This window comes from Salmo salar, chromosome 11, assembly GCF_965601325.2.
Source record: "Salmo salar chromosome 11, fSalSal1, whole genome shotgun sequence".
NCBI classification, from domain to species: Eukaryota; Metazoa; Chordata; class Actinopteri; order Salmoniformes; family Salmonidae; genus Salmo; species Salmo salar.
In genome coordinates this window covers 3,102,505-3,174,593 of record NC_138301.1, presented here as the reverse complement: position 1 = coordinate 3,174,593, position 72,089 = coordinate 3,102,505, and positions in this window count along the sequence as shown.

Sequence of the window (72,089 nt, the reverse complement as noted above, 5' to 3'; positions counted from 1 at the left end):
GATGGCGTATCGCTGCATAATGCTGTGTTAGCCATGCTGGTTAAGTGGAATTTTATTTGGTTTTCATATAATGGACATAAACAAAATAATCAAAATTGGTGAAATGAAGAAGAAAAATTATCTCATAAATAAAAAATGGAAAAGTGGTGCGTGCATATGTATTCACCCCCTTAGCTAGGAAGCCCCTAAATAAGATATGGTGCAACCAAATTACCTTCAGAAGTCACATAATTAGTTAAAGTCCACCTGTGTGCAATCTAAGTGTGACATGATCTCAGTACATATACATCTGTTCTGAAATGCACCAGAGTCTGCAACGCCACTAAGCAAGGGACACCACCAAGCAAGCAGCAACATGAATACCAAGGAGCTCTCCAAACAGGTCAGGGACAAAGTTGTGGAGAAGTACAGATCAGGGTTAGGCTATGAAAAAATATCAAACTTCGAACAGCCCACGGAGCACCATTAATTCAATCCATTATTAAAAAAAATGGAAAGAATATGGCACCACAACAAACCTGCCAACAGGGCCACCCACCAAAACTCACGGACCAAGCAAGGAGGGAATTAATCAGAGGCAACAAAGAGACCAAAGACAACCCCGAAGGAGCTGCAAAGCTCCACAGCAGAGATTGGAGTATCTGTCCATAGGACCACTTTAAGCCGTACACTCCACAGAGCTGGGCTTTACGGGAAGACTGTCCAGAAAAAAAACAATGCATAAAGAAAGGTGGTTCTACAAAGTATTCTTTGGGGGGATGAATAGTTATGCACACTCAAGTTTCCGTTATTTTGTCTTTTTCTTGTTTGTTTCACAATAAAAAATATTTTGCATCTTCAAAGTGTTAGGCATGTTGTGTAAATCAAATGATACAAACTCCCCAAAAATCTATTTAAATTCCAGGTAGAAAAGGCAACAAAATTCGGAAAAATGCTAAAGGGGTGAATAATTTCGCAAGCCACTGTATACCTCCATACAAAAAAATCCCCACTTGGTCTGCTTATCGCTTTAGTCTCGCACGGACACATTTTGGGCAGCGTTAATCCTCTTGCTTCGCCTCAGATTAGTTTCTAAAGAACAATGGATGCATTAACACAGGTAGCCCAATTCTGATATTTTGCCAATTATTGGGCAAAAGATCAGAATTGGGCTGCCTGTGTAAAAACACTTTATTTTTCAGTATATAAATGACTAAGAATTTACTCACAAATTACATATACAATAATAACCTGAGGTTTTCTAATAACTTACAAAATACTCAATAAGAAACTGAGTAACTTATTTCAGCACCGAGTAGAGACCAATTGTGTAAAGTGATTTGCAGTAAATGATAGACAGTACCCATTGATACTTCAGATGAGAAAATACCAGAACTTATGTACCATAAAATAATGTGCTATTGAACTATGCATATTGCATGACCTTACAGTGCCCCAAGCAGGTTGTCAATAAACATGTAGTCATGTGTTGCTCAGTTAGAAAGAGTGTGGCACTGGCACATCAGGATTGTGGGTTCAGTTCCCTCTGGAGTCACATATAGCAAATTTTCCAAATGTCACTTTGGATAAAGCATCATGTACAGCGGCTTGCGAAAGTATTCACCCCCTTGGCATTTTTCCTATTCTGTTGCCTTGCAACCTGGAATTAAAATGTATTTTTGGCGGGGTTTGTGGGAAAAAAACAAGTCAGACAAACTGAACTTGAGCATGCACAACTATTCACCTCCTCAAAGTCAATACTTTGTAGAGCCACCTTTAGCAGCAATTACAGCTGCAAGTCTCTTAGGGTATGTCTCTATCAGCTTGGCACAGCTAGCCAATGGGATTTTTGCCCATTCGTCAAGGCAAAACTGCTCCAGCTCCTTCAAGTTGGATGGGTCCCGCTGGTGTACAGCAATCTTTAAGTCATACCACATACTCTAAATTGGATTGCGGACTGGGCTTTCACTAGGCCATTCCAAGACGTTTACATGTTTCCTCTTAAACACTCAAGTGTTGCTTTAGCAGTATGCTTAGGGTCATTGTCCTGCTGGAAGGTGAACCTCCATCCCAGTCTCAAATCTCTGGAAGACTGAAACAGGTTTCCCTCAAGAATTTCCCTGCATTTAGCACCATCCATCATTCCTTCAATTCTGACCAGTTTCCCAGTCCCTGCTGATGGAAAAACATCCCCACAGCTTGATGCTGCCACCACCATGTTTCACTGTCGGTAAGGTATTCTCGGGGTGATGAAAGGTGTTGGGTTTGCGCCGGACATAGCGTTTTCCTTGATGGCCAAAAATCTACATTTCAGTCTCCTCTGACCAGAGTACTTTCTTCCATATGTTTGGGGAGTCTCCCACATGCCTTTTGGAGAAAATCAAACTTGTTTGCTTATTTTTTTCTTTGAGCAATGACTTTTCTGTGCACTCCTCTGTAAAGCCCAGCTCTGTGGAGTGTACAGCTTACTGGTCCTATGGACAGATACTCCGATCTCCGCTGTGGAGCTTTGCAGCTCCTTCAGGGTTATCTTTGGTCTTCGTTGCCTCTCTGATTAATGCCTTCCTTGCCTCGTCTGTGAGTTTTGGTGGGCAGCCCTCTCTTGGCAGGTTTGTTGTGGTGCCATATTCTTTCCATTTTTAATAATGGATTTAATGGCGCTCTGTGGGCTGTTCAAAGTTTCTAATATTTTTTTATAACCCAACCCTGATCTGTACTTCTCCACAACTTAGTCCCTGACTTGTTTGGAGCTCTCATTGGTCTTCAAGTGCCGCTTGCTTGGTGGTGTCCCTTGCTTGTTGGTGTTGGGGCCTTTCAGAACATGTGTATGTATGTATGTGTGTGTATATGTGTATTTATTTATTTATTTATTGCTCACAGGTGGACTTTATTTCACTAATATTGTGACTTCTGAAGGTAATTGGTTGCACCAGATCTTATTTAGGGGCTTCATAGCAAAGGGAGTGAATACATATGCACGCACGACTTTTCTATTTTTTTATTAATTAGAATTTTTGAAACAAGTTTTTTTTTTTTTCACTTCACCAATTTGGATTATTTTGTGTATGTCGATTACATTAAATCCAAAAATCTATTTAAATTACAGGTTGTAATGCAGCAAAATAGGAAAAATGCAAAGGGGATGGATACTTTTGTAAGGCAAGGTATTACTACATTAAATGCTTTCGACTAATGTTTTTCACAGCACTGAAAATCCAACTGAAGATAACAATAAGAAAACTAACTGGCATCTGTTGTCAATACTTCAGATCCTAATTGTGCTGCAGGTTGTCAGTTAAGTTGAAGCTACTTGCATGCTAATTCATTCAGGAAAACAGGTTGACATTTACAATCTGGCACTCTATCTTGATTGGAGATAGATAACGAGAGGATAAATAGAAGAAGCAAAGCACAATAATTTGTCTACCTTCAGCTGTTAATTGGTTGAACGTGTTTTACTTTTGAAAAATGATCTTGTACCAACCTTCCATGAGTTGCTTTTGGTAATGATAAGGTAAGACGGTATACTCATCTCAATAATGCAATTCATGTTCTTCCAAATGAAGTGTTAGGCTATATGTGACCAATTTCAGGAAACTAGGTGAATGTTGCAGTTCACTACCTGACAAGAGCCATTTAAACTTAATATATATATTTTTTTATCAAAATATATTTTTGCGCAGAAATGCCTTCTGGAACATGTGAACTTTTTCATGTTCCTTAATAACAAACTGGTATGCCATCTGAAAATACAAATACAATTGTTAAATTATGAGTCTAGTTGGTTTAGCCATGGAAAAAGCCAGCAACCTTCCCACTAGCCATGATTGGCTGAGATAATGAGTGGGCTGGACATGGCGAGAGATGAGTTCAGATTGGTCTTCCATATTGCACGCTTCTGTCTATTTGACCTGGTTAGTATGTGTAGGTAATCCTGTCTAACGCGTTTAAAAATATATATATTGTTTAGTAGAACTGCATAAGTGTTGCTTTACACTTTCTGGATGACCAAGTTTTGAAATCAGTGGAATTAGAGTCCAATAGCTAACGAGATAGTTTGAAGATGTAATTTTTCTAAGGGCAACCATGGCATCCGTGACAAGGAGAAGCATCCAACTATGATGTATACGGGTAAGATGGTCTACCTAGCTATATTTTCAGATATTACACATCTCAAACTTTGACAGTCTTCTTCATTTCAAGTTAAAGTGTACTGTTAGCTAACTAGGTAACGTTAGCTGGCTGGCTCACTAGCTAACATTACAGCTAATGTTACATTAGCTAATGTTATTGTTCGTTCCTCAGTCATTTGCTTGGCTAGTTATAGCCTAATGTTAGCTAGCTAACATTGAACCTGGTTGGTTAGATGTTAGCTAGCTAACATTGAAACTGGTTGGTTAGATGTTAGCTAGCTTACATTGAACCTGGTTGGTTAGATACAGGCAGAGTCATGCAGGGTAGTAATGTCATGAGATGGGATCATGGCTCATTGTTTAGCTTGCTAGCTACAGTTGAAGTTGAAAGTTTACATACACGTTTGTCAAATACAATTAGACAGTTTTCACAATTCCTGACATTTAATCTTTAAAAAATGTCCCTGTCTTAGGTCAGTTAGGATCACTACTTTATTTTAAGAATGTGAAATGTTAGAATAATAGCAGAGTGATTTTATTTCAGCTTTTAATTCTTTCATCACATTCCCAGTGGGTCAGAAGTTTACATACACTCAAGTAGTATTGCCTTTAAATTGTTTAACTTGGGTCAAACGTTTGGGGTAGCCTTCCATAAGCTTTCCCACAAATAGGTTGCGTAAATTCTGGCCCATTCCTCCTGACAGAGCTCGGGTAACTGAGTCAGGTTTGTAGGCCTCCTTGCTCGCACACGCTTTTTCAGTTCTGCCCACAATTTTCTATAGGATTGAGGTCAGGGCTTTGTGATAGCCACTCCAATACCTTGACTTTGTTGTCCTTAAGCCATTTTGACACAACTTTGGAAGACCCATTTGCGACCAAGCTTTAACTTCCTGACTGATGTCTTGAGATGTTGCTTCAATATATCCACATATTTTCCCCCCCATGATGCCATCTATTTTCTGGAGTGCACCAGTCCCTCCTGCAGCAAAGCACCCCCACAACATGATGCTGCCACCCCTGTGCTTCACGGTTGGGATGGTGTTCTTCGGCTTGCAAGCCTCCCCCTTAATCCTCCAAACATAAGTGGTCATTATGGTCAAACAGTTTTATTTTTGTTTCATCAGACCAGAGGACATTTATCCAAAAAGTATAATCTTTGTCCCCATGTGCAGTTGCAAACCGTAGTCTGGCTTTTATATGGCAGTTTTGGAGCAGTGGCTTCCTTGCTGAGCGGCCTTTCAGGTTATGTCGATATAGGACTCGTTTTACTGTGGATATAGAGACTTTTGTACCAGCTTCCTCCAGTATCTTCAAGGTCCTTTGCTGTTGTTCTGTGATTGATTTGCACCTTTCGCACCAACGTACGTTCATCTCTAGGAGACAGAACACATCTCCTTCCTGAGCGGTATGACGGCTGCATGGTCCCATGGTGTTTATGCTTGCGTACTACTGTTTGTACAGATGAACGTGGTACCTTCAGGCATTTGGAAATTGCTCCCAAGGATGAACCAGACTTGTGGAGGTCTACAATTGTTTTTTCTGAGGTCTTGGCTGATTTCTTTAGATTTTCCCATGATGTCAAGCAGAGGCACTGAGTTTGAAGGTAGGCCTTGAAATACATCCACAGGTACACCTCCAATTGACTCAAATTATGTCAATTAGCCTATCAGAAGCTTCTAAAGCCATTACATAATTTTCTGGAATTTTCCAAGCTGTTTAAAGGCACAGTCGATTTAGTATATGTAAACTTCTGACCCACTGGAATTGTGATACAGTGAATTATAAGTGATATAATCTGTCTGTAAACAATTGTTAGAAACATTACTTGTGTCATGCACAAAGTAGATGTCCTAACCGACTTGCCAAAACTATAGATTGTTAACAAGAAATGTGTGGATTGGTAGAAAGATGAGTTTTAATGACGCCAACCTAAATGCATGTAAACTTCTGGCTTCAACTGTACATGTCTTAACAAAAAGACTTCACTATGCAGGTGTCCATTTTAATAGAATGTCACTGCGACAACTGTTAGCTTGGGTGCTTGACTGCTGTTAGGGTAGAACAATCTCTTTAAGGCTTGATTTGAGCAGTGGAGCTAAAGAGTAAGAGGGTGTGAACGATGCTGAATGGGTGTAGACAAAGAGCTCTCCAGTAGGTACCAAAACATTCAAAGGCAATTTTCTCAAAAGTGAGGTTACAAGTTTATCAACTTTCAAAGCAGAATAACTTTCCCATTTTTCCTCAAATGCAGTGTATGATATACCATTTTGTTTATCTGTGTCTCTGCTTTTATCCAATGCAAAAAACACCATTTAAAATGTTGCTACATAAGACCATTTCAAGGCTGTCGGTCACATATTTAGATTTTCTTTATTGGTGAAAAAATAACAGACTTTGGCTTTAAGAGCTTGCAGTTCCCAAGTTGTTCCTTAGTCATTACATGTCATGTTACGTCACATACAGAATGTCTGGTTCCATGCCAACTACGTTAGACGATGCATTGCATCAACCAACGGTTAAGTGCCATGTCAAACTGTGTAATCTCAGTTAGCCCAGAACCCATGTGTTAAAGAAACTGCCCAGTGTATCCAGATTTCTATTAAATATGACCTATGACTACTTACAATATGAGTGAAATAGTTTTCCTTTCAAAAAATGGTAATGGCAAAGGTGCATAAAGATGGAGGAATTCAGATATGATGTCATCGTTTTTGCACTAGTCACAGCACTAGCCCCCTCTCTCCACTGGGAATCTCTGGGGGTTAGGGTCAGTCAGTCCTATCTGGTGTCAAATCAAATTTTATTTGTCACATGCACCGAATACAACAGGGGTAGACCTTAGAGTGAAATGCTTACTTACAAGCCCTTAACAGCTTCTACCCCAAGCCATAAGACTCCTGAACAGCTAATCAAAGGGCTACCCAGACCCCTCTTTTACGCTGCTGCTACTCTCTGGTTAGTATCTATGCATAGTCACTTTAAGAAGCCTTTTGGACCTAGACTTGGCACTCCGGTACTGCTTGCTGTGTGGTAGCAGAGAGAACAGTCTATGACTAGGGTGGCTGGAGTCTTTGACAATTGTTCGGGCCTTCCTCTGACACCGCCTAGTATAGAGGTCCTGGATGGCAGGAAGCTTGGCCCCAGTGATGTACGGGGCTGTACGCACTACCCTCTGTAGTGATTTGTGGTCAGAGGGCAAGCAGTTTTCATTCCAGGCAGTGATGACACCTGTCAGGATGCTCTCGATGGTGCAGCTTTTGAGGATCTGAGGACCCATGCCGGATCTTTTCAGTCTCCTGAGGGGGAATAGGTCTTGTCGTGCCCTCTTCACGACTGTCTTAGTGTGTTAGGACCATGATAGTTTGTTGATGTGGACACCAAGGAACTTGAAGCTCTCAATCTGCTCCACTACAGCCCCGTCGATGAGAATGAAGGCGTGCTTGGTCCTCCTTTTCCTGTCGTCCACAATAGTCTCCTTTGTCTTGATCACGTTGAGGGATAGGTTGTTGTCCTGTTACCACACGCCCAGGTCTCTGACCTACTCCCTGTAGGCTGTCTCATTGTCATCAGTGATCAGGCCTACCACTGTTGTGTCATTGGCAAACTTGATGATGGTATTGGAGTTGTGCCTGGCCATGCAGTCATGATTGAACAGGGAGTACAGGAGGGGACTGTTACTGCTGAGCGGTAGTCAAAGAATACCATTCTCAATTACAGTGCCTTGCAAAAGTAATCATCCCCCTTGGCATTTTTCCTATTTTGTTGCATTACAACCTGTAATTTAAATGGATTTTTATTTGGATTTCATATAATGGACATACACAAAATAGTCCAAACTGGTGAAGTGAAACAGCAAGTTACTTTTTTATGTTTTTAATTTAACCTTTATTTAACTAGGTAAGTCACTTAAGAACAAATTCTTGTTTACAATGACAGCCTTGGAACAGTGGGTTAACTGCCTTGTTCAGGGGGAGAATGACAGATTTTTACCTTGTCAGCTCAGGGATTTGATCTAGCAACTTTTTGATACTGGCCTAATGCTCTAACCACTAGGCTACCTGCCTCCCCACTTTCAGTGAGTAAATCTGAACTGGAACAAAAAGCTCCACCCTTTCTCTTTGCAAGTTACGGTCAAGTTTATGGGCCTCTTTGCATGTTAGGAGGTCTATGGGACAAATTTCCCCTTCTGAAATTCGTAAGATACCAACATCTGCGAAATCGTGATTTGTCCAAAGCAATGGGACTAATGCTGCTCATTTCAAGGTTTTACTGCTAACCTACAAAGCATTACATAGGTTGGAGCAAACCCATCTTTCCGATTTGGTCCTGCCGTACATACCTACATGTACGCTACAGTCACAAGACGCAGGCCTCCTAATTGTCCCTAGAGTTTCTAAGCAAACAGCTGGAGGCACGGCTTTCACCTATAGAGCTCCATTTTTATGGAATGGTCTGCTTACCCATGTGAGTGACGGACTCGGTCTCAACCTTTAAGTCTTTACTGAAGCCTCATCTCTTCAGTAGGTCCTATGATTGAGTGTAGTCTGGCCCAGGAGTGTGAAGGTGAACGGAAAGGCTCTGGAGCAACGAACCGCCCTTGCAGTCTCTGCCTGGCCGGTTCCCCTCTCTCCACTGGGATTCTCTGCCTCTAACCCTATTACAGGGGCTGAGTCACTGGCTTACTGGTGCTCTTCCATGCCGTCCCATGGAGGGGTGTGTCACTTGAGTGAGTTGAGTCACTGACGTGGTCTTTCTGTCTGGGTTGGCGCCCCCCCTTGGGTTGTGCCGTGGTGGAGATCTTTATGGGCTATACTTGGCCTTGTCTCAGGATGGTAAGTTGGTGGTTGAAGGTATCCCTCTAGTGGTGTGGAGGCTGTGCTTTGGCAAAGTGGGTGGGGTTATATCCTGCCTGTTTGGCCCTGTCCGGTGGTATCATCGGATGGGGCCATAGTGTTTCCTGACCCCTCCTGTCTCAGCCTCCAGTATTTATGCTGCAGTAGTTTGTGTTGGAGGGCTAGGGTCAGTCTGTTTATATCTGGAGTATTTCTCCTGTCTCATCCGGTGTGCTGTGTGAATTTAAGTATGCTCTCTCTCGGAAGACCTGAGCCCTAGGACCATGCCTCAGGACTACCTGGCATGATGACTCCTTGCTGTCTCCAGTCCACCTGGCTGTGCTGCTGCTCCAGTTTCAACTGTTCTGCCTGCGGCTATGGAACCCTGACCTGTTCACCGGACGTTCAACCTGTCCCAGACCTGCTGTTTTCAACTGTCTAGAGACAGCAGGAGCGGTAGATATACTCTCAATGATTGGCTATGAAAAGTCAACTGACATTTACTCTTGAGGTGGTGACTTGTTGCACCTTCGACAACTACTGTGATTAATATTATTTGACCATGCTGGTCATTTATGAACATTTGAACATCTTGGCCATGTTCTGTTATTGCCACCCGGCACAGCCAGAAGAGGACTGGCCACCCCTCATAGCCTGGTTCCTCTCTAGGTTTCTTCCTAGGTTTTGGCCTTTCTAGGGAGTTTTTCCTAGCCACCGTGCTTCTACACCTGCATTGCTTGCTGTTTGGGGTTTTAGGCTGGGTTTCTGTACAGCACTTTGAGATATCAGCTGATGTAAGAAGGGCTATATAAATACATTTGATTATCTCACACATTGTGTTGTATCATGACAGATCTAGGGTACCATTTATGTTTACATAGTCTGTCCATAAGAAATGATCAACTGCGCAGTCAGCAGGGTTGAATTAAAGGCAGTAAATTCAGGAAGTAAACTTCGATTCAATATTTGAGAGAACCTGCCATATTTTCAATGACTTTCCAATAAACATAAGCTATTTGTTATTGGTTAGCTGATATGTTAAAACACCTGTCCAGGCGTAAAATCTAGCAGGCGTATGCAATGTCTGCCAAGAGGAGCTGCCAAGTAGCGCAGCAGTCTAAGGCACTGTATCTTAGTGCTAGAGGTGTCACTACAGATTGGGAGTTGGGAGTGATTGGCTGTGATTGGGAGTCCCATAGGGCAGCGCACAATTGGTCCAGCGTCATCCGGTGTAGGCCGTCATTGTAAGTAAGAATTTGTTCTTAACTGACTTGCCTTGTTAAAAAAATGTAGTCAGTCTGGAACTTGGCTTATGTCTCTTATTAGATGTCTGACTCTTAGTACTGCTGTCGTCAAGGTCATAGTTAATTCCTTTGAGGATAAAAGATTTTTTAACCCACACTCGTAAACCAGCTGGCAACAGTAAACTTCTTTTAAAAGGTGTTTTTCTCCTCTCTGAACTGTTAAATGGCCGCCTTGTTCCAACATCCATTTTACTCTGTTTAATTTGCCCTGACTCCTCCTTGGCTTTGATTACTACTTTCCATTCCCCTCATTACAAATGGCTTCTGTTAAGACTCTCTGCAGCTGAATGTGGAGAATTTGGCAAATTGCTAGGCTCTTGTAAGGCAGATGGTGCCTTGCTGGGAGCTGCTATAAAACACAACTTATAGTCACGAAAACCAATGGTACATTTTAGAAGATTGCAAAACTGTATTTTCAACTGACATTTTCTCATTATTTTAACATGTACAGAGCCTTGCAAAAAATATTCATCCCCCTTGGCGTTTTTCTTATTTTGTTGCATTACAACCTGTAATTTAAATGGATTTTTATTTGGATTTCATGTAATGGACATGCACAAATTAGTCCAAATTGGTGAAGTGAAATGAAAAACATAACTCGTTTCAAAAATATAAAAATGGAAAGGTGGTGGGTGCGTGCATATGTATTCACCCCCTTTGTTACGAAGCCCCTAAATAAGATCTGGTGCAACCAATTACCTTCAGAAGTCACATAATTAGTTAGTCTACCTGTGTGCAATCTAAGTGTCACATGATCTGTCACATGATCTCAATGTATATAGATGTATAGATTTGAGACTGGGATGGAGGTTCACCTTCCAGCAGGATTATAACCCTACGCATACTGCTATAGCAACACTCGAGTGGTTTAAGGGGAAACATTTAAATGTCTTGGAATGGCCTAGTCAAAGCCCAGACAATCCAATTGAGAATATGTGGAATGTTTTAAAGATTGTTGCCCACCAGTGGATTCCATCCAAGGTGCTGGAGCTGTTTTTCCTTGAAGAATGGGGGAACATCCCAGTAGCTAGATCTGCCAAGCTTATAGAGACATACCCCAAGACACTTGCAGCTGTAATTGCTGCAAAAGGTGGCTCTACAAAGTATTGAAATTGTTTTCTGTTTTTTGTTTTTCTTGTTTGTTTCACAATAAAAAGTATTTTGCTTCTTCAAAGTGGTAGGCATGTTGTGTTAATCAAGTGATACACACTTCCAGGTTGTAAGGCAACAAAATAGGAAAAATGCCAATGATGGGTGAGTACTTTCACAAGCCACTGTATGTACTTTCAGAAAGTATTCACACAAACATTTTTTTCTTGTTGCTGTGTTAGACTGAATGTATTCAATTGAGATTGTGTCACTCATCTACACACAATACCTCAATGTCAAAGTGGAATTATGTTTTTAGAAACTTTTACAAATACATTTCAAATAAAGCTAAAATATCTTGAGTCAAGTATTCAACCCCTTTGTAATGGCAAGCTTAAATATGTTCTGGAATAAAAATGTGCTTAACAAGTTGCATGGACTCACTGTGTTAAGGTAGTCATTAAAAAAAATGTTAAACACTTATCTCTGTACCCCACACATGCAGATAATTGTAAGGGCCCTCAGCAGGGCAGTGAATTTCAAAACAGAATCAACCACGGAGGTCTGCCTCAAAGGTCACCTATTGGTAGATGAGTAAAAAAACAGACATTGAATATCCCTTTGAGCATGGTGAAGTTATAAATTACACTTTGGATGGTGTATCAATACACCCAGTAACTACAAGGATACAGGCATCCTTCTGAACTCAGTTGCTGGAGAGGAAGGGAACCACTCAAGGATTTCACCATGAGGCCAACGGTGATTTTAAAACACTTACAGTTTAATGGCTGTGATAAGAGAGAACTAAGGATGGATCAACATTGTAGTTACTCCACAATACTAACCTAAATAACAGAGTGAAAAGAAGGAAGGCTGTATAACATAAATATTCCAAAGCATGCATCCTGTTTGCAATAAGGCACTAAAGTCAATCTGCAACAAATGTGACGAAGAAATAACCTATATGACCTCAATACAATTTACCACTCTTAATATTTTAAAACATGGGTGGAGGCTGCATCATGTTATGGGTATACTTGTCATCGGCAAAGACTAGGGAGATTTTTTTAAATAAAAATAAACAGAATCGAGCTAAGCACAGGCAAAATCCTAGAGGAAAACCTTGTTCAGTCTGCTTTCCAACAGACACTGGGAGACAGATTCACCTTTCAGCAGGACAACAACACAAGGCCAAATATACACTGGAGTTGCTTACCAAGACAACATTGAATGTTCCTGAGTGGCCTAGTCACAGTTTTCACTCAAATCAGCTTGAAAATATATGGCAAGACTGTCCAGCAATGATCAACAAACTTGAGAGCTTGAAGAACAATAATGTGCCAATATTGTACAATCCAGGTGCTCAAAGCTGTCACGTCCTGACCAGTAAAAGGGGTTATTTGTTATTGTAGTTTGGTCGGGGTGTTTGTTTTGTGTGTTTCGGGATTTTTGGTTTATGTTCTAGATTTTCTATTTCTATGTTTATTCTACTTTTCTATTTCTATGTTGTGTTTTTCAATGACCTCCAATTAGAGGCAGCTGGTTGTCGTCTCTAATTGGAGGCCATATTTAGTGTGTTTTTTTTAAACTTGTGTTTGTGGGTGGTTGTTTCCTGTATAGTCTGTGCACCTTACGGGACTGTTTTCGTCATTTGTTTTGTTTAAGTGTTTTTCCTTCAATAAAGAAGATGATGATAAATATACCCGCTGCATTTTGGTCCACTCCTTACGACGACCGTGACAGAACCACCCACCAAAGAAGGACCAAGCTGCGGAGGAAGGAGCAGAAGGAGAGCTACTTGGAGTCATGGAAATGGGAGGAGATCCTAGATGGAAAGGGACCTTGGAGGCAGGCTGGGGAGTACCGGCGACCGAAGGAAGAATTGGAGGCAGCAAAGGCAGAACGAAGGATGTATGAGGCATTATATCCTCCATTTCAGGAGGAAAGGAGGCAGCCCCAAAAAATGTTTTTTTTGGGGGGCACACGGGTAGTTTGGCTGGGCCAGAGAGGAGCCCTAAGCCAACTCCCCGTGCTTATTATGGGGAGCGTTTGGTGTGGAGAGCACCGTGCTATGCAGAAGTGCGCACGGTCTCGCCCATCCGCAAGCACAGTCCGGTGCGGTCGATACCTGCCCCCCGCAAGTGCCGTGCTAGAGTAGGTATCCAGCCAGGAAGGACTATGCCTGCTCAGCACATCTGGCCACCAGTGCGTCTCCTAGGCCCAGGCTACCCTGCGCCTGCTCTACACGCGGCAGCCATCATTCCTCAGCACAGCCCAGTTCGCCTTGTGCCAGCACTCCGCCCATGCAGGGCTACAGTGACAACTCAGCCAGGATGGGTTGTGCAGGCTGTGCGCTCCAGACCTCCAGTGCGTCTTCAAGACCCAGTGTATCCTGTTCCCGCTCCTCGCACTAGCCCTGTGGTGCATGTCAATAGTCTGGCACCTCCAAAGCCAGCCCCACGCATCAGGCCTTCAGTGCGCAGTTCCCCGTCCAGAGCTTCCGGCGACAGCTCCTCGTCCAGGGCTTCCGGCAACAGTTCCCCGTCCAGTGCTTCCGGCGACGGCCCCACAGCCCGGGGCCTGCAGAGACGGCCCCTCAGCCCGGGGTCTCCAGCGACGGCACCTCAGCCCGAGGTCTCCAGCAGTGGTCTACAGCCCTGAGCCTGTCACGTCCTGACCAGTAAAAGGGGTTATTTGTTATTGTAGTTTGGTCAGGGCGTGGCAGGGTGTTTGTTTTGTGTGTTTCAGGGTTTTTGGTTTATGTTCTAGATTTTCTATTTCTGTTTATTCTACTTTTCTATTTCTATGTTGTGTTTTTCAATGACCTCCAATTAGAGGCAGCTGGTTGTCATTGTCTCTAATTGGAGGCCATATTTAGTGTTTGTTTTTCATTTATGTTTGTGGGTGGTTGTTTCCTGTATAGTCTGTGCACCTTACGGGACTGTTTTCGTTGTTTGTTTTGTTTAAGTGTTTTTCCTTCAATAAAGAAGATGATGATAAATATACTCACTGCATTTTGGTCCACTCCTTACCACGACCGTGACAAAAGCTCTTAGAAACATAATCAGAAAGACTCACAGCTGTAAATCACTGCCAAAGGTGATTCTACAAACTATTGAATACTTAAATAAAATTATATATATATAAGATGGAGGGGAAAGCCATTGGGAAACTGGATAGTGAATTTGTATTCCATGCCTACGGTTAGCTACGACACAAATGGAATCTTACTCTAGTTTCCCAGCACATTGTAAATATGGGATTGGAATGAACCCTGTACTTTGTCTTATTTACTTTCTCGTGGTCTTATTTTTATCTGGAAAACACTGGAAAAAAAACAAAACAAACAAGTGTCTTAGAGAAGGAAAGAGAGGGGGGGTCGTTGAGTACAACCCCCATGTTTGTGCTAGGGATTTGTGGTGAATGGGTCTCTGTCTCTCACAATGTGGTCTAATTATCTTCAACTAGCTCGTGTTACTATGAGGGGGGGAAAGGGAGCGAGAAGGATGCAAGCTAATAGGTGTCTGAGAAGGAGACAAAGTCATCCGTTATCCGTGCTCACTCCGTTTACAGTAAATTGCTCTGAGACTTAAAATGTTCTCCAGTAGTGTTCTCACCTGGGAGTCTCACCGAGCGGCGGATCTATGCCTCGTACGCTTTCGACTTCTGTGCTCCGCCATGAACCCAGCCAATTAAATCCTCGTCCCCTGTATTCATGCCCCCTTTTTTTGTCTGGAGTTTTATTCTTAATGGAAATGGCGAGGCGAGGACATTTTTCCCCCTTGGCTAAGCCTGGATATATGACTGGTCCAGACTTGACTGTCATCGGTGTCATTGTTGTGATGTATGACTAATCTTGGGGCTAAAGGGTCAACGCAATGCACACCTGAGAGATTGAGTCCGGTTCTCATTTAGGTGCTTAATAAACTGCTGCTGTCATAGTTACTATTCTCCGTAACTCATTCTCGAACACCATTAAACTAATTACAGGTCATTTTTTAACCCATGCCACACTGAACCGAGCAGGACTGAACATAACAGGGCTTGTTGAATTAACCTTTCTAGTGCCATGGCCTTTACTGTGCCTTTAAATTGCAGTCTTGCTCCGGGCAAAGGGAGAGCTATTACGGAGGGTGTTTTAATGGTTTCCCATGAGGGTGTCTCCGCTTTATCCCAGTTTTATTGCAGATGAGGTAGCCTACTGTATGGGGGTTGTACCGACAAATAAAATATGCATCTCTTATTGACTTTCACCTTAACTCCCTTAGCCTCCGAGGAGGTGCAGAGTCAAAAAAGGCAAGTATTGAGAATATTGAAGAAGGCCCCTGTTGAGGGCCAACATTGGTCTCCTTCTCTCTAAATCCTTTCATAAGGTTCCCACTATCCTGCTTCTTACATGAGCTCTAAGCATTCAATTGCCCCAAGTCATAAAAGTTTCAGGATAACTAATGATAGGGATTTTGCTGTTGGGCAGAAAGTGATGGTGGGGATGTTTCTGTTGAGTGTGGAAGTATAGGGGTTCTGGGATGGTGTGTTACCAGGGGGCAGTTACCATCTTCATGGTTAATTAGGTATATATATGTGTATATGTGTATATATATAAAATCATGGTACCAATAATTGCTTCCGATACACCAGATGTACACCACTGTTCAAAAGATTGGGGTCACTTAAATGTCCTTGTTTTCCATAAAAACATACATGAAATGAGTTACAAAATGAATAGGAAATATAGTCAAGATGTTGACAAGGTTATAAATAATGATTTTTAATTGAAATAATAATTGTCCTTTAAACTTTGCTTTCATCAAATAATCCTCCATTTGCAGCAGTTGCAGATCTTTGGCATTCTACTTGTCAATTTGTTGAGGTGATCTGAAGAGATTTCACCCCATGCTTCCTCCCACAAATTGGATTGAATTCTATGTACCGTATGGTCAAGCTGCTCCCACAACAGCTCAATAGGGTTAAGATCCGGTGACTGTGCTGGCCACTCCATTATACAGTGAGGGAAAAAAGTATTTGATCCCCTGCTGATTTAGTATGTTTGCCCACTGACAAAGAAATGACTAGTCTATAACTTTAATGGTAGGTTTATTTGAACAGTGAGACAGAATAACAACAACAAAAATCCAGAAAAACGTATGTCAAAAATGTTATAAATTGATTTGCATTTTAATGAGGGAAATAAGTATTTGACCCCTCTGCAAAACATGACTTAGTACTTGGTGGCAAAACCCTTGTTGGCAATCACAGAGGTCAGACGTTTCTTGTAGTTGGCCACCAGGTTTGCACATTTCTCAGAAGGGATTTTGTCCCACTCCTCTTTGCAGATCTTCTCCAAGTCATTAAGGTTTCGAGGCTGAAGTTTGGCAACTCGAACCTTCAGCTCCCTCCACATATTTTCTATGGGATTAACCTGTTAGGGCTAGGGGGCAGTATTGACACGGCCGGATAAAAAACGTACCCGATTTAATCTGGTTACTACTCCTGCCCAGTAACTAGAATATGCATATAATTATTGGCTTTGGATAGAAAACACCCTAAAGTTTCTAAAACTGTTTGAATGGTGTCTGAGTATAACAGAACTCAAATGGCAGGCCAAAACCTGAGAAGATTCCATGCAGGAAGTGGCCTGTCTGACAAGTTGTTTCATCTTGGCTCTTTTTATTGAAGACTGAGGATCTTTGCTCTAACGTGACACTTCCTACGGCTCCCATAGGCTCTCAGAGCCCGGGAAAAAGCTGAACGATATCGAGGCAGCCTCTGGCTAAAACACATTATCGCTTTTGGCAAGTGGCCGATCAGAGTACTATGGGCTTAGGAGCGTGCCCGAGTCGACCCCATGCTTTATTTTCTTTCGTCTGTTTAGCTAAACGCAGATTCCCGGTCGGAATATTATCGCTTTTTTATGAGAAAAATGGCATAAATTGATTTTAAACAGCGGTTGACATGCTTCGAAGTACGGTAATGGAATATTTAGAATTTTTTTGTCACGAATTGCGCAATGCTCGTCACCCTTATTTACCCTTTCGGATAGTGTCTTGAACGCACGAACAAAACGCCGCTGTTTGGATATAACTATGGATTATTTTGAACCAAACCAACATTTGTTATTGAAGTAGAAGTCCTGGGAGTGCATTCTGACGAAGACAGCAAAGGTAATAAAATGTTTCTTATAGTAAATCTGACTTTGGTGAGTGCTAAACTTGCTGGGTATCTAAATAGCTAGCCCTGTGATGCCGGGCTATCTACTGAGAATATTGCAAAATGTGCTTTCACCGAAAAGTTATTTTAAAATTGGACATATCGAGTGCATAGAGGAGTTCTGTATCTATAATTCTTAAAATAATTGTTATGCTTTTTGTGAACGTTTATCGTGAGTAATTTAGTAAATTCACCGGCAGTGTTCGGTGAGAATGCTAGTCACATGCTAATGTAAAAAGCTGTTTTTTGATATAAATATGAACTTGATTGAACAAAACATGCATGTATTGTATAACATAATGTCCTAGGGTTGTCATCTGATGAAGATCATCAAAGGTTAGTGCTGCATTTAGCTGTGGTTTGGGTTTGTGACATTTGCTAGCTTGAAAAATGGGTGTCTGATTATTTCTGGCTGGGTACTCTGCTGACATAATCTAATGTTTTTCTTTCGTTGTAAAGCCTTTTTGAAATTAGACAGTGTGGTTAGATTAACGAGAGTCTTGTCTTTAAAATGGTGTAAAATAGTCATATGTTTGAAAAATTGAAGTTTTTGCATTTGAGGTTTTTGAATAACGCGCCACGGGATTACTGGCTGTTGAGCCATAGAGGTTAAGGTCTTGAGACTGGCTAGGCCACTCTAGGACCTTAATGTGCTTCTTCTTGAGCCACTCCTTTGTTGCCTTGGCCGTGTGTTTTGGGTCATTGTCATGCTGGAATACCCATCCACGATCCATTTTCAATGCCCTGGCAGGGAAGGAGGTTCTCACCCAAGATTTGACGGTACATGGCCCCGTCCATCGTCCCTTTGATGCGGTGACGTTGTCCTGTTCCCTTAGCAGAAAAACACCCCCAAAGCATAATGTTTCCACCTCCATGTTTGATGGTGTTCTTGGGGTCATAGGCAGCATTCCTCCTCCTCCAAACACGGCGAGTTGTTGACGCCAAAGAGCTCCATTTTGGTCTCATCTGACCACACTTTCACCCAGTTGTCCTCTGAATCATTCAGATGTTCATTGGCAAACTTCAGATGGGCATGTATATGTGCTTTCTTGAGCAGGGGGACCTTGCGGGCACTGCAGGATTTCAGTCCTTCACGGCGTAGTGTGTTACCAATTGTTTTCTTGGTGACTATGGTCCCAGCTGCCTTGAGATCATTGACAAGATCCTCCCGTGTAGTTCTGGGCTGATTCCTCACCGTTCTCATGATCATTGCCACTCCACGAGGTGAGATCTTGCATGGAGCCCCAGGCCGAGGGAGATTGACAGTTATTTTGTGTTTCTTCCATTTGCGAATAATCACACCAACTGTTGTCACCTTCTCACCAAGCTGCTTGGCGATGGTCTTGTAGTCCATTCCAGCCTTGTGTAGGTCTACAATCTTGTCCCTGACATCCTTGGAGAGCTCTTTGGTCTTGGCCATGGTGGAGAGTTTGGAATCTGATTGCTTGCTTCTGTGGACAGGTGTCTTTTACACAGGTAACAAGCTGAGTTTAGGCGCACACTCCCTTTAAGAGTGTGCTCCTAATCTCAGCTCGTTACCTGTATAAAAGACACCTGGGAGCCAGAAATCTTTCTGATTGAGAGGGGGTCAAATACTTATTTCCCTCAATAAAATGCAAATCAATTCATAACATTTTTGACATGCGTTTTTCTGGATTTTTTTGTTATTCTGTCTCACTTCAAATAAACCTACCATTAAAATGATAGACTGATCATTTCTTTGTCAGTGGGCAAACGTACAAAATCAGCTGAGGATCAAATACTTTTTTCCCTCACTGTAGATAGAATACCAGCTGACTGCTTCTTCCCTAAATAGTTCTTGCATAGTTTGGAGCTGTGCTTTGGGTCATTGTCCTGTTGTAGGAGGAAATTAGCTCCAATTAAGTGCCGTCCACAGGGTATGGCATTGCAAAATGGAGGGATAGCCTTCCTTCTTCAAGATCCCTTTTACCCTGTACAAATCTCCCACTTTACCATCAAAGCACCCCCAGACCATCACATTGCCTCCACCATGGTTTACAGATGGCGACAAGCACTGTAGCATCTTTACATTTTTTCTGCGTCTCACGAATGTTCTTCTGTGATTCGAACACCTCAAACTTAGATTTGTCTGTCTAACACTTTTTACAATCTTCCTCTGTCCAGTGTCTGTTCTTTTACCCATCTTAATCTTTTCTTATTGGCCAATCTGAGATATGGCTTTTTCTTTGCAACTCTGCCTAAAAGGCCAGCATCCCGGAGTCTCCTCTTCATTGTTGATGTTGAGACTGGTGTTTTGCGGGTACTGTTTAATGAAGCTGCCAGTTGAGGACTTGAGGCGTCTGTTTCTCAAACTAGACACTCTAAAGTACTTGACTCCAAACTTTTGAACGGTAGTGTGTCATTGAACAGATTTGTTTTAAATCACACACAGAAGAAGTTGAGTTACTTAATAAGAGGGGGCAGCACTGAGCTAGCCTGCAACATCACATTCTGGAGCAGCTCAAACTGCACATGTTATGTATCCATGAGACAGCATCTTAACCAACTTAATTTGGCTTCCATGCGCCATTGAGTCTTCACATAAGAATGAATGGTGTCACATGACCTATGGCTTTGTCCATTCTTTTTACAGTCTACGCTTGTTAGGAATTCCTCTCAAACTCCTGTCTTTCCTTTGCCAGATGCCTTTCTCCTACACCCACACACAGACACAGTGGTACACACAAGCACAGTGGTACACACAAGCAAACACACATGGGACACATGACACAAAAGCTGTGTGCTCCAATACACAACCACACAAACCCCTGGAAACCTTTGATATACCAGCTAATTACTGTAGCCTGCAATGTCGACCCGTTCCAGCCGAGTGTTTCGTGGCCAAGAGACCCCACGTAGTCAGGTCAGGCAGGCCCTCCCTGGGGCCTGATTTGGAGCTTAGGCCGGGACCCCAGGAAATTAACCATGTCAACCTCAGGGAACAAAATGGCTGCAGTCCAGAGGCAGAAAGCTCAGAGGAACTGTTAATTCTGACCTTATGAATATGACCAAGCTGGATGAAAGTTGGAGAATGTTTCCGAGTTGATTAAATGAGGTATCCATTGAGTGGGTATTTGCATCCGTCATAGTTTGTCTTTGCTTGTCTCAAAATTGGGCTTATTGATTCGACGAGTTCAAGTTTAACTGGGACTCTTCATCCTAATCAACATAATTAGAAAATGGGAATGCTGGGGTGCAATTTACTATAGCTACTGAACTTAGCAAATAGAAATGTAAGGAATAGAATTGACATTGTTCCTTACTCAACATGTCAGACAGGCATGTCTCTTCTACATAATACATTTCTAAGAAACCTGGTTGCTCAGTAATACAGTGCATTCAGAAAGTAGTCAGACCCCTTGACTTTTTCCACAATTTGTTACGTTACGGACATATTCTAAAATTGATTAAAAAAAAGGTCCTCAATCTACACACTCTCATAATGAGAAATTGAAAACAGGTTGATATACATTTTTGCAAATTTATTACAAATAAAAAACATATCTTATTTACATAAGTATCCAGACCCTTCGCTATGAAACTCAAAATTGAGCTCAGGTGCATTCTGTTTCCATTGATCCTTGAGTTGTTTCTACAACTTGTCCACCTGTGGTAAATTCAGTTGATTGTACATGATTTAGAAAGGCACACACTTGTTTATATAAGGTCCCACAGTTGACACTGCATGTCAGAGTAAAAACCAAGGCATGAGGTCGAAGGAATTGTCCGTGGAGCTCCGAGATGGGATTGTGTAGAGGCAAATATCTGGGGAAGGGCACCAACACATATCTGCAGCATTGCAGGTCCCCAAGAACAGAGTGGCCTCCATTATTCTTAAATGGAAGAAGTTTGGAATCACTAAGACACTTCCAAGAGCTAGCTGCCCGGTTAAAACTGAGCAATCGGAGGAGAAGGGCCTTGGCCAAGAACCCGATAGTCACACTGACAGAGCTCCTATGTGGAGATGGGAGAATCTTCCAGAAGGACAATCATCTCTGCCGCACTCCACCAATCAGGCCTTTATGGTAGAGTAGCCAGATGGAAGCCACTCCTCAGTAAAAGGCATATGACAGCCTTCTTGTTTGCCAAAAGGCACCTAAAGACTCTGACCATGAGAAACAAGATTCCCTGGTCTGATGGAACCAAGATTTAACTCTTTGGCCTGAATGCCAAGCGTCACGTCTGGAGGAAACCATCCCTACGGTGAAGCGTGGTGGCAGCATCATGCTGTGGGGATGTTTTTCATCGGCAGGGACTAGGAGACTAGTCAGAACCGAGGGAAAGGTGAACGGTGCAATCCTTGATGAAAACTTGCTCAGGACCTCATACTGGGATGAAGGTTCACCTTCCAACAGGACAATGTCCAACAGGACAACCAAGACAATGCAGGAGTGGCTTCGGGTCAAGTCTCTGAATGTCCTTGAGTGGCCCAGCCAAAGCCTGGACTTGAACCTGATCAAACATCTCTGGAGAGACCTGAAAATAGCAGTGCAGCGACACTCCCCATCCATCCAGACAGAGCTTGAGAGGCTCTGCAGAGAAGAACTGGAGAAACTCCCCAAATACAGGTGTGCCAAGCTTGTAGCATCATACCCAAGAAGACTCGAGGCTGTAATCGCTACCAAAGGTGCTTCAACAAAGTACTGAGTAAATGGTCTGAATACTTATGTAAATGTGATATTTCTAAAATCCTCTTTGCTTTTTCATTATGGGCTATTGTGTGTAGATTGATGGAGGGGGGGCAATTTAATACATTTTAGAATATGGCTGCAACGTAACAATGTGGAAAAAGTAAAGGGTCTGAATACTTTCCGAATACAATGTATGTTTTTGCCATACACTGTGGAAATGAGTCTATATTTTTCAGGAATAATGTCAATATTGCCAAAAGACAGGGATCAGACTGAGTATTGGACCTGGAAAGAGATTCTTTCCAACTAAACCTTTCAAAAAGATGTTCCACACAATTCGTCAAGTTGTTAATTTGACCTCTTTCCATAGAGGAATCGCTCCAAAAACTTTATTTCCTGCTCTGAACATGCTTTCTATCACAATCAAAAACAGTTGACCTTTATCGTGGCCAAAAATGTGTTTCTCCTCTGCAATGGAGTGCTGATGAGAAAAGCTAATGCTAACTGCTGAATGGTAGGTACCCTTTGGTGTGTACTTCAAATGAGCGGATTGATCGAGCTTATCTCAGTCAAACACACAAGGTAAACAAAAGCTTTGCCAGTTAGGTACAGTGGTAGGTTTTTGTCCTAATAGTCGGGAGATAAGCATCCACAATTTCGGGACTACAGGGAAGAAAACAAACAAATTGAATTTTATATACTGAATGCAATTGTTCAAGGTTGAAACCACCTTTTTGTGTCTGCCCAGAATTATCAATGCAATTTTGGCAATTGTTAGTCGCAGGCGTTGAAGGGCCACTCTAATCAAGCTGCTCCAAGAGTGCTTGTGTTCTGTTCTGGATCAGGCTTCTGCCGGAGATGGCTATACAAAGCTGGCCTCTGTCTTTACTGTGCTGGCCCTAGACCTGTTACAATTCCTTTGTCATAGATTTTCAACATTGGTAAACCACACAAAACGTAATACAGAATGAATGTCAATTGCATTTCCATTCTTATGAAATGAATTGGAGTTATAATTAGTCCGATAGTTGTCCAAGTCAGTTTCTGATTTGACGGAAATGTGGAATTCAACTCATGATATTATTTACTAAGTAAAAGAATGTCATCTATCATTACAGTCACTGAACATGTCGACAGTGGTAATTTTCTATTCTGGCTACTTTGATAGCTGTGCCATTGTCATTCTCAGAGGTGTTTCATTTCACAGTGACTATTCCCATGTGCATTAAGCTTTTGGCAGGCTTGGTAGGTAACAAGGTCCTTGTGGAGCCATTACAAATGAGAGCCATCATGGAAGAAAGAGAGACCGGAGAGAGACCGGTCAGTCAATCTACATTCCACCAGCACACTTTGCCATTCGTTTGACAATCACATGTCATTTGCTCTCTCATCCACTCACCGTCTCATGGCGTGTCGTCAAACTAATATTTCACACCTCTCTCATTGTCAATTAACAAGTTGTCTCTTAGCGATGCCACGTGCCTTGCTATATGTACAAGGCATCATCATAACAGGTTACATCTTGAGTAGATTGTGCCCTCATTAAAGGGAATACAGAAATCAATTACAATCTATAAGGCATAGAAAGTAACTAACATGTCTTTATCCTGTATGTATTTACATTATGGATTAAAACCATGTATGCAACTTTGTAATAACCATATACTAACATTCGGACACCAGGAAAAGGAGCTGCTACATGTGCAATAACTAATGGGGATCCTAATAAACTAAACAATGTGAATACTTTATAACCATATGAGGCATTCAACTATGTAATAACAAGATATTACATATTGGATACTTCCCTTCCTAACCAAAGTGTGTTAGATAGCCCCAATTCGTATTGATGTAATATACTCTAATTTTCCCTTATCTTAGCTCTAAGCTAGTCTCTGTACCTTTAACACATCCCTCTCATCCAGTTCAGTGAGTTTTCAATAGAGTAAAGGCCCAATGAAAATATTACCACTGGAAATATTACCACTCTCTCCGCTAATGGGGAAAGAAGAGTTATCTTGGCCGTCTCCATTGCTGCAATACCTAATTACTGCTAAGCTAATGATGAAATTGTTCAGACACCTAATAGAATGTGTTCGGATTCTGTTATAGACTCTCTAACCGACAGCTTGTTCAGTGTGTGTGTGTGTGTAAGTAAAAAAAAAAAAAAAAGCTTGTTCGGCTCTCCTCTTCTATATTATTCCATGAGAGAAGATAAACTTGTACTAGTAGCTATGTCCCTGATTATGGCTTGTGTGAAGTAGGCTATGTACTTATACCTCAACATAACATTTCTGGCTGTGGGCTATTCCCACACGTTAAGCAACACCACTACCATTTCCAACCTGGCTTCCCACATCATGCCAAAACCAACTCAGCTACAACCAAACAGTATAGAAGTCCCATGCTTGTTGCATATAGTGTTTCCTTTCCTGAGGTGCTTCATTTATCCTTGTCCTCTATAATAGAACCCATAGTGTTCCATTACAGCGCTTATGGTACTACTCTTGGTGAATCCCATGACCTGGGAAACACTTAGCTATGCTCGGTGTACCCGTCTATTGTACATGCAGATGGAGGGATCTCTCTCTAAGTGACACTCATCTTGCTTTCCTGCTTTCCACCACTCCCACAGACTTCATTTGTTTCATTCGGCTTCTCATGCGCCCCCCCCCCCCCCCCCCCCACCCTGTGACCACACTGCATTAACACCTCCGCCTACCGCGGTGAAAGACCTCATTTATAATCATGAGTCCTCTGAATTTTTTTCATGCGCTGCTTTCCCTTCCCTCACTCCCAGAGCCTGTCTGCTCGTTGAGCTTAATATATTCAGGCCATCTTGCTAACATGGCTGCCGTGATCACAAACGAGTTGGGTAACTAGTTGTGTGATAACACCAAATTTAGTTCAAAGGTTCAATCAGGAAGGCTGGTCTGAATGCTTGTTTAACTTCCTCCAGTAAGCACAATATAATTCACTTAATTTCCTATTCTACAGGCATAGTGAGAATGATTACAAACATCAGCATAGTATTGTTTCGTCACCTCTTTCCTATAGAGAGAAATGGTAACAGTATATTTTTGTAGGCACCAACTCCGCCATGGTTCGTAGGAAAAAGCCTATGAGGAAATGAATGGCTTTTTTGGATAAACTTGCAGGGGTTGGTGCCTTCAGTGGGTTTATTTTACATTGCCTCTTGCCTTCGTTCCTAATTATTAAACTTGTGTTCTTGAAAACAGGTATGCTCATTCAACATTGCTCTCCCCGTAGTCCAAAAAAGCTCTGGGGTGAAGTTTCCCCTAGGTAAAGTTCTAGGAATATCTTCTCCTCCCCCACCCTTACCTTAAACATGAGTGAGAAATGCTCAACTGACCCAAGATCAGCAACTAAGGGAAACGTCACCCCAACTCCTCCACAACACAAGCTGGCTTAAGTCAACAACAAGAAGTCAAAGGAGGTGAAACTGTCACGTCCTGACCAGTATAAGGGTTATTTGTTATTGTAGTTTGGTCAGGACGTGGCAGAGGGTATTTTGTTTATGTGGTTCGGGGTGGTGATTTTTGTAGTAGGGTGTTTGATTTATTATTTCCGGGTTTTGGTCTGTTCTGTTTTGTATTTCTATGCTCTTTCTGGTTTGTTGTATTTCTATGTTTAGGTTGATGGGGGGGTTGGACTCTCAATTGGAGGCAGATGCTTTCTCATTGCCTCAGAGTCCTATATAAGGGTAATTGTTTGGTTTGGTGTTGTGGGAGATTCTTTCTTGTTTTGCCTGTGTGAGCCTGACAAGACTGTTTTGTTGTTCGTGCGGTTTTCATTATTGTTATTTTGGTGTTCTTTAGTTGAAATAAATAACAAGATGAGCATCCACATTCCTGCTGCGTTTTGGTCCTCTATTCCCGACGACAACCGTTACAGAAACAAAGACAGCAGGACGCTCCTGTCCATACTCGTAGTGTGGATGAAACGGTCAGCAGCCCCTGGATCAATGCATGTTGTATTGGCCAAGGTTTCCCAAACTCAGTCCTGGTTATTTGAATCAGCTGTGTAGTGCTAGGGCAAAAACCAAAAGGTGCACCCATGGGAGGCCCAGGACCGAGTTTGGGAAACCCTGGTATAGGCTACACCTGGAAGGCGGGATATGGAGGCAGAACTGTACTGGTCTGCCTTTCATATTCTATTTACATGCCAATACTCTCATCCAAATCAACTAGGATACACTATTAGGAGCTGTAGATCAGTAGTCTGTTCTGTTCTGGGGGCCTAGGACCGAGTTTGGGAAAACTTGGTATAGGCTACACCTGGAAGGTGTGATAGGGAGGCAGAACTGTACTGGTCTGCCTTTCATATTATATTTACATGCCAATATCCTCATCCAAATCTATAATGAAGGCTAAAATTGTGAGATCCATTGATTATACAAAGCCTCACGCAATGTATAATTATCTCTGTGTTGCACAGCAGCTGCCCGAGATGTAAATTGGTAATCGATAGCCTCTTTGTTTTTGTGGATTTAAACGGGCTCTGCTAGATACCAATATTTACACTCTGTATTAAGCTTCTGCTGTCATTGGAAAGGGGGATTATTTTTATGCTGTCTTTTTTTCTCTCAAACTTTCTCTGTTCTACTTTGTTGTTAAGTGAGAGGAATAAGAGGAAGTGAAAAAAGTCAAGTCCCTTCAGTCAACTTGTAATTACCTTCTTTGTTGCGTGAACCTATACTGTAAGTGCTAATGCTTTTGAGTAGTCAAACCTGTCATCTTTGAGTCAAATGATAAAACAGCAAGGCTTTTTTTCATGATGGGTTCCATTTCCCACATGTTGGATAAGACACTTTAATATTTACATAGGTCATTGTTCACGGAGGTGTCATATCTTCTCCTTTCCCATGGATTCCCTCGAGTGTAAAATAAAACATAATAAACTTCCTCATATGAAATTGCTTCAGAAAAGTAATGCACACAGCTACTTTTCCTACCACTACAATTGGTTGTTGATTAATTCACTAACACGCTGTAATATAAACCTAATAAAATTCAAGATATTATTTGAAAATGTATTTCAGGACATTAAAGTTGATATTGCCATTAATGTAGTAGCTGTCCAACAACACATCTCCTCCTCTCCCCCCTATCCTGACGCCTCCCTCTTTCCATACAGTACTGGTTCTGACAGAAACTTGACACTTGTCTGTTGCGATGGAAAGATTCAAAACCTTCTAATTAACTGGGGATATCTAAGCCATGATTTGGAAATAAACTCCAATTTAGTTCGAAATCAATTAAGGCTCCTGGGTAATGGTAAAACAAATGATAGCAGAAGGTTAATGGGAAGCGAATTAAAAGTGAGATTACCCTGATTAGCCTGATTGTGTGGCGGGAGCGCAGTAGAGAGAGAGAGTATGGGAGAAAGAGAGTCTATGTACATGTAGCCTGAAAGGGATAAAAAGCACAGGACAGGGAGTAGGTATCAGCATGGAGGCTGGGGCATAGTTTATCTAGAGATTGTAATACAAAAAGATGGCGTGACCTATGATGATAGGGTGGAGGTTAACCTCCTTCCACAACAGTATGCCGACTGTGGTTCAGTCCCTCTCAAACTCAACATCCATAATCGGGACGTTCGCCTTCCTCGTCCAAACTTGTTTGGAGGCTGCGGCCTGTAAAGAAAAGGGAGAGAGAAATAGGCTATTAGTTGTTATTTTGCCTGTCTTCATAACCTTGCCAGAAATTAGGCCTTTATAGAATAGTTAGCGTAGGACTAACACTCATATCTTGGCATTCTCACACTGGTTATTATGCACTCAACTTTTACAAACCCTAGTCTCTATTTAGCATCCCTTGACAAGACGGAGCTGCTCTTCTTCCCTTGGAAAGTCTGCCACTCCAAGACTTCTCAATCACGGTGGACAACTGCACAGTGTACCCATCCCAGATTGCAAAGAATCTTAGCATGACCCTGGACACCACCCTGTCATTCTCTGCAAACATCCGTGACTCGCTTCTGCAGGTTAATGCTCTTCAACATCCGTAGAGTATGACCTTACCTTACACAGGAAGCGGCGCAGGTCCTTTTCATAAACTTGTCATCTCCCATCTGGACTAATGCAACTCACTGTTGTCTGGGATCTCCGATTGTGCCATCAAAATGCTGCAACTTATCCAGAACACTGCAGCCCACCTGGTGTTCAACCTTCCCACGTTCTCCTATGTCACCCTGCTCCTCCGCACACTCCACTGGCTTCTAGTCGAAACTCATCCACTATGGAGCAGCAAGAGGAACTAACCCTTCCTACCTTCAAGCTATGCTCAAACCCTACCCAAGTACTCCGTTCTGCCACCTCTGGTCTTTTGGCCCTCCTACTTCAGGGCAGCTCCCACTCAGCCCAATCAAAGCTCTTCTTTGTCTTGTCACCCCCCTATCATGAACTAGCATGTGTACTTGACACCAACTTTGCTAAAAGCTACTTTGAGGAATGTGTACTTACTATGACTGATGTGGTTGTCCCACCTAGCTATTTTAAGATGAATACACTAACTATATGTCACTCTGGATGAGTCAATTACATGTAACATGAATTGTTGTATTCAGGGTTAGGTGAGTCAAAGTTGAGATCACACCACAACATAAAGGCAATAAAGGTTTAACACAATGCATTGGAAAAATGTCCCTAATAAAAAGGTGAAAAGAGCTGTCAGGGAGGAAGAAGACAACTTATGTCTGATTGGACAAGGTCATTTGATTAGGGAAGCTGATTGAAATGGAACACTTACTATACTAAAGCAATAAAGCCCGAGGGGGTGTAGTTTATGGCCAATATACCACGGGTAAGGACTGTTCTTATGCATGAAGCAATGCGGAGTACCTGGACATAGCCCTTAGCCATGGTATATTGGACATATACCGCAAACCTCCAAGGTGCCTTATTGCTATTATAAACTGGTTACTAACATATTTAGAGAAGAAAAATACCTGTTTTGTCACTCCGTTGGTATACGGTCTGATATACCACAGCTTTCAGCCAATCAGCATTCAGGGCTCGAACCACCCCGTTTATGAATGCTGATTAAGAGCAAGTACAGCAAATGTACAGTATGTGGTGACTAATGGCACACTCACATGTACGATGTGACTCACACTATTGCCAGTACATTTTCCTTGCTGTTAATTCTACTACTTAAGGGCCAGTGTTGACTTTTACTTTCCAAAGTAGACGTGGGCGTGGAAGGGGAGGGGACAGGAGTTGTAGATGGGCGGGATGGTGGAGACCTGCGCTATCCACACAAGCAGGGACGAGAGGCAGGCGAGCTCCAGCATGCAGGGTGGGAGTGGTGAAATCGGCCTGGAGACGACGTGACCACAAAATGCACCCTGTGTCTCCAACCATCAATGTGGAAGACTCCAGAGATTCAGGAGCAGCATCTTGAAAAAGCTTGCTGTCCGAAGCTGCAATGTATAATTTGAAGTAGAACTTGCGTCTAAAGGACAGTAAGTTATCCATAATTCTTGCAAACACAACATGCCAAACAAAACAGAGAGGATGTTAGGTTGGTCAGGTTGAAATACTGGTGGCAGCTGTGATTAAGGAGGATGAGGACAGGTATGGAGGCTGATTGGCAATGAGTAACAGCTGGTGGTAGTTGAGTTGTTAGACAGGGGGCAAGTTTGTTTTGCATCGCACAGGAGCTGCACTTGTCAACTACACTGAACAAAAATATAAATGCAACATGTAAAGTGTTGGTCCCATGTTTCATGAAATGTTCTAAAAAGCTTTCTTCCCTCAAATTGTGTTCACATATTTGTTTATATCCCTGTTAGTGAGCAATTCCCTTTGCCAATATAATCCATCCACCTGATAGGTGTGGCATATCAAGAAGCTGATTAAACATGATCATTACACAGGTGCACCTTGTGTTGGGGACAAATGCCACTCTAAAATGCCACAGATGTCTCAAGTTTTGCGGGAGTGTGCAATTGACATGCTGACTGCAGGAATGTCCAACAGATCTGTTGCCAGAGAATTAAATGTTAATTTCTCTACCGTAACATCCTTTTAGAGAATTTGGCATTACGTCCAACTGGCCTCAACTGCAGACCCTGTGTATCGCGTCGTGTGGGCGAGCAGTTTGATGTCAATGTTGTGAACAGAGTGCCCCATGGTGGCAGTGGGATTCTGGTATGGGCAGGCATACGCTATGGACAACGAACGCAATTGCATTTTATCAATGCCAATTTGAATGCACAGCGATACCGGGACTAGATCCTGAGGCCCATTGTTGTGCTGTTCATCCGCCGCCATCACCTCATGGTTCAGCATAATAATGTACGGGCCATGTCGCAAGGATCTGTGCACAATTCCTGGAAGCTAAAAGTTTACCAGTTCTGCCATGGCCTGCATACTCACCAGACATGTTACCCATTGAGCATGTTTGGGATGCTCTGGATCTAGCAACTATCCAGCAACTTCGCACAGCCATCAAAGAGGAGTGGGACAACATTCCACAGGCCACAATCAACAACCTGATCAGCTCTATGCGAAAGAGATGTGTCATAATGCATGAGGCAAATGGTGGTCACACCAGATACTGACTGGGTTTCTGATGCACGCCCCTGCCTTTTTTTAAAGGTATCTCTGACCAACAGCATATCTGTATTCCCTGTCATGTGAAATCCATAGATTAGGGCCTAATTTATTTCCATTTACTGATTTCCTTATATGAACTGTAACTAAGTAAAATCTTTGAAATTGTTGCATGTGCATTTATATTTTTATTCAGTATAGTTGAAAGAGTTGCATTCAGGTCTGCTCCTAACGCCAGAACTGCAGCTACTACTTAACTTCTTTCTATTACCATTTGATGTTCCCTGATGTCAATTTCCACTACTGAAAGGCCAGTGTTGGCTTTTACTTACCAAATGCAATGAAGCTGGTAGGACTGACCGAGTAGCACCCCAATGCGACATGAGTTTTGTCTCGGGTGCTGTCTGATGTGTTAATTTTGTGACACTTCTTCAGTGCTAGCCTAAAGCGGGTGTAATTTTGGGGACCATGTCTATGTTCCCATAGCCCTTTGTTCCCACAGCCCTATATTCACTCAGATTTGTATTCAAATCAAATCAAATTTATTTGTCACATACACATGGTTAGCAGGTGTTAATGCAAGTGTAGAGAAATGCTTGTGCTTCTAGTTCCGACCATGCAGTAATATCTAACAAGTAATCTACCAATTCCACAACAACTACCTTGTACACACAAGTGTAAAGGAATGAATATGAATATGTACATACAAATATATAAATGAGTGATGGCTGAACGGCATAGGCAAGCTGTAATAGATGGTATGGAGTACAGTATATACATATGAGATGAGTAATGTAGGGTATGAGAACATTATATAAAGTGGCATTGTTTAAAGTGGCTAGTGATACATCTAATTACATCAAGATCGCAAGATGCAGTAGATGGTATAGAGTACAGTATATACATTTGAGATGAATAATGTAGGTTAAGTAAACATGATCTAATATAAATAATATAAAGTGGCAAGTGATAAATGGATTACATCAATTGATTACATTCTCTAGGCCATATGCTCCCTCTGCCCTATGTTCCCTCAGCCCTATGGGGGGGGGGGGGGATAGTATTTTGTAATAAGTTCCACAATTTCAAAACAGAAATCTATAGAATTTTTTTAGAGACATTGAAAATATATTCAGCAGGTCCCATATACAGTACACTTAGTATACCAAACATTAGGAACACCTTCCCCATATTGAATTGCCCCCATAACAGCCTCAATTCATCAGGGCATGGACTTACAAAGTGGCAAAAGCGTTCCACAGGGATGCTGGCTCATGTTGACTTCAATGCTTCTCACAATTGTGTCAAGTTGGCTGGATGTCCTTTGGGTGGTGGACCATTCCCAATGGTGGAACAAGCTCCCTCACGACGCCAGGACAGCGGAGTCAATCACCACCTTCCGGAGACACCTGAAACCCCACCTCTTTAAGGAATACCTAGGATAGGATAAAGTAATCCTTCTAACCTCCCCCCCCCCTAAAAGATTTAGATGCACTATTGTAAAGTGGTTGTTCCACTGGATATCATAAGGTGAATGCACCAATTTGTAAGTCGCTCTGGATAAGAGCGTCTGCTAAATGACTTAAATGTAAATGTAATACAAACGGGAAACTGTTCAGCGTGAAAAACCCAGCAGCGTTGTAGTTCTTGACACAAATCGGTGCACCTGGCACCTACTACCATACCCCGTTAAAAGGCACTTAAGTCTTTTGTCTTGCCCATTCACCTTCCGAATGGCACACCGACAAAGTCCATGTCTCAAGGCTTAAAATTTTTTCTTTATCTTATCTGCTTCATCTACACTGATTGAAGTGGATTTAACAAGTGACATTAATAAGGGATCATAGCATTCACCTGGTCCGTCTATGTCATGGAAAGAGCAGGTGTCCTTAATGTTTTGTATACTCAGTGAATACCGTTACATACTGTATTCAGGTAGATGCTAAAACATTTAATATTAATTTTTGAGCCAGCAATGCACGTTAAAAGTGAGTTTTTCCCTAATTTTGCCATCAATACTCCATATTATGAAACAAAATTTGGTACACCGGTTGAGAACTCAATTCCCTAAATGGTCACCGATGGCGCAGCGATACGCTTGTTAGTGTTCTTGCTGGAAAGGTTGGATATAAATGTATCATTCTCCCTTAGGGATTCTCTAAGAAGACATTCAAGAAACGCCACTAAATTCTCAATAGTGATACTCTTATATTTCAGAAGTGCCTCCCATTTGAATATCTGAAAAAGAAAAGTTCACTAATTACATGGGGGCTAACAGGCAAAAGTTTTCCTTTTTGTTGAAGGAGAAACAGAAAAATTTGTCAAATTGATCATCGCTAGACAACTATTTTTAGGTCTTGCCACAGATTCTCAAGTAGATCTGCCTTCTTGGTAAGCAACTCCAGTGTAGATTTGGCCTTGTGTTTTCTGTAATGTCCTACTGAAATGTGAATTAATTTCCCAGTGTCTGGTGAAAAGCAGACTGAACCAGGTTATCCTCTAGGATTTTGCCTTTGTTTAGCTAATTTTTGTCTCTTTTTTTTAACCTGAAAAACTCCTCAGTCCTTAATGATTACAAGCATACCCATAACATGATGCAGTCACCATTTTGCTTGAAAATATGGAGGGGGTACTTAGTAATGTGTTGTATTGGATTTGCCCACAAAATAAGACTTTGTATTGAGGACAAAAAGTGAATTACTTTGCAGAATTACTTTAGTGCCTTGTTGAAAACAGGATCCATGTTTTGGAATATTTTTATTCTGTACAGGCTTCCTTCTTTTCACTCTGTCAATTAGGCTAGTATTGTGAAGTAACTACAATTGTGTTGATCCATCCTCAGTTTTCTCCTATCACAGCTATTAAACTCTGTAACTATTTTAAAGTCACCATTGGCCTCATGGTGAAATCTCTGAGCGGTTTTCTTCCTCTGGCAACTGAGTTAGTAAGGTGGCCTGCATCTTTTTAGTGACTGGGTGTATTGATACACCATCCAGTGTAATTAATAACCATAATCAAACTGATATTCAACTTCTGATTTTCTTTTTACCTATCTACCAATAGGTGCCCTTCATTGTGAGGCATTAGATAACCTCCTTGGTCGTTGTGGTTGAATCTGTGTTAAAATCCACTGCTCGGCGGGACCTTACATATACTGTAATTGTATGTGTGGGGTACAGATATGAGGTAGTCATTAATAAATCACGTTAAACACTTATTGCACACAGAATGAGTCCATGCAATGTATGACTTGTTGAGCACATTTAGGCTTGCAATAACAGAAGGTTTGAAAACGTATAGACGTACAACATTTCAGCTTTTAATTTATAAATCAATTGTAAAAATCTTGAAAAACATAATTCTACTTTGACTTTATGGGGTATTGTGTGTGTATAGGGCAGTGACAAAGAAAATCGAAATGTATTTTAATTCAGGCTGTAACGCAACAAAATGTGGAAAACTCAGTGTGTTAACCTACAGTACCTTCAGAAAGTATTATTATCTACCGAGCTGTGACGCAAAACTCAAACCTAGCTACTCTCTCGTCTATCAGCTATAGTACAGTAGCTACACAAGATTTTAGCTCTGGCTAACGTTATATCCCAACAACGTTGATGCAAAATATGTTTTTGTATTTTTTTCAGCGATATCTAAGCCATATTCAAAGTTTAATTCAACCAGATGGCCTACCAAATTGAAACTGTATTTGTTTCGTTAGTAGACGTTGTAATGTTACTTGCTATCTAGTTTGCTACCGGGTTCAGGTCTCATCCGAGCAGCCTAGCTGGCTAGCTAACTCATTGTACCTTGACAACATTGACCCTCAACATACTGTTGTTCAATTATCTCAGACATATTCACAATTCAATTCAAGGCAGATTAACTATCTAACAGGCATGAACTCAGATCGGCATCAAACCGACATCTCCCGCCGTAGCTAGTTAGCTAGCTAATTTAGCTAATCAAACTACTACTCTAAAATGACATGCAATATCATAATGCTGCGACAGTTTCATCAAACAAAACTTCAGCATTATAGCTATGTCTAGTCTTACCTTGATCAATGGTATTAGCTACTCTTTGGCCAAATCTCCAATATTATTTGGAGTCTCATCACAAAATCATACATATACTGTAAGTGTCTGGGAAATGTTGATCTGCAATAAGATGGCTGTTGATTGATGTTTCAGCTTCTTATCCTCACTTTCTGGCAGTTGTGTATTTCATAAGAAACTTAACTATTGAAATGCAAGCAGCAAGTGATGAGACTAGTTAAATAAAGTATTACAATACCAAAACATAACAATATTTCACTCAAGCCAACCTTAACATGATTGTAATAGTCATCAGCACTATTCAAATTAACCTACTGGACCTCCTTAGCACAAAGAAACAAGAATATGAAACAAAAATGATAAATCATCTTTATTTATCTCATCATTTATGAAATCACACATTGATTGACTGTTAGCTGCAAGCTGTCTGTGTTTACATCCCTCTGTCCAATCACTAAAGATGGCTATAGTACAGGGAGAGCGGTTACAAGAGAAAAGTGTGGGGGGCATAGTCGCAGGAAGTACAGTAAGGGTACGGAGGGTGCTGTAGCACCCCCTGAAAAATCGTAATAAAAAAATTAAATATGAACCTTTTTGTGTGAGTTCCTAATATCTCTATCTGTTTTTTCATGCGCGTGATGTCAGAATACTCTCACTGTTCCAAAATGTGATTGTTACGCAACAGGACAGTTAGCCACGCCGCCCTCAAACCAAGGCACGCTGCTTGCTAATTATCTATAGGCTGTGTTTCAACTTGTCAATTGAAAATTATTTTCTAACAAGTTCTATTTTCTAACAGCTTGAATTGAGGTGTGTTCCGCCTCTTTGTTAATTCACATACAAGTAGCCTATTTCACTCGAGAGCTCAAATACTTCGCTAGTGTTTCCCAAGATCAAGTATGAAGACATTGTGCATCTCTCATTTTCTGGCTGGTGCCGGCATTGCCTTCATGGTTGTTATCCTTACGAATTGGACTTTGGACATGTGCATTCCTATCAAAATAAGTGGCTTATTTTCTTTATATTGTGCTGTTTCTGCTGTAGCACACCTTATGTATGGATCATAATGTATTTACTGTTTTATTAACATGTTTTCAAGTTCTGGTGACACATCATGCATTCCGATTCTTGCATAGATTGTTATAGACACATATTGTGTGTTAAATACTTTTTTGAATGTTGTATGATGAGCTAATTCTAAGCTATTTGCCGGCTATGTGTGGCGCCATGCTTGTTGACATCACACAATGCATTCTGGTTGTCACGTAAGCGTCTGTCAGACCAAAGATGTTATAACAAGGGATAGTTCACTCAACTGACTTATGGTGCTGTCAAGACAAATGTGAATTCTGAAAAATACTAGGTAAAATCATGACATCAATGATCTTCAGGTCGGAAAATCTGAGCTCTAGAAAGAGGCCAGAGTTCCCGAGATCTAGTAAGAGGCCAGGAATTCCGAGTTAAACTGTCTTTTATAATAAAAGGTAAAATTGAGAAATAAAGTTTAAGACCTTTATTTTCAATCAGTACCAAAAAAATATTTAGATGCTGTTCAGACAACAATGCTGTTTAGACGCATATGTTCTGTTGCTACTGATCCAATCACATATTTGAGATCACTCAACAATGATCACAAATATGTGATCGTACGCGTCAAAGAGTTAATTAATTAATTTACTAGTCCTGTATTAGCGGACCGATATCATGACACAAGGAGAGAACCAGATGCAGACACAGGAGGCAGATGGTTGGAGTCTTTACAATATTTATTAATCCAATAGGATAAAGCAAGAGAATGGTCGTGGACAGGCAAAAGGGTCAAAACCAGTTCAGAGTTCAAAAGGTACCAAAGGGCAGGCAGAATCAAGGTCAGGGCAGACAGGATGATCAGGCAGGTGGGAAAGTAGTCCAGAGTCAGGCAGCGGTAAAAACTGGGAAGACTGTCAAAAAGAGAATAGCAACAGGAGTGCGGGAAAGACACGCTGGTTGACTTGACTAACATACAAGACGAACTGGCACAGGAGAAACAGGGATAAATACACTGGGGAAAATAAACGACACCTGGAGACAGTCACAGGAACAGGTGAAACAGATCAGGGCGTGACAGATATAGCCTTCTGTAGCACAGCCCAACAAAATAAATGTAAAGCGTCGCAATATATCTCAGTTTGATAGTCTTCGTGATGGCGCTGACAGAGATGGTCGCCTCGCTTCGCGTTCTTAGAAAACTATGCAGTATTTTTTTTTATGTATTATTTCTTACACTGTTACCGACCCAAAACAACGGTGCCGCAGAAAGGGCAGACGGAGCGGTCTTCTGGTCAGGCTCTGTAGACGGGCACATCGCTCACCGTTCCCGAGTATACTACTCACCAATGTCCAGTCTCTTGACAACAAGGTAGACGAAATTCGAGCAAGGGTTGCCTTCCAGAGACACAGAGATTGTAACATTCTCTGTTTCACGGAAACATGGCTCACTCAGGATACGTTAGAGTCGGTACAGCCACCCAGTTTCTTCACACATCGCGCCGACAGAAACAAACACCTCTCTGGTAAGAAGGGTGGGGGTGTATGCCTTATGATTAATGAGTCGTGTGATCATAACAACATACAGGAACTCAAGTCCTTTTGTTCACCTGACCTAGAATTCCTTTCAATCAAATGCCCACTGCATTATCTACCAGGAGAATTCTCTTCGATTATAACCACAGCCGTATATATTCCCCCCCAAGCAGACACCAACGGCCCTGAAAGAGCTTCATTGGACTCTATGTAAACTGGAAACCACATCCTGAGGCTGCATTTATTGTAGCTGGGGATTTTAACAAGGCTAATCTGAAAACAAGGCTCCCTAAATTTGATCAGCATATCGAATGCGCGACCCGGGCTGGCAATATTCTGGATCATTGCTACTCTAATGTCCGCGATGCATACAAAGCCCTCCCTTGCCCTCCTTTTGGCAGATCTATACACAGAAACTAAAACAGGAAACGCCCATGCTCAGGTCTGTTCAACACTGGTTCGACCAATCTGATTCCACGCTTCAAGATTGCTTCGATCACGTGGACTGGGATATGTTCCGGATAGCGTCGGACAACAACATTGATGTATACGCTGATTTGGTGAGAGAGTTTATTAGCAAGTGCATCGGTGATGTTGTACCCACAGTGACTATTAAAACCTTCCCCAACCAGAAACTGTGGATTGATGGCACCATTCGCGCAAAACTGAAAGCGCGAACCAGTGCTTTTAATCATGGAAGGTGACCAGAAACATAACCAAATAAACAGTGTAGCTATTCCCTCCTCAAGGCAATCAAACAAGCTAAGCGTCAGTATAGAGACAAAGTAGAGTTGTAATTCAACGGCTCAGACACAAGACATATGTGGCAGGGTCTACAGTCAATCACGGATGACAAAAAGAAAACCAGCCCCGTCGTGGACACCGACGTCTTTCTCCCAGATAAACTAAACAACTTCTTTGCTCGCTTTGAGGACAATACAGTGCCACTGACACGGCCCGCTACCAAAACCTGCGGGAGCTCCTTCACTGCAGCCAACGTGAGTAAAACATTTAAACGTAGCATATTGAATAGCCTATCATGACGCTCCAACCCTGTTCCTGCAGTGCTACCGTCCTGTAGGGTTTCACTCCAACCCCAGTTGTAACTAACCCAATTCAACTTATAAACAAACTAATTATTAGAATCAGGTGTGCTAGATTAGGGTTGGAATGAAAACCTACAGGATGGTAGCTCACCAGGAACAGGGCTGGAGAGCCCTGTTAAAAAATATGATGAAATGTTTCCTCCAATTGCAACGTTTGCCTATTCCCACACATATTGTCTCAAGAAAATGTTATATGTTTAATACCATCAAACAAAGTCAGGCATACCTAATTTCAAAATAGGCCATCATCACTGTCCGTGGTGAATGGCAGTTATTCAAGTTTTACGAGTGAAACTGCATCTGCATGCCAATCATTTGATTGATCTCAATCAGTTTCATGGAAATAGCCTATGTATTTCGATATTATTGAATAACTGTTTTGTGAGTGAATTAGAGCAGGTTATGTTAACCTCTCTAGGGTAGGTGGCACCAAATCGTCCCACCTACGCAACAGCCAGTCTAATCCCGTGGCGCGATATTCAAATACCTTAAAAATGCTATTACTTCAATTTCTCAAACATATAACTATTTTACACCATTTTATAGACAAGACTCTCCTTTATCTAACCACACTGTCCGATTTCAAAAAGGCTTTACAACGAAAGCAAAACATTAGATTATGTCAGCAGAGTACACAGCCAGAAATAATCAGACACCCATTTTTCAAGCTAGCATATAATGTCACATAAACCCAAACCACAGCTAAATGCAGCACTAACCTTTGATGATCTTCATCAGATGACAACCCTAGGACATTATGTTATACAATACATGCATGTTTTGTTCAATCAAGTTCATATTTATATCAAAAAACAGCTTTTTACATTAGCATGTGACGTTCAGAACTAGCATACCCCCCGCAAACTTCCGGGGAATTTACTAACAATTTACTAAATTACTCACGATAAACGTTCACAAAAAGCATAACAATTATTTTAAGAATTATAGATACAGAACTCCTCTATGCACTCGATATGTCCGATTTTAAAATAGCTTTTTGGTGAAAGCACATTTTGCAATATTCTAAGTACATAGCCGAGCCATCACGGGTTAGCTATTTAGACACCCAGCAAGTTTAGCCTTCACCAAAATCAGATTTACTATAACAAAAATGTTATTACCTTTGCTGTTCTTCGTCAGAATGCACTCCCAGGACTTCTACTTCAATAACAAATGTTGGTTTGGTCCAAAATAATCCATCGTTATATCCAAACAGCGGCGTTTTGTTCGTGCGTTCTAGACACTATCCGAAATGGTAAATCAGGGTTACGAGCATGGCGCATTTCGTGACAAAAAATGTCTAAATATTCCATTACCGTACTTCGAAGCATGTCAACCGCTGTTTAAAATCAATTTTTATGCAATTTAGCTCGTAAAAAAGCGATAATATTCCGACCGGGAATCTGCGTTTTGGTAAATAGAGGAAAAAAAAGAAAGACGGGGGCAACCAGTGCACGCGCCTAAGCCCACTGTCCCCTGATCGGCCACTTGACAAAGGCGATAATGTGTTTCAGCCTGGGGCTGGAATGACGACATTCAGCTTTTTCCTGGGCTCTGAGAGCCTATGGGAGCCGTGGGAAGTGTCACGTTACCGCAGAGATCCTTTGTTTTGGAAAGAGATGTCAAAGAAAGCCAATAAATGGTCAGACAGGCCACTTCCTGTAAAGGAATCTCTCAGGTTTTTGCCTGCCACATGAGTTCTGTTATACTCACAGACACCATTCAAACAGTTTTAGAAACTTTAGGGTGTTTTCTATCCATATCTAATAAGTATATGCATATTCTAGTTACTGGGTAGGAGTAGTAACCAGATTAAATCGGTTACGTTTTTATCCCGCGGTGTAAATACTGCCCCCTAGCCCTAAGAGGTTAAACTTTCTTGTAATTCTACACAACGGCTCTGAGTTTTGGAGCATGCACATTTTTTGATACCTTTCCACTTATTCCGTTCCAGCCATTACCACGTGTCCGGCCTCCCCAATTAAGGTGCCACCAACCTCCTGTGACCTAGTCAGTTGCACAATTGAATGCCTTCAACTGAAATGTGTCTTCTGTATTTAACCCAACCCCTCTGAATCAGAGAGGTACGGAGGGCTACCTGAGCGAGTCAGTGTCACATTTAAATTTGTGCCGAAATTAAAATGAAAAACATTTTCTTGCAAATTCAGCAGGCTTTGGTGTGATAGGCTTTTATTGCTAATCGTTAATGACATCTTTGAAGTGCTTATTCATTCACAAGCATAATTTTCCCACTCTTATTGCACCTTCCACCTGTGGAACAGCTTGTTGTGTTGTGGCCATAGACATGTAGTCCATATAAGGGTTTTGGAATCGTTAACCCTGGCAATATGACTGTTAAATTCATGGGTACACTTGCAATGCCTGCTAGTCTTGACTTGAATGGGACCTGCCATCTATGGATTATATAGATTATATAGATGGCAGGTCCCATTCTGGTTGTGACAAATTTCTAAATACAATCGCGAGAAAAACATATCGTTTGGAAAGCAAATTTTGTCCTTCCTAAATGTGTAATGTGATAGGCATTTTAATATTTAAAAAAACTCAACATTTGATTGATAATATATTGAATCAGTCGTCTTCCTGAAATGAAGGGTATGATGACACAATCTTTGCGAGAGGAGGGTATTGAATTTCACTGATCATCAACTCGTAGCTCAGACACATAATTCAGGATAAATGGAGTTAGCCCTGAGTTAGCCTGTCCCGGAGCAGGTTCGTTCTGAAGGATTCGTTGCCATAGAAATGTACCTGGTTAAAAGGTGAGCCACTTTTATGCTATCGGTTATCCCAAGTTGAACTCAGAGTTGACCAATGTTACCTCACTAACTCCTTAAGCCTTTCGTAGTATAGGGATCAGCCCTCTCTGTTGCTGTCTCCTCTCTCCCACCGCTACAGCACTGTGCTCCCAGTTCACCTCCAACAAACTGATCGCTGTGTCTGTGAATGCATCCATCCATCCATACACACACACACGCACACACACACACATATTTTGTATTATTTTACACAGATTTTCATACATAATGTCTCAGCTGTAATTTCCTATGACATAAACAGCTTCTGGAGATCAGAACAGCGACCACTAACCTCAATTTGGATGACAAATTCTACCTCAGTGAAGTGAGTCGGCAGCTCTGGACATTCTGCTTACTCCGGACCAGGCCCTAATCGCTGGGACTTGAAAGAGGAAATGACGGAGCAAGAGGCAGATGAGCCAGAATCCTGACTATACTACGTTGGCTTGCAAATAAACTGCCTCTACCCTCCATTCTGTTGGCGAACGTACAGTCACTAGAGAACAAACTGGGCGAGCTCCGTTTAAGATTATCCTATCAACGGGTCCTGAGGAACTGTAATATTTGATGTTTCACGGAGTCGTGGCTAAACAAGGAAATGGATAATATACATTTTGCTGGCTTTTCCAAGCATCGTCAAGACCGATTTGGCAGAATACCTCACGATAAGCTGTGGACCATACTATTTACCAAGAGTTTTCATCTGTATTTTTCATAGCTGTCTATTTACCACCACAAATCGATGCTTGCCCTAAGACGGCACTCATCGAGCTATATAGGGCCATAAGCAAACTGAAATCCATTTTACCTCATTTTTACCAGCATGTCACTTGTGCAACTAGAGGCGACAAAATTCTAGATCACCTTTACTCCACACAGATAAACGCAAATAAGGCTCTCCCTTGCCTTCCCTTTGGTAAATCTGAACACAACTCTATCCTCCTGATTCCTGCTTACAAGAAAAAACAAACAGGAAGTACCAGTTACACGCTCAATATGGATGCGGTCTGATTAACAGATGCTAAGCTTTTCTATATTTAAAAAAATGTACTGTGGCAGGTAGTCTAGTGGTTACAGCGTTAGGCCAGTAACTGAAAGGTTGATGGTTGGAATACCTGAGCTGACAAGGTGAAAATAAATCTGTTGATGTGCAATTAACTCTAATTTGTTTCAAGGTCGCTTTACTACTATGGCTGCCCCTGTAAAACGGCACATTTCACTGCACCAATCCAGGGTATTTAACGATATATCTTTTAAATGTACTGGACTGTTATGCTAACACAGACTGGAATATGTTCTGGGATTCATCTGATAATATTGAGAAGTTTACCGGCTTCATTAACCCATTACAGTCTAAGCCAGGTGGGGGGTTCTACTTAGATATATGGAATTGTAAAAAAAAATATATATATTTGGCCTTACTGCTATTAGCCCATACAAAGGCATTTAATAACAGATTCAGTACATGGGACAACAGATAGTCCCCCCCAAAAAATCTAAAGGAAGTTTGTTCTGAAGTGTCTGTCCTTTCACTGAGAGATATAAGAAAGATCAGGGGGGGAAAAAAGTTACTTTTTTTACATGTATTTAACCCCTTATTATTGGCACTAAACCGTCTCCATATACAGTATACTTCCATTCATTTTTTTCAACTGGTACCGGGGGACCTTCAGACGAGTCTTGTGAGGCCTGTGGGCATCATCCCAGAGCAAGACAAGAGGGGTCATATTAGTGTGTAGCCCAAACTGTTTGGACGTTACAGACAGAAGTTGGCACATCGGCTGTACCAACTTCAGATGAGTCCCAAGGCGCTTATGAGGGTCGTGGAGCAAAATGGAGTACACCACCATGGTCAGACGCTATAGACGGTTTTGTGAGAAGGCTGCATTTTCAAGATGTCTCATGGTCTGACAAACACTGCTCTCTCTGTCACCTTTCACCGCAGATGTGAAAGTGCGACATCGGAGGATGCGGTGGATTGAGACGCATCCAATGCAAAATAACATATCTCTTGCTGAAAGTGACACATTTTAATGTGGATTTTTTTATTTTGCTAGGGTGGTTAAGTCCCACAGTGACTGTACGTACATATCCCAATTAGAATCCATGAGGAAGCCCGGAAGGAAGAGCAGCTCCCTCTTGTCCAGGTTGAGCTTGGGGTGGTGGGCCAACATCCAACCTGAGATATCTGCTAGGCACGCAGAGATGCTTGTCGCCACCTGGGTCTCAGAAGGGGGAAGGAGAAAAGTAGTTTAACGTAATCCGCATAGCTATGATAGGAGAGACCATGTGAGAGATGGTGTGGAGAAGGGGATGGGGTCCAGCAGGCAGGTTGTCGGGTGGCCGGACCTCACTATAGCTACCTCAATTACCTCGTACCCCTGCACATTAACTCGAGACTGGTACCCCATGTATATAGCCAAGTTATCATTACTCCAACACTCATTGTCTATTTATTTTGTTCTATTTTTCAATTTTTCTAATTAAGTATTTCACTGTTAGTCTACACCTGGTGTTTACGAAGCATGTGACAAATAACATTTTATTTGATTTGACAAAGATAGAGGAGACATAACTGTAAATCAACCATACACTAACACTATCTACAAACAATGAACAAACCAATCAGTAATTAGGAATTAATGATTCATCATAATGAGATGGTGAGTACTGAATGACCCCAACTACTTAGCATCATTGAGATATAGTTTTACTGTAGCATGATGTCTTAAAGACAGATGGAGACATGCTAACCTAAAAATGTACGTTCCCAGAGCAGGTGAACTTCCACTTCCGTTTTCAGAATGTTTAAAAAACGTTCAGTTTTTCCGATCAGTAAACTTATGGCTTCTTTCCTAGAACCGATGGGAAACCAAAAACATACATTCCCACAACTTCCAAGGAACCAAAAGTGCTAGCTGAAATGACAATCTGTCTCTTTCTGTTGCTCTGGCTCTGGCTATGTCGGTGTGTGTGTGTTGTCGACTGTGCATGTCCTACCTCAGGGTTCTTTCCATTAGCATCAAGCTATAGCTTCAGGCTGATATAGTTTAAATAGAGAGGGTGTCCTCTTCCTCACGTCTTGGTGACTGGGCTAGAGTGAAACAGCAGCCCTAACATCATGCTCACCTCTGATACAACAGCACGAAGTTCTAGTCCTCCCACTGACAAACCGGTGATTGATTGTGAGCTCGAAAGCGAGTCATAATGGGGTTGTGAGTAAAGACGCGAGGGCAGCAGGAAGAGAGAGAGATATTGTGTCTGTGTAAGAAAGAGAGTCTTTGTTTAAGGAGCCTAGACAGAAGTACACACTTCGTTATGGCAAGAACTGCCAAGGATATTAATTAATTTCAGCTCTACATCACTGTCTAGTACTTACTGCCTTCTCACAGTATGTTAGTATGACATTTTTATAAAAATCATAAGCATATAGTCATTACATTTCCCTCAAAGCCCTGTCCAGGAAATTGACCAACAAAAACATTATAAATATCTGCCAAGTGATTGCACCCGACTATATAATGATCTACTATATTGGGGAATGCCAAAAACCGGTGAAGAGTCGAAACAGCAACTAAAGTTTGTTTTATCATACTTTCCCTTCGTAGAGGTGGGCAAATCTTATAGCCATACCGACTCTATTGATATCAACCATCAGACAGGGCCTGCAACCGCCTATTGAACAAAGCTTGTTTGAGTTGGACTTTCCATGTGATTTAAAAAATCGGTAAGGACTTGGGTTGATTCATTTGAACATTAGGAGCTTATTTTCTAAACTGGATTACATCAAGATCTGGGCTATGCAGACACATCTGAAAATTCTGGTATTGACTGAAACTTGGATCTCTGGACATTCTGGACTCTGATATTAATATTGAGGGTTATAATGTGTTCAGAGCTGACAGACAGGGTAGAGGTGGTGGAGTGGCCATATTTCTGTCTCTTTACTGAAATCCATTTCCTTCGCCTAAAAATGTGAGCTTCTATCTTCAAGCCTTTGTCTTGGGAAAAATGTATCCATAACTGTTATAGGGGTGTACCGTCCTCCCCCAGCTATAACCTTTGTGCACTCGAGGAGTTAGCTAGTTTGTTGTCTTCTTTTACTAAATCAGAAGTTATTTTCCAATTAGGATTGTGAAATGCAGGCTTCAGACAATCTAAAAGAATGGGTAATGATCTAAATCTAACCCAGCTGGTGACTAAAGTTATATAACCCAACCCTCAAGATGTGAGAATACAAAAATCTAAGCCTTGTGTAATCACAAAGAAGAACTTTAAAAACATCAGTGAACAGGATTTATTTTACATGATCTTTATTTGAGTGATCTTGATTGTATTTCAGCTATTCCTGAACTAGATTTAGCTTTGAGCCTTTTTGCAGATGTCTTCAATACTATTGTGGATAATCATGCTCCCTTCAGAAAAAATAAGGGTTAAAGGAAGATCAAATGCCTGGGACACTCCGGAATTATCAGAAGACATTCATAAAATAAATTATGCTTTGGTCAAGACCAGGAACACGGGCTTCGGCCCAGACTGGCAAGCTTTTAAGCAACTAAGGAATCATTTTGTAAGACAAATCAGAAAGGCTAAATCTGATTATTATGTAACCACTCTTTTGGATAGTAATGGGAACCTGGCTAAAGTCTGGAAAACTGTCAAATCCCTGAAGGATTCTACTACATCCTCTCTGCCACAACAAATTAATTCAAACACTGGCCTCATTACGGAAAATAATGCCATCATTGATGCATTTAATCACCATTTTATTTCACCAGGCTATCTGTTTGAAATAACTTCTAAGCCTATTCACAATGATATTTGGCTGGCTGCTGATAGGGAAAACTTTCTGAATTATCAGAGAAATTATAGTCAAAGCTTTTCTTTTAGGCTATTTACAGAAAAATAAGTCCTGGATGCTTTGCTAACAGACAAGAAATCCACAGGGGCCAACCAATTGGATCCTGGTCTGCTTAAGTGTGCAGCGCCCATCATTGTTGGCTCAATAGCCCACATTTTTTATTTAAAATTGTTATTAGGAAATATTCCAAAAGTATGAAACTCAGCTCTTGTTCTGCCACTCGATAAGGGTGGGGATTGTAGTGATCTTAAAATTGACGCCACCTTTCAAGGCTTTCGAGCAAAGATTGTTTATTATTTATTTTGAATTTAAACCAGTCATGGTTTAGGCATGGGTATAGAACTAACCACTTAGTTGTTAATGATCTTGTCAATGCTTTAGACACTAAAATGAGATGTGCTGCTTTGTTTGTGGACCTGTCAAAAAATGTTGATACTGTTGATCATGCTATTTTATTGAATGAGCTCTGACGCCTGTTCACGGTTTCAGTGACAAAACTCAGGCCATCGTGATTGATGGGGTTAAGTCTGAATTTCCTGAAGTACATAAAGGTGTACAACAGGGGTCGATTTCGGGACCTGTTCGATTAACTATTTACAGTAGATAAACACATTGGTCAATCTGTTAAAAAAAACTGCAAGTACAGTACCAGTCAAAAGTTTGGAAATATTCAAGGTTTTTTATTTTATTTGTACTATTTTCTATGTTGTAGAATAATAGTGAAAACATCGAAATGATGAAATAACACATGGAATCATGTAGAACCAAGAAAGTTTTAACAAATCAAAATATATTTTATATTTGAGATTCTTCAAAGTAGCCATCCTTTGCATTGATGACAGCTTTGCACAGTCTTGGCACAGTCTTGGCATAGTCACGTGGAATGCTTTTCAATTAACAGGTGTGCCTTCATCAAAGTTAATTTGTGGAATTTCTTTCCTTAACCTGTTGTGGCTAGGGGGCAGTATTTTCACGGCCGGATAAAAAAACGTACCCGATTTTTAATCTGATTATTACTCCTGCCCAGAAACTAGAATATGTATATAATTATTAGCTTTGGATAGAAAACACTCAAGTTTCTAAAACTGTTTGAATGGTGTCTGTGAGTATAACAGAACTCATTTGGCAGGCCAAAACCTGAGAAGATTCTGTACAGGAAGTACCCTGTCTGACCATTCCTTGGCCTTCTTGATTATCTCTATCCAATACAGGGGATCTCTGCTGTTACGTGACACTTCCTACGGCTCTCAGAAGGTGGCAAAAAGCTGAATCGTGGCTTTGCAGGCCCTGGCTGAAAAACATTAGCGCGTTTGGATAGTGGCCGGTCAGAGTACTATGAGACTCAGGCTCGTACACGAGGGGATCCCATGCTTTTATTTTCTCTCTCTTTGTACATAAACATGCTTTCCCGGTCGGAATATTATCGCTTTTTTATGAGAAAAATGGCATAAAAATTGATTTTAAACAGCGGTTGACATGCTTCGAAGTACGGTAATGGAATATTTAGAATTTTTTTGTCACGAATTGCGCCATGCTCGTCACCCTTATTTACCCTTTCGGATAGTGTCTTGAACGCACGAACAAAACGCCGCTGTTTGGATATAACAATGGATTATTTTGAACCAAACCAACATTTGTTATTGAAGTAGAAGTCCTGAGAGTGCATTCTGATGAAGAACACCAAAGGTAATCAAACTTTTCTAATAGTAAATATGACTTTGGTGAGTGCTAAACTTGGTGGGTGTCTAAATAGCTAGCCGTGATGGCTGGGTTATCTACTCAGAATATTGCAAAATGTGCTTTCACTGAAAAGCTATTTTAAAATCGGACACCTCGATTGCACAAAGGAGTTCTGTATCTATAATTCTTATAATAATTATGTTTTTTTGTGAACGTTTTATCGTGAGTAATTCAGTAAATTCACCGGAAGTGTTCGGTGGGAATGCTAGTTCTGAACGTCACATGCTAATGTAAAAAGCTGGTTTTTGATATAAATATGAACTTGATTGAACTAAACATGCATGTATTGTATAACATAATGTCCTAGGGTTGTCATCTGATGAAGATCATCAAAGGTTAGTGCTGCATTTAGCTGTGGTTTGGGTTTATGTGACATTATATGCTAGCTTGAAAAATGGGTGTCTGATTATTTCTGGCTGGGTACTCTGCTGACATAATCTAATGTTTTGCTTTTGTTGTAAAGCCTTTTTGAAATCAGACAGTGTGGTTAGATTAACGAGAGTCTTGTCTTTAAAATCGTGTAAAATAGTCATATGTTTGAAAAATTGAAGTTTTTGCATTTGAGGTTTTGAATAACGCGGCTAGGGATTACACTGGCTGTTACGTAGGTGGGACGATTTGGTGCCACCTACCCTAGAGAGGTTAAGGAGAAGTGTATCTATAATTATTTGAATAACAGGTGTATATTTTATCAACGTTTATGATGAGTATTTCTGTAAATTGATGTGCTCATTCACCGGAAGTTTTGGGAGGCAAAACATTTCTGAACATTACACGCCAATGTAAAATGGGGTTTTTGGATATAAATTTTAACTTTATCGAGCAAAACATACATGTATTGTGTAACATGAAGTCCTATGAGTGCCATCTGATGAAGATCATCAAAAGTTAGTAATTAATTTTAGCTGTATTTCTGGTTTTTGTGACGCCGCTCCTTGCTTGGAAAATGGCTGTGGTTTTTCTTGTCTAGGCGCTGTCCTAACTTAATTTAATGTTATGCTTTCGCCGTAAAGCCTTTTTGAAATCGGACACAGCGGTTGCATTAAGGAGAAGTGTATCTTTAAAATGGGGTATAATAGTTGTATGATTGAGAAATTTGAATTATGAGATCTTTGTTGTTTTTGAATTTGGCGCCCTGCTATTTCACACATACCCCAGAGAGGTTAATGCAGGCAAACTTAAATCAGTTTTACCAAATTTTTACCAGCATGTCACATGTGCAACCAAGGGGGAAAAAAAGTCCCAGACCACCTTGACTCCACACACAGAGATGCAAACAAAGCTCTCCCCTGCCCTCCATTTGGCAAATCTGACCATAATTTTATCCTCCTGATTCCTGCTTACACGCAAAAACTAAAGCATGAAGTACCAGTGACTCGCTCAACACGGAAGTGGTCAGATGATGCGGATGCTACACTACAGGACTGTTTTGCTAGCACAGACTGGAATATGTTCCGGGATTCATCCAATGGCATTTTAGAATATACCACCTCAGTCATCAGCTTCATCAATAGGTGCATCGATGACGTCGTCCCCACAGTGACTGTACGTACATATCCCAACCAAAAGCCATGGATTACAGGCAACATCCGCATCGAGCTAAAGGCTGCCGCTTTCAAGAAGCGGGAGACTAATCCGGACGCTTATAAGAAATCCTGCTATGCCCTCAGACGAATCATCAAACAAGCAAAGCGTCAATACAGGATTAAGATTGAATCCTACTACACCGGCTCTGACGCTTGTTCGACGAGCTAAAAGCCTATTATGCTCACTTCGAGGCAAGCAACACTGAAGCATGCACGAGAGCACCAGCTTTTCTGGATGAATGTGTGATAAAGCTCTCGGTGTTTTCACTTACATTTTCAACCTCTCCCTGACCGAGTCTGTAATACCTACATGCTTCAAGCAGACCACCAATGTCATTGTGCCCAAGGAAGCGAAGGTAACCTGCCTAAATGATTACTGCCCCGTGACACTCACGTCGGTAGCCATGAAGTGGTTTGAAAGGCTGGTCATGGCTCACATCAACAGCATCCTCCCGGACACCCTAGACCCACTCCAATTCGCATACCGCCCCAACAGATCCACAGATGACGCTACCTCAATCGCACTCCACACTGCCCTTTCTCACTTGGACAAAAGGAACACCTATGTGAGAATGCTGTTCATTGACTACAGCTCAGTGTTCAACACCATAGTGCCCACGAAGCTCATCACTAAGCTAAGGACTCTGGGACTAAACACATCCCTCTGCAACTGGATCCTGGACTTCCTGACGGGCCTCCCCCAGTTGGTAAGAGTAGGCAACAACACGTCTGCCACGCTGATCCTTAACCAATCTAGGGAAGGTGGGAGGAAATCCCACCCTATTCAACAGCCAGTGAAAATCAGAGCGCCAGATTTAAACCACAAAATGTCATAATTCAAAGTTCTCAAATATAGGACTATTTTACACCATTTTATAGATACACTTCTCCTGAATCAAACCACGTTGTCCGATTTTCCAAAAGGCTTTACAGCGAAAGCAAAACATTAGATTATGTTAGGAGAGTACATCGACACAATAACCACACAGCCATTTTCTAAGCAACTAGCATGCATCACAAATACACAAAACACAGCTAAATGAAACACTAACCTTTGACGATCTTCATCAGATGACACTCCTAGGACATTGTGTTATACAATACATGCATTTTTTTGTTCAAATTTATATATAAAAACAGCATTTTACATTGCCGTGTGACGTTCAGAAAATATTTTGCCTCCAATACTGCCGGTGAATCAGCACCACAATCTACAAAAATACTCGTCAAAAACATTGATAAAATATTAAACTGTCATTCAAAGAATTATAGATTAACATCTCCTGAATGCAACCGCATTGCCAGATTTCAAAATAACTTTACTGGGAAATCACACTTTGCAATAATCTGAGTACTGTGCTCAGAAAAAAACACTAGGCGATACAGATAGCCGCCATGTTGGAGTCATCTAAATTAATAAATAGTATTAGAAATATTAACTTACCTTTGATCTTCATCAGAAGGCACTTCCAGGCATCCCAGGTACTCAACAAATGTTGTTTTGTTCGATAAAATCCATAATTTATGTCCAAATAACTCCATGTTAGCGTGTTCAGTAAGGTACTCCAAATGTGGGGCGCGCGAGGGAAATATCACAACAAAAAGTAAAAAAAAAAATGTATTTACGTTCGTTCAAACATGGCAAACGTTGTAAAACAATCTTTAGGGCCTATAGAACGTGAAGATTCAGTAATATTTCAACCGGACGGTTCCTGTGTCTTGAAAAAGTTTTGGAACAGAGCTAACACTCTCATGAACGCGCACCAATGAAGTGATGTCATTCCTTGGGTTACCAACTGCCCAGCCTTCCAGTCAGGTCTCTGTTCATCGTAGACACCTCAAACAAGGTTCTAAAGACTATTGACATCTAGTGGAAGCCTTAGGAAGTGCAAAATGAATCCTTAGTCACTGTGTGTTCGATTGGCAGGACTTGAAAGGACTACAAGCACCAGAATTCTCACTTCCTGCTTAGATTTTTCTCAGTTTTTTGCCTGCCATATGAGTTCTGTTATACTCACAGACATCATTCAAACAGTTTTTGAAACTTCAGAGTGTTTTCTATGCAAATCTACTAATAATATGCATATTCCAGTTCCTGGGCCCGAGTAGTAGGCCGTTTAATTTGGGTACGTTTTTCATCCGGCCGTGAAAATACTGCCCCCTACCCTAGTGAAGTTAACACTGGGGCCTCTCAGGGGTGTGTACTTAGTCCCCTCCTGTATTCCCTGTTCACCCACGACTGCGTGGCCAAACACAACTCCAACACCATCATTAAGTTTGCTGACGACACAACAGTGGTAGGCCTGATCACCAGCAATGATTAGATGTCCTATAGGGAGGAGGTCAGAGAACTGGCAATGTGGACAGCAACCTCTCCCTCAATGTGAGCAAGACAAAGGAGCTGATTGTTGACTATAGGAAAAGTCTGGCCGAACAATTGTTTGTACAGATTAACGTGGTACCTTCAGGCGTTTGGAAATTGCTCCCCAGGATGAACCAGACGTGGAGGTTTACCATTTTTTTCTGAGGTATTGGCTGATTTATTTCATTTTCCCATGATGTCAAGCAAACAGGCACTGAGTTTGAATGTAGGCCTTGAAATACATCAACAGGTACACCTCCAATTGACTGAAATGAGCAGAAGCTTCTAAAGCCATGACATTTTCTGGAATTTTCCGAGCTGTTTAAAGGCACAGTCAACTTAGTGTATGTAAACTTCTGACCCACTGGAATTGTGATACAGTGAAATAATCTGTCTGTAAACAATTGTTGGAAAAATGTCTTATGTCATGTACAAAGTAGATGTCCTAACCAACTTCCAAATACTACAGTTTGTTAAGAAGACATTTGTGGAGTGGTTGAAAAACGCGTTTTAATGACTCCAACCTAAGTGTATGTAAACTTCAGACTTCAACTGTATATAATAGGCAGTGTCAGAGGAAGGATCATAAAATTGTCAGACTCCATTCACCCAAGTTATAGACTGTTTTCTCTGCTACTGCACGGCAAGCGGTACCAGGGCACCAAGTCTAGGACCAAAAGGCTCCTCAGCAGCTTCTATTCCCAAGCCATAATACTGCTGAACATTTCATAAAATCGCTACCGGACGATTTACATTGTTGTATTCGGCGCATGTGACAAATAAAGTTTGATTTGATTTGCTATCGAGTCTGATGTTCAGCTTGGTAACAAAATACTCAGGGCCTTAACCACGGGTGGTAACCAACACCTTTTAAATGCTATTTGGAGAACAGCAAAAACAACCCCAGCTATTATCACCTTGGCTGCTGTAGATTTATTCACCTCAGTCGATCTGCAAACACAAAGCCTATTAGCTATACAATTGTAATGTTCCCTGAAGCGGGAAAATATGACAAATGATTCACGTTTGCATTTTGATTGCATTTTAATGTAGATCTATAGGGAAGCTAGGTAATGTGGAGATGTTCATATTGAAACGTATCTTCTTAACATATCTTCCTAACTTTTTTAATAAGATTAGTACAGATTTCCTCAGTGGACCTCACGCGGACCCTTCCCCAAGTTTGGGAACCGCTGTACTAACCTTTCTCTCTGTTTGCTTCCTCTCTGTCTCCTCTGCTTCCTCCTGCATGCATTACAGCCTGCCTCAACCTCACCACTGAACGCCACATCACTGTCTGTCTCAGTAGCCTTCTCTCTGTAAAGCGAAGTTATTATGAGAATTTAGTAGCATATTTTTTCGGCTCTGTTAAACGTCATCTTCTTACTTCATCCTTCTAGCTGGCTAAGTAATACTAACCAGAGCCCTTTAACGTTACTACAATAGAAGTCTCTACTGGCAGCTAGCCACCTGACTTACTATTTACCAGTTCTCTGAGAGTCGTTTTTTGTTTGTTTTGGGATGGCTGTAGACACAGCAGGGGTTGCGGGACGGTTTTAAAATTGTCAGCAGGTCTGACTCTCTAGTAGCCAACTTGATCCGACTGCAAGCTGAGGTAGTTTGTTTCACATCTCAGGCACTTGGCCTGTGCCGAGAGAGGGTGGAGTTAGCCATTTAAGACAGTGGTGAATGTGCTGCTTAAAAGACAAATCCAGGAGGCAACTCCGGGGGACGCAGGTAAACATAACGAACAAACCACTGTTCATGACTCTACTCGTTCGCAGGCGCAATTTGAACTCGGTCAGATCAAGAATATAAGCATTCTGAGCTTTGATTAATGCTGGGAGCAATATTTAAATGTTGCCCTGTAATTGATTTTCTTTATCGTGTACAAAATATATATTTTTTATTAAATTACAGAGGTCTGATACGTGTGTAGTTACGGCCATGAAAGCAAGTAACTCAATGGAGATTGGCGAGTACCTTAATAACCTGACTCCATGGTTTCCCTATGATTTAATTATTACTACTTTTATGTACATTCTGGGGGCTATAAAACAAAAATATGAAGTCAAAATGCAACAATTTAAGATTTTACTGAGTTGCAGTTCATATAAGGAAATCAGTCAATTGAAATAAATTCATTGGGCCCTGATCTATGGATTTCACATGACTGAGAATACAGATATGCATCTGTTGGTCACAGATATCTTCAAAAACAAATGAATGGCACAACAATGGACCTCAGGATCTCGTCACGGTATCTCTGTGCATTCAAACTGCCATTGATAAAATGCAATTGTGTTCATTTCCATAGCTTAGCAAACCGCTCACCCACACGACGCCATAAACGTGGTCTGCGGTTGTGAGGACGGTTGGACGTACTGCCAAATTCTCTAAAATGATGTTAGAGTTGGCTTATGGAAGAGAAATTAACATTCAATTCTCTGCCAACAGCTCTGGTGGACATTCCTGCAATCAACATGCCAATTGCACGCTCCCTCAAAACTTCAGGCATTTGTGGCATTGTGTTGTGTGACAAAACTGCACATTTTAGAATGGCCTTTTATTGTCCCCAGCACAAGGTGCACCTGTTTAATGATCATGCTGTTTAATCAGCTTCTTGATATGCCACACCTGTTAGGTGGATGGATTATCTTGGCAAAGGGCTCACTAACAGGGATGTTGTCACGTCCTGACCAGTAAAAGGGGTTATTTGTTATTGTAGTTTGGTCAGGGCGTGGCAGGGGGTGTTTGTTTTGTATATTTTGGGGGTTTTGATTTATATTCTATATTTTCTATTTCTATGTTTATTCTAGTTTTCTATTTCTATGTTGTGTTTTTCAATGACCTCCAATTATAGGCAGCTGGTTGTCGTTGTCTCTAATTGGAGGCCATATTTAAGTGTGTTCGTTTTTCACTTGTGTTTGTGGGTGGTTGTCTCCAGTATAGTCTGTACACCTTATTGGACTGTTTTCGTCGTTTGTTTTGTTTAAGTGTTTTTGTCTTTAATAAATATTAAGAAGGTGAGCACTTTACCCGCTGCATTTTGGTCCACTCATTACGACGACCGTTACAGATGAAAACAAATGTGTGCATAAAATGTAAGCGAAATAAGCTTTTTGTACATATGGAACATTTCTGTGATCTTTTATTTCAGCTCATGAAACATGGTACAAACACTTTACATATTTTTGTTCAGTGTATATGATATGGAGCCATTTTATTCTGCTATTGAAGATATATTGATGCTTGATAGAGATAGTAGAAAATGCGTTAATGAAATGAATGTTGCTGTTAGACACGGTGGTGTAATGAAACGTGTTATGAGTTAATATGGCCAGAGAGAAATCATTTTCTATCACCTGCTTGTGTTTTACTCTTCTGCGAATTGTAGTCAAGGGGAAATGCACACACATGCAATGAGCACACACACAAAGGGGACAGATGAGACAAAGGCAGGCCTATGCTCAGTCAAAAGGAAAAAAAACACACACACACACAGGTGTGACAGTTGCACCTGATCATTCGGACCTCTTCTGACCTCAGTCTGGGGTGGGCGACGAGGGAGCAGAGACACACATGCTTACCCAGGTGTACCTTTTGCCCCCACACCGTATCAGGGACTTGGCTGACCAATCTCCAGCAACCCTCCCTCGGTCGCTTCCTCTCTGACCCCACTGTGATCACATCTGCGAGGGGGGCGGCTGACTTCCGCCTGCCCACTCACCCCACCCGTCACAGGGTCACTGTGTCCTCCAGCCATGTTGAACAGACCACTGCCACTAGTTAAATAGAACATGAAAAAAAGAAGGGAATAGGGATATCTCAGAGTAGCAAAAGAGTACTGTATCCATTTCAACTGAGTTGTGGCTGAGGCGAGAGAATTAGTTAAGACTGTGAAAGAACACAAAGAAAAAAACTATATTTTTATTTCATTTTTAATTTCATTGGTGGATATGCTGCTGCATTGTCTTGAATAGAGTTTCAATTGACTGTCTACTTGGTCAATGGAAAACCTTGGTAGAGGTTAATGTTTTGTATACACAGTGTATAGGGTCAATTTATAAATTATATGCAGTCAAATTAAATTCAAATCTATTTTACCATTCTAAAAGCATTTTCAGTGCATTAGGACATTATTCAGACCTCGACTTTTTCCACATTTTGTTATGTTACAGCCTTATTCTAAAATTGATTACATTGAATTATTCAGGTATAAGAGAGTATGTTATGGGTTAGCCGCTGCTCCATCAGCATTTCAGAAGATGATGTTGATGTCGACCATACTGAAAGATCTCCCTGGTGTCCACTGCTATCTTCATGACATCATAGTGTATGGAAACACTGCTACTGAGTATGATGTACGTCTTAAGACTGTTCTTTCCAAGCAACAGGAGGCTGAACTGCATCTGAACAACAAGAATACAAGTTCCACCAGGAGAAGCTGAGCTTCTTGGGACACACCATCTGCAAAGATGGACTGCTGCCAGATCTATTTGGGAAACTCCAGCCCCACTACTACATACTACACAACAACCACCATACCAAGAAACAATGCTATTTCATAGTTATCACGGCTTTGCTCTCTCTCTTGAGTCAGCAATGTAAAACAATAACTCTACCAATCATAATTACCAGTCATTTCCCTATGAAAGGTCTATCAAACAGTAAATAAGCTATTGAGAAGAAAGGGGGATGGAGAGTGGTCTGCCCGCTTACTGGTCTACACAAAGCTCTAGAGCAGGGGTTTGGAAACAGGTGGACCGTAGGCCAAAACCAGCCCGCAAGTGATAACCCCCCCATCCCCCTCACAAAAGAGGTTTAGAAAATAATTGGGGGTTAGTCTTTTGGTCAAAGAAGACTGTCAATTCGCCTGTAATTCATCAATAAATGTGTTCAATAGTCCCGTGATCGTGTCTCAATGTAATCAAGGTATTACTTTTTTAATGTTTATTTTTATTCAATCTCTGACCGCAACTAAGCCCAATAAATCTTCAATTGTACAAATTAGAATTATGTTCCGGCCCCTCAAACATCATCTCAGAGAAAAAATGTCCCGTGGCGGAATCTAGTTGCCTACCCCTGCTCTAGAGTTTAGCCACAACTAAAATCATATTCCTTCCTCCCTTCATCCATATATCCATCCGAGCCGTGGTGAGAGCTGACATTTGAGGAAGTAAATGGTTAACGTCCCGCATGCCCAGATGAGCACAAGCCCCCTACATCACTCCTTCCCGGACAATTATGAGACTAGGTGGGTTGAGCTAATGGGGAAGCTAGCTCAAAAGCCCACCACGGGGCTCACCCCATCTCTCCTCTTCCCCTGTTTTAATTGGACTGTTCCTCATCCTCCGTCAGCTCCATTAATAAATTATATTTTATCCTTTATTTAACTAGGCAAGTCAGTTAAGAACAAATTCATATTTACAATGACAGCCTACCAGGGAATAGTGGGTTAATTGCCTTGTTCAGGGGCAGAACAACATATTTTTACCTTGTCAGCTCAGGGATTTGATCCAGCAACCTTTCAGTTACTGGCACAATACTCTAACCACTAGGCTACCTGCCACCCCATCTATGTTCTAAGGTTAGCGCACCAACACTACCGTGTCGAGCCAAGAGCATTCAGATCCCAGATCACTGTTCTCGTGGTGTGGGCTCGAGAGAATAACTTGTCTTCCTACTCTTACTCAACTAACCAAAGTTAATGCATCAGTATTGCGGAACAGGGCTTAATGTCGCATTCTGAAGTATATTACAGAAGTTGTCTTTTTTTGTCTTGTCTGTCTGGCTAATGCAATCGGGTATTCTCTGGCAAAGGATTCAGGGTTATAGAATTGGGTTCAGTCCTGCCAACCCAGTCTTTTTAAAGATTTTGGCAATTTCCGCTGCTTTTTAGACATTTATGGACAAAACTATTTTGATAGTCACCTACACTGCCTTCAGAAAGTATTCACACCCCTTTACTTTTTCCCCATCTTGTTGTGTTACAGCCTAAATTGAAAAGGTATTAAATTTAGATTTTGTGTCACTGGCCTACACATAATACCCCAAAGGTCAAAGTGGAAATATGTTTTAAGAAATGTTAACAAATTTATTAAAAATGAAAAGCTGAAATGTCATGAATCAATAATCTATTAAACGCCTGTGTTATGGCAAGCCTAAATAATTTCAGGAGTAAACATTTGCTTAACATGTCACATAATAATTTGCATGGACTCACTGTGTGCAAAATAGTGTTTAACATGATTTTTGATTGACCACCTCATCTCGGTACCCCACAAATACAATTATCTGTAAGGTCCCTCAGTCGAGCAGTGGATTTCAAACACAGATTCAACCAAAAAGACCAGGGATGTTTTCCAGTGCCTTGCAAAGGACACCAATTGGTAGATGGGAAAAAATAAAAAAGTCGACATTGAATATCCCTTTGAACATGGTGAAGTTATTAATTACACTTTGGATGGTTTATCAATACACCCAGTCAATACAGAGATACAGGCTTACTTCCTAACTCAGTTGCCGGAGAGGAAGGAAACTGCTCAGGGATTTCACCATGAGGCCAATGGTGATTTTTAAAGCAGTTACAGAGTTTAATGGCTGTGATAGGAGGAAACTGAGGATGAATCTACAACCTTGTAGTTACTCCACAATACTAACCTAATTACAGAGTGAAAAGAAGGAAGCCTGTACAGAATAAAAATATTGTAAAACATGCATCCTGTTTGAAATATGGCACAAAAGTAAAACTGGAAAACATTTGGGAAAGAAATTAACTTTTTGTCCTGAAAACAAAGTGTTATGTTTAGGGCAAATCCAAAACAACACATCACCGAGTTTCATATTTTCAAGCATGGTGGTGACTGCATCATGTTTTTTTATAAAAATAAATGGAATAGAACTAAGCACAGGCAAAATCCTAGAGGAAAACCTGTTTCAGTCTGTGCCTATCAGACACTGGGAGACAAATTCACCTTTCAGCAGGACAATACCCTAAACCACAATGCCAAATATACACTGACATTGCTTAACAAGATGACACTGAATGTTCGTTAGTGGCCCATGTCCATTTTGACTTAAATCAGCTTGAAAATCTATGGCAAGACATGAAAATGTCTGTCTAGCAATGATCAACAACCAACTTGACAGAGGTTAAAGAATTTAAACAATTTTTTTTTCCAATATTGTACAATCCAGGTCTGCAAAGCTCTTAGAGACTTACCCAGAAAGAGCTGTAATCATTGCCAAAGGTGATTCTAACATGTATTTACTCAGGGGTGTGAATAATTACAGTATCAGTCTAAAGTTTGGACACACCTACTCATTCAAGGGTTTTTCTTTATTTTTACTATTTCTACATTGTAGAATAACAGTGGGGAAATCAAAACTATGAAATAACACATATGGAATCATGTAGTATCCAAAAAAGTGTGAAACAAATCCAAATATATTTTATATTTGAGATTGTTCAAAGTAGCCACCATTTGCCTTAATGACAACAAAGTCTTGGCATTCTCTAAACCAGCTTCATGAGGGAATGCTTTTCAATTAACAGGTGTGCCTTCTTAAAAGTTAATTTGTGGAATTTTTATTGTACTTTATGTGTTTGAGCCAATCAGTTGTCTTGTGACAAGGTAAGGGTGGTATACAGAAGATATCCCTATTTGGTTAAAGACCAAGTCCATATTATGGCAAGAACAGCTCAAATAAGCAAAGATAAACAACAGTCCATTATTACTTTATGACATGAAGGTCAGCAAATCCGGAACATTTCAAGAACTTTGAACGTTTCTTCAAGTGCAGTTGCAAAAACCATCAACGCTATGATGAAACTGGCTCTCATGAGGACCGCCACAGGAAAGCAAGTCCCAGAGTTACCTCTGCTGCAGAGGATAAGTTCATTAGAGTTAACTGCATCTCAGATTGCAGCCCAAATAAATGCTTCACGGAGTTCAAATAACAGACACATCTCAAATTTAACTGTTCAGAGGAGACTGTATGAATCAAGCCTTCATGGTCGAATTGCTGCAAAGAAACCACTACTAAAGCACACCAATAATAAGAAGAGACTTGCTTGGGCCAAGAAACACAAGCAATGGACATTAGACCGGTGGAAAACTGTCCTTTGGTCTGATGAGTCCAAATGTGAGATTTTTGGTTCCAATCGCCCAGTCTTTGTGAGACGCAGAGTAGGTGAACGGATGATCTCTGCATGTGTGGTTCCCACTGTGAAACATGGAGGAGTGTGATGGTTTGGGGGTGCTTTGCTGGTGACACTGAAAGTTATTTATTAAGAATTCAAGGCACACTTAAACAGCACGGCTAACAGTATTCTGCAGCTATACGCCATCCCATCTGGTTTGCGCTTAGTGTGACTGTCATTTGTTTTTCAACAGGACAACTACCCAACACACCTCCAGGCTGTGTAAGGGCTATTTGACCAAGAAGGAGAGTGATGGAGTGCTGCATCAGATGACCTGGCCTCCACAATCACTTGACCTCAACCCAATTGAGATGATTTGGGATGATTTGGACCACAGTGTGAAGGAAGAGCAGTCAACAAGTGCTCAGAATATGTGGGAACTCCTTCAAGACGATTGGAAAAGCATTCCAGGTGAAGCTGGTTGAGAGAATGCCAAGAGTGTGCAAAGCTGTCATCAAGGCAAAGGGTGGCTACTTTGAAGAATCTCAAATGTAAAATACATATTTTTTTGGTTTAACCCTTTTTTGGTTACTACATAATTCCATATTTGTTATTTCATATCTTTGATGTCTTCACAATTATTCAACAATGTAGAAAATAGTAAAAATAAAGAAAAACCCTTGAATGAGTAGGTGTATCCAAGCCTTTGACTGGTACAATATGTAAATTCGATTTTTTGTATTTCATTTTCAAGAAATTTGCAAAAATTTCTAAAAACATGTTTTCTCTTTGCCATTATGGGGATTGTGTGTAGATTGTCTGTAATTCAGGCTGTAACACAACACAATTTGAAATAAGTCAAAGGGTATGAATACTTTCTGCAGATGTTCAACTAACATATAACCCATAAACCTAACCCTAGCAAGTTGTTGCAGTAGAAAGTGTTTTTATAGATAAAGCATCCACAGACCATCTTTAGGGTACTATCCGTGATATGTTATTTTTTAATTTTTTTAATTTTCTTTTGACATGATGCTACATTAGCTACTTTCTGTGCTGAAAAGGGAAAGTACATTTTACAATGTGTTTTGAGACGTATGGAATTGAGACTCCCCTGGCCCCTCAAAAAAGTAGATTATCAAATAACTACTCTCCATACACTCCAGGTACATTTTCCCATAAACGTTCCACAAACACAGAAAACATCCAACCTGTCTGACCTTGTCGTGTGGAGGTGATACTGTACATCGCAATGCCAGTTGTTCTGACAGAGCAAAGTGGTTTACAGATCAGAATGTTTCTCCCTAGACTCTCTCTAAAGGTGAGAGAAAATGTATTTTCTTCCTCAAAACGTCTGTCTTCACTGTGCCTTTGAAATCAGAGTAAGCTCCCATTGATCTGTGATCCAGATCTTTTCCTGGCAAAGACTGTGAGAAGAGCTCTAGAAAATACTAGACTCCAACCTCTACTGTACTGTATGCCTGAGAAGAGAAGGTTATTTTAGCAAGAGAGACATTTTTCCATCAAATGTCATTGTCATTATTAAGAATGCTAGCAAGATATTTTAAGTCCTGTGAAAAACTGAGACAAAACTCTAGACAACACTAAACACAGCATCTACTGTATGACTGAGCAGAGAAGAGTTTGTATACTGAGAGAGACCTTGCTATACAGATAATGTTATTGTCATTATTGAGATGGCAAGATTTCCAAAGCTAGTCTTCAGTCTCCCCTATAATTCTCTAGAGACCACAAAGCCCCCCATTTTTGTCTTTGGACAATTATAAACAATACACGTTCCACTTCTGATTTACACTCCAGTGATACCATGGCTGTGGCCCAAATGGCACCCTATTTCCTATACGGTTCACTACTTTTGACCAGAAATCTACCTCGGTGAATAATACCCTGGTCAAAAGTAGTGCACTGAATAGGGAGTAGGGTTTCATTTCAGACACAACCCATGCCTTTTCTTTCCCCTTATGCGATAAAAGTAATTTCCGGCGTCGCACTCACCCGAGCCTCCGCCATATTTACTTTCATGTCCCCCAGTGAATAATACCATTTCCAATTCATTAAGCAATGCTTTGTTTTAGAGGGCCTGCAAATTAAAGTGGATGTTTTTTTTCTGCCCCCCTTTCCGCACGAGTGCTCAGCGTCGAATCTGACTTTATCGCGGCATTCCTAATACAGCCCGTTCCCTGGTTTGTCCCAGGTGTCCAGGCTAGCACCCCGTCCAGAGAGTACAGTCTTGCCACTTGATTTCTTTATTCATTACTCTGCATTAAAGTAACCATGAAAACAAGGGGAAACAGGGCTAGGCTTGGGCAGCCAACGAGGGGCCCGGAGCTGTTGGCACGTTGGCTTAATCTGGGCTACGCAGCTTGCGGCTGACTGGCTCCCCTTTCAAATGGAGTTTATCGATGCAAAATCTCAGCTGGGTTGGCCATAGTCTTTGGACAGCGGCCATAAGGGAGTACATTAGGCAGAGTTTTGAACCAGTGCAGTCGTGTCATGAGTAATATTTATTTAAATATTTGTACCTTCTTGTTTTTTTGTTCCCCTCAGAACGAAGTAGCGCTTATAGTAGACAAAAGGGGTCAACTGAAAAGCTTGAAGGTTTCTTTAATTTGTGGTATGGTTAATTTTTCAGCCAGACACTTCCGGGTGAGCTGCTGATCCCAGTTATTTCCAAGGTGACTATGACCAACACCATGTCAGATCCGCCAAATCTCAATTCTTATCACTTACCGGCTTCCTGTCTCCAGTTAAGCACATCTGATAGGATGGGTTTCATAATGTACGTGTGACTACCTACCAAGGTATTTACGAACAGCACAGGACTAAAACCATCCTTTGTTTTAGAGGGCCTGTTCACATCTGTACTGATCACATCTTTACTAATGCTGCAGAAATCTGCTCTAAAGCAGTACCCAAATCCATCAAATGTAGTGATCATAATATAGTAGCCATATCTAAGGAAACCAAAGTTGCAAAGGCTGGGCCTAATATAGTGTATAAGAGGTCATACAATACGTTTTGTAGTGATTGCTATGTTGATGATGTAAAGAATATGTGCTGGTCTGTGGGGTGCAATGAGGAGCAACCACATTTATGCTGCCTTGGCACATTTATGAAATTGTTTATTCCAGTAACTAATAAGCATGCACCCATCAATAAAATGACTGTAAAAACTGGTTTGATGAGGAATTTAAACATTTTATGGTTGAGAGGGATGATGTAAAAGGCATGGTAAATAAGTCTGGCTGCACAACCGATTGGCAAATGTACTGTACATTTGGAAATCATGTGACTAAACTGAATAAAAAGAAGACACTATACTATGAAAAATATAAATGTTATAAAGAATTACACTAAAAACCTTTGGAGCACCTTAAATGACATTTTGGGCAAAAAGGCAAACTCCGCTCCATCATGCATTGTACCAGATGGCTAATTCATAACAAAACCCACAGATATTGCCAACTACTGTTCTTTAATGGAAACCTCTCCAACATAATCCCAGTAGAATCAGGAAAATGTATGCGGATGACTCAACACTATACACATCAGCTGCTACAGTGAGTGAAATCACATGCAACACTTAACAAAGACCTGCAGTCAGTTTCAGACTAAACCTCAACTAAATCCTGTAATGACTAATGTGGAAATTGAGCAAGTTGATGTGACTAAAACTGCTTGGAGTAACCTTGTATTGTAAACTGTCAACAGTCGCTAAGATGGGGAGACATGTCCATAATAAAGCTCTGCTCTGCCTTCTTAACAACACTATCAACAAGGCAGGTCCTAGAGGCCCTAGTTTTGTTGCAGCTGGACTACTATCCAGTCGTTTGGTCAGGGGCCACAAAGAGGGACTTACAATTGGGTCAGAAGAGGGCAGCAAAGCTGGCCCTTAAATGTACACAGAGAGGAAACATTAATACTATGCATGTCAATCTCTCATGGCTCAAAGTAGAGAAGATATTGGCTTCATCACTACTTGTTTTTGTAAGAAGCATTGACAAACTACTAGCGCACAGCACAGACACTCATGTATACCCCACAAGGCATGCCACCACAGGTCTCTTCACAATCCCCAAGTCCAAAACAGGCTATGGGAGGCGCACAGTACAACAGAGAACCATGGTTACATGGAACTCCATTCCACATCAGGTAACTGATGCAAGCAGAAGAATCTGAATAAAAAAACAGATAAAAATACACTGTGGGGACTGTGAAATGATACACACAAAGGCACAGACACAAGCATGCACATACACATGCTAACACACACACACACACACACTTGGGTTTTGTATTTTAGGTATGTGTTAGTAGAGTAGCGTGTTAGTAGAGTGCCTGAGGGTACACACTTAATTAATGTGTTGTGAAAAGTGTTTAGAAATGTAATGCCATGTCATTTTTTTTATTGTATTATAACTGTTGTAATGTTGCTGGACCCAAGGAAGAGTAGCTGCTGCCTTAGAGGGGATCCTTAATAAATACAAATAATACAAATACTATAATCTATCCACCTATACACAGTATGAATATAACATGGTGAAACGTATAAAAATACAAAAAGGCCAAGGATTGTTGAGTATATGTATCTAATACAAACATGAAGATTCATGTCACACGTTATGTCATCTAGGGATGTTACGTTCTGTAGATACTGTATCTAAAGCACTGTGTTTTGACTCCTAACAGATAATGTCCCTTGTGGATGTAAAGAAGTATTTTGGTCAAAGCTTAATGTCATCATTTCTGTTTTTACAGTTCCCAATGTTTCTTTAGACAATAGTGTGAAGTCCCCTAAAAATTAAACCCTATTCAGCTGAAGTATAAAGGTAGATTAATGTAAAAAATGACTCAACTTTTCTAGGACTGATAGTTATATTCTGTATCTTTAGACAGAGGCTTCAAATGCAGAGCCTGTTCTGTTTAAGCTTTATTGTAACATTAACAGTGCGGAGATGGAAGAGAAACAGTGGGAAAGGTGGACGCAGAGATTGAACCCCAGTCTCTGAGGTAACGACATATAGTATGTGCTTAGAGCTAGTAGTGTTGCCACTGGACAATTGGCTCTACACCGCTTCCTTGTCCAACGTATCAGATGTATAGGATGATTGACTTACCTACTCTACACATAACAACTGTATAACAATCACTTCAACTGTTACCAACAACAACAGACAAACTGGTCCAGGTCCAGCGGTCAAGTGTATGAAGTAACCACTCAGACTTCATTGTAGCTTCAATCTCCTGCATGGTACACAGAACACACCCAGACTCTCTCTTCTCCAGGAAGCCAACAATGTCCTGCTTTAATGCTCATGTTGCTGTTCACAGAGGGGGCTTTAATCGTTGTTTTTTAAGCCGCTTGTCAATGCTAACCTGAAGCTCTGGAGTCTCGTTAGAAACCCAATTCCTGTTCAATTTGGGGCCTTCAACTCGCCGGAGTCTCTCTCTAACCAGGCCCGTTAGTGGAATTTGTTGCTGAAATTGAGCCGCAAGGCGGTTCCAGCCAGGCGTTTAGCAGAGAGGCAGGGGAGACAGCCGCCTCGCCGTTTGAGATGCAAGTCAGGCCAGCAGCCCGGCGGAGTAAATCTCTGTTAATAAAGTTCTGTTAAAGGCAAGGGGGACGGTGAGGGAAAGGTGAGGGGCAGCCGACAGCAAGCAAGGAGAAGAAGGCAGCCGTCGGCCTGGTTACACGTGAGGAAACAACGCGCCCCCTGAGCGCAGGACGAAGAGTGTGGGAGAGAAAAAAGTGTGAGTCTGGATGAGGGAAGTTTATACTCTGAGAAACAGGTCTCCAAAGTAATTTCAAGGGGAGATTTTCCTTGAGTACTCTCCTCGTATTTCGGCATTTATAACTTGTGGAGCTATTTTACAGAATCTAAAAAGTTTTTGTCCTCATTGATTGTTTGTTTTGTCCAAAATTCATATCAACTGGAGAGTTGGTGACTCTGTTTACGTCTTTGTGAGCATGGAATGGTTTGTCAATGACAGGACGAACGATAAACCAGTCCCATTTTGTGACTGTATTAATTGTTATCTGTGTAACAACACCCTTGTTGAGCAAACATATTTAGTGATGTGTCCTCTATCTGCTCCACACTGATTTGCCGAATATAGTGTAGTGTGTACACAACTAAATACAGGCTGGAATGAAAGGCGAATAAATGAGAGAGATATGAAACTAATTGTATGATAATGAAACCACTGCCTAATTACATACACAGTAATGAAGATCACAGAGTTAAGCAAGGGTATGCAAGGTCAGGATCAGGAGATCGTGTTTTGGACCGATTCATAGCCTTCAACATTTTTGTTGCCTAATAGTAAGAGAATATATAACTATTGAACTATTGAAATCGAGGCAGTAGCTTGTGCAGTACATGATGTAGGCTTCAACACAAAAAAAATGGAATACACATATTCACTGATCATAATTATAAACAAACATACATGTTTGTTCTTACTTAGTCTTCCCATTTATTTATATATTTTTTTTCTTGATGCAGGGACTCCTTACCTCAACTTATAATACAGGAAAAGTAATAATGATTTAAAAATACTGTATATATTTATGATGGGTACATTTTCATGGCGCAAAAGAGCACAGATCTGTGCAAAAAAATACTGTAAACCTCATTATAATCATCCAATTAAATCATGCTGCTATATCTGCGCTCTTTTGCACAATGAAAATGTGGTCCAGAGAGCACAAAGGTGCATCCACCCAGGTGTGTTTTTGTTTCCTAACCTTTTCCTAACCCTTAACCACTCACTAGCATGCCTAACACTAACCTTATCCTAACCACTTTGTCATTTGGCAATGACATCTTGTTGGAAAAATTAAGAATAGCAGAAAATCTCACTGTACTGAAAAAGAGGAGAAGCCCATCAAGTTTAGAAAAGTACACGTGAGGCTGTCCTATGAGCACAGTATAGTCCTGATTGCATTTAGCTTAAATATGAATGGACAAAATTGAGTAAATCATGCTCCACCTGGCCACATACAGTAACTGATATAAAATAGGGTGTGTGCCCGCTTGCTATTTCAATGTAATTAATATTAAAATAAGGACTTACTACATGACCATGTTATGCATTAGAAATTTGCTAAACACATTACAAATTAAGAGACTTCTTGTGATGTTCATATGCGAACATAGTCTTATCTACTGGTCAGTTGGCTCGGTATTGGGTTTGTGATGTCATGGGTGGGATCTGAACCCCTGTCTCCCGCTCAGAAAACCAATGTCTTAACCATTAGGCAAAGTGGAAATGTCCTCTTTGGCCAAGGGTGACACTGCTTTAGAAGTCGCGGGCTGGGCAGTCTCACCATGGCATACCTCTGATACACTGACATAGTCTGTTTTACACATGTCAATGTGCACCTGAAAAACAATCAATCCATTGCGGACATGTTCTTGTGTTGTTTGATATGTGTGTGTAGACCTTTGCCTTGTGAAGCTCCAAGACGTCTAAGGGAACAAATCCTCTAAGCGACTTAACATCTCTCGGCTGAAACAGGAGAGTATCCAGCAGAACTTTGTTGAAGCCCTAGACCACAGTTTGGAGTCCCTAAACCTTCACTCCAAATATGCTGAGGCAGATTGGACAGCTCTCAAAAATCTGCTGTACTCGACTACAATGCTTGAAACAGTTGGTGCTTCCACACGCAAACACCAATACTGACTCGGCTGGAATGACGCAGAGATTCAGGCACTTCTTGATAAGAAACACCAGCTGCAAAGAGCCTAGCTTCATGATTACAACTCCAAAAAAGTCCCCAAAAAATTCTCAACATCAACAGGACTGTCCAGTTCAAACTTAGAGCTATGCATGATGCTTGGCTCAGTCAGAAAGCAGAGGAGATTCAATCGTATGCGGACAGCCACATTACATAGCGTCTCTATGTTTTCCAGGCTCCGGCAAGAGCAAATGAGAGTTGATCCGTCATATAACCCACATGAGAGGCTATAGTAGTGCACTGCTTTGTCTATGTCCCACAACCTTCAAGAACCTCACCTCTGGTGGGTAGGAGCGTTGGGCCAGTAACCGAAAGGTTGCTGGATCGAATCCCCTAACTGACAAAGTAAAAATATTTTGTTCTGCCTCTGAGCAAGGCAGTTAACCCACTGTCCCCCGGGTGCCGTGGATGTCAGTTAGGCAGCCCTCTGCACCTCTCTGATTCAGAAGGATTGGGTTAAATACAAAATACACATTTCAGTTGAATGCAATGTAGATGTAATTATTTTTTACAATATTATTTATTTTTTAATTCTGAAATGTTCACAATTAAATAAACACATTTTACATATGAGAAAAAAACACTTGTACTAACAAACATACCGAGCAACTACAAAAAAATCAAACATACTGTATAATAAATAATACAATTAAACAAAACTTAGTATTTTTTTAGGAGAGCTTGCAGGTATGCATTTCAATACCATTTACAGTACACCCTGTTTCCTGAGGGCATGACAGTAACAATAAATATGTATTTATAACTTTGTTTTTTAATTATTTATTTTTTGGAAGGGGAATGGGAATATTTGTTTAATTTACAGTAACAGTTAACCTGTTAGGGCTAGGGGGCAGTATTGACACGGCTGGATAAAAACGTACCCGATTTAATCTGGTTACTACTCCTGCCCAGTAACTAGAATATGCATATAATTATTGGCTTTGGATAGAAAACACCCTAAAGTTTCTAAAACTGTTTGAATGGTGTCTGTGAGTATAACAGAACTCATATGGCAGGCCAAAACCTGAGAAGATTCCATGCAGGAAGTGCCCTGTCTGACAATTTCTTGGCCTTCTTGATTATCTCTATCCATTACAGAGGATCTCTGCTGTTACGTGACACTTCCTACGGCTCCCATGGGCTCTCAGAAGGCGGCAAAAAGCTGAATAGTGGCTTTGCAGGCTCTGGCTGAAAAAAAGTAGCGCGTTTGGGTAGTGGCTGGTTACAGTACTGTGAGACTCAGGCGCGTGCCCGGGTCGACCTCATGCTTTGTTTTCTTTCGTCTGTTTACCTAAACGCAGATTCCCGGTCGGAATATTATCGCTTTTTTACGAGAAAAATTGCATAAAAATGGATTTTAAACATTGGTTGACATGCTTCGAAGTACGGTAATGGAATATTTGGGTTTTTTTTGTCACGAATTGCGCCATTCTCGTGACCCTTATTTACACTTCGGATAGTGTCTTGAACGCACGAACAAAACGCCGCTATTTGGATATAACGATGGATTATTTTGGACCAAACCAACATTTGTTATTGAAGTAGCAGTCCTGGGAGTGCATTCTGACGAAGACAGCAAAGGTAATAATATTTTTCTTATAGTAAATCTGACTTTGATGAGTGCTAAACTTGCTGGGTGTCTAAACAGCTAGCCCTGTGATGCCGGGCTATCTACTGAGAATATTGCAAAATGTGCTTTCACCGAAAAGCTATTTTAAAATCGGACATATCGAGTGCATAGAGGAGTTCTGTATCTATAATTCTTAAAATAATTGTTATGCTTTTTGTGAACGTTTATCGTGAGTAATTTAGTAAATTCACCGGACGTTTGCGGTGGGTATGCTAGTTCTGAACAAAACATGCTAATGTAAAAAGCTGGTTTTTGATATAAATATGAACTTGATTGAACAAAACATGCATGTATTGTATAACATAATGTCCTAGGTGTGTCATCTGATGAAGATCATCAAAGGTTAGTGCTGCATTTAGCTGTCTTCTGGGTTTTTGTGACATTAGATGCTAGTTTGAAAAATGGGTGTCTGATTATTTCTGGCTGGGTACTCTGCTGACATAATCTAATGTTTTGCTTTCGTTGTAAAGCCTTATTGAAATTGGACAGTGTGATTAGATTAATGAGAGTCTTGTCTTTAAAATGGTGTAAAATAGCAATATGTTTGAGAAATTGAAGTAATAGCATTTCTAAGGTATTTGAAAATCGCGCCACGGGATTACACTGGCTGTTGCGTCGTCCCACCTAGCCCAGAGAGGTTAACAGTTTGGACACACCTACTCATTCAGGGGTTTTTATTTATTTATTTTTACAATTTTCTACATTGTAGAATAATACTGAAGACATCAAACTATGAAATAACACATATGGAATCATGAAGTAACCAAAAAGTGTTAAATACATCAAAATATATTTCATATTTTAGATTAATCAAAGTAGCCACCCTTTGCCTTGATGACAGCTTTGCATTCTCTCAAACAGCTTCACCTGGAATGCTTTTCCAAAAGTCTTGAAGGAGTTCCCACATATGCTGAGCACTTGTTGCTTTTCCTTCACTCTGCGGTCCAACTCATCCCAAACCATCTCAATTGGGGGCTCCCGAGTGGCGCAGTGGTCTATGGCACTACATCTCAGTGTTCGAGGCATCACTACAGACACCCTGGTTTGAATCCAGGCTGTATCACAACCAGCCGTGATTGGGAGTCCCATAGGGCGGTGCACAATTGGCCCAGCGTTGTCTGGGGTTTGGCCGGAGTAGGCGGTCATTGTAAATAATAATTTGTTCTTAACTGACTTGCTTTGTTAAATAAAGGTTACATTTAAAAAAATGTTGCTGTGTCTGTTTTTTTATTTTATTGTTTTAAGTGTGCTGCTTTTTGAAATGCACTTCAAATAAAGTTTGAATTGAAGTTTGATCCGATATTGGGTATTTAATTGATGACATAACAAGAGTGGTATGAATATAGACTCCATTACCTTTATAGTCTATCATTCTTAAAAAGGACCATTGACTTTGGAATTGCCTTAACCACTGCAGTATATTGTCTTATGATGCAAACAAGATCATACTTTTGAATAAAATCGTTATACAATAGAACATTTCCATTATCATCCATTAAATGTTGAATAGACCAGATGCTTTTCTCCATCCATTCTTTGTAAAATTTGGAATTTCTCTTAATTCGAATGCATCTATTGTTCCAAATTGGAGTAGTGTTCGGAGTAAAATTATGTGTATATATTAGTTTCCAATAACAGAGTACATCCTGATAAAATGCAGATAGCTTAATAGACAGTTTAGAATTTTACATTTTTTAAAGGAAAATCTAACCAAAAACCTATACATTTTCGAATGGAACATTGTAACCATTTTCATTTTGATGGTGCAATTCCATGGATCAAAGTAAATTGCATTCAGACCACCTTCATCAATAGACTTTACAATATCCACTTTTCTTAAATAATGATATGAATTTTTGAATATAAATTGAAGTTGGCTTCGTTAATTGTCTTGATTAACTTGTCAGGGATAGCTAGAGAACAGGCTGGATAAGTGTCACGGTTGTCGTTGGTAGAAATGGAAGACCAAAACGCAGCAGGTATGTGAATGCTCATCTTGATTTTTAATTACTCTCAAAATGAACATACAAAAATAACAAACACGAAAAACGAACGAACGAACGACAATAACAGTCTGACTAGGCACACGGCTAAGCACAGAACAATTCCCCACCACCCCAAAGACAAACACACACACACCTATATAGGACTTCCAATCAAAGGCAACTATACACACCTGCCTTCAATTGGAAGTCCCAATCATCAACCCAACATTTAACAAACACAAACCCCCTGCCACATCCTGACCTAGACTAAGCAATACGCCCTCTGCTGGTCAGGACGTGACAGTACCCCCCCCCCCTCAAGGTGCAGACTCCAGGATGCACCTAAAAAAGAAAAACAAGAAAATCCCCAATACCCCAACAAAAACCCAACAAACAATAACCCCTAAACCATAAGGGAGGGAAGGGAGGGTGGCTGCCGTCAACAACGGCACTGTGCTACACCCTCCCTCCCCAACCCACCTATCCTGGAGGTGGCTCAGGTGCAGGCCGTTCCAGGCAGTCGGGCCACTCTGGCAGCACGGGACAGTCTGGGCAGTCTGGCAGCTCGGGACAGTCTGGGCAGTCTGGGCAGTCTGGCAGCTCGGGACAGTCTGGGCAGTCTGGCCACTCCGGCAGTTCAGGGCAGTCTGGCCACGCCGGCAGTTCAGGGCAGTCTGGCCACGCCGGCAGTTCAGGGCATT